Here is a 72,089-nt window from a genome sequence, read left to right as displayed (position 1 = left end):
TGTCATCTTCTGCAAGAAGAAGCATCCCTAACATGGACTGACAGATGCACTGACCTATGTGTATAGCAATAATTCATTAAGAATCATTTTAATATATGTCCATTTAACAGAATAATAGTACTATGTTATCTCCAAGGGTTTAAGACTTATCTAGTGACAGGATCTTGGCCCCACTAATAGTGTCAGATATGCCAACATGTGCACTGGAGTAAAGAAAGCCAGTTCAACAAATGGTGCCAACCAAATGGAATATCACTTGTGAAAAAATGAACCTGGATGCCTGTCTCTCACCTGTTCTAAAATCCATTACAGCTGCACCAAAGACTATGACATAAGACCTGAAAGTCTTAGAATAAGACTTCATGGAGAAAATAGTTTAAGACACAGGCATAGACAAAGATTTTCTGAAAGGCTTCCAGCATATCAGAATACAACCATAAAATAGATTTGTATGTTATTAAAAAGTTTCTGAGTATGAAAGAAACTATATTAGAGTGAAAAGACAGCCAAAAGAGTAGAAGAAAATGTTTAGTATCCATACATTAGGATCAAAATCTAGAATACACAAAAATAATATTTTTTAAAAAAAAACTAAGCACCTGGAACAAAACAAAACAATCAATGAAAAGGCCAATAAAATGTACACACAACAGTCAACTAACAAAGAAAATAGCAATAAACATTTTAAAATCTTCAAAATCCCTAATCATCAAAGAAACACACATATTAAGAAGGAGCTTCTGGGAGACTCAGAGACCAGCCCCCAGCTCCCATCCTGCCTGGAACTCCCATCTGGACCAGAAGTAAGTGCCTGGGGTCATACCCAGAGAGGCCTGCCCCTAGGACCCTTCCCTGGGCACCAGCCATTCCAGGGAAGACCTGCCCAACTTGGCCCCAGGTCCTGGCCATTGTGCAGGCCCCTCGGGAAAGTTCCCCTTTTCCAAAACCCCAGGCAGACCCTGCAATCTCCACACCCTGACCCCACACCCATCTGCTTGAGAGCCCAGCCACTTCCTGAGACTTAGAGACAAACCCCCAGCTCCCATCCTGCCCGGAGCTCTCATCTGGACCAGAGATGAGTGCCTGGAGTCATACCCAGAGAGGCTGTCCCTAGGTCCCATCCCTGGGCACCAGGCATTGCTATCAGGCAGGAACCCCCCAAGGTTCCCCTTCTCCAAGACAACCTGCCATAGACCCTGCAATCTCCATGCCCTGCCCCCACACCCATCCGCTGGAGACCCCAGCCACTGCTTAAGACTCAGAGACCAGCCCCCAGCTCCCAACCAGTCAAGGGCTTCCATCTGGACTAGAGAGAGGCTTCCTAAATGTGTCAGTTCTGTCTGGACCAAGAGCACTGATAAGACCAAGAACAAATCCACAAGGAGATGGGCAGACATCAAGGCAGAAGTGCATACAACAAAAAAGAGCAATACAGCATCACCAGAACCTAGCCCTCCTCGAACAGCTAGACCTAAACATCACAAAATGGAAGAAGCAGAAGAAAGCAACCTTATGAATAACATCATGAAGATGCTAGAGGCTTATAAAGAAGAAATAAAAAATGAAATTGAGGAACAGACAAACAAAAAAATGAGAAGAATGCTATAAAAAACTAGAGGAAAGGACAAATAAAGCAGAAGAAAACAATAAATCCCTGAAAGAAAATCGTGAAAAAGCAATGAAACAGATGAGGGAAACAGTCCAAGACCTGAAAATGGAAATAGAAAAAAATGAAGACACAAACAGAGGGAATGCTGGAAATAGAAAATCTGAGTAAATGAACAGGAACTTCAGATGCAAGTATAACCAACAGAATGCAAGAGATAGAAGAGAGAATCTCTGGCTTTGAAGATATGGTAGAAGAAATTGATTCATCAGTCAAAGAAAACACTAACGCCAACAAAGTCATGACCCAAAATGTCCAAGAAATTTGGGACACCGTGAAAAGATCAAACCTACAAATAATAGGGATAGAGGAAGGAGAAGAATACCAACTCAAAGGCACAGAAAATATATTCAACAAGATCATAGAAGAAAACTTTCCCAACTTAAACAAGGAAATGCCTATGAAGAAGCCTATAGAACACCAAACAGACTAGACCCCCCAAAAAAGTCCCCTCTCCACATAATAATTAAACAACTAAATGTACAGAATAAAGAAAGAATATTAAAAGCAGCAAAGGAATAAGGCCAAGTGACTTATAAAGGCAAACCGATCAGAAAAACACCCGCTTTCTCAATGGAGACTTTGAAAGCCAGAAGGACCCAGATAGATGTAATGCAGACACTAAGAGACCATGGATGCCAGCCTAGACTAATATACCCAGGAAAACTTTCAATCATCATAGATGGAGTGAACAAGACATTTCAAGACAAAGCCAGATTTAAACAATACTTATCCACAAACCCAGCCCTACAGAAAGCACTAGAAGGAAAATTCAAACCTAAGGAAGTCAGATACACCCACAAAAACACAGGCAATGGATAACACCACAGAAGTAAACCCCAAAGAAGAGAAGTACACACACACTACCACCAAAAATATAACAGGAAAAAACAATCACTAGTCATTAATATCCCTTAATATCAATGGACTTAATTCACCTAAAAAAGACACAGGATAACAGAATGGATATGAAAGCAGGACCCATCTTTCTTCTGCATACAAGAAACACACCTCAAATTCAAAGATAGACACTACCTAAAAATAAAAATCTGGGAAAAGACTTTCCAAACAAACGGTCATAAGAAGCAAGCAGGTGTAGCCATCCTAATATCCAGCAAAATAGACTTCAAACTAAAATCAATCAAAAGAGATCAAGAAGGGCATTACAAACTCTCACAGGAAAGATCCACCAAGATGAAGTTTCAATTCTGAACATTTATGCCCAAACACAAGGACACCCAAATATGTAAAAGAAACATTACTAAAGTTTAAATCACATATAAAAACCCACACATTAATAGTGGGAGACTTCAACACCCCACTTTCACCACTGGACAGATCTCCTAAATCAAAACTTAACAGAGAAATAAAGGACTTAACTGATGTCATGACTCAAATGGACTTAGTCGATATCTGCAGAACATTCCATCCTAACAAAAAAGAATATACCTTCTTCTCAGCACCCCATGGAACCTTCTCTAAAATCGACCACATACTTGGCCACAAAGCAAATCTCAACAGATACAAAACAATTGGAATAACTGTAGCTAAAGTTTTCCTGCCTGGCCCACAGTCAGGGCAAATCTCTGTCACCTGCCAGTCCCACAGCCACTCAGACCCGACCAAGTAAACACAGAGACTTATATTGGTTACAAACTGTATGGCCATGGCAGGCTTCTTGCTAACTGTTCTTACACCTTAAATTAATCCATTTCCATTAATCTATACCTTGCCACATGGCTCGTGGCTTACCGGCATCTTCATATGCTGTTTGTCATCGTGGCGGCTGGCAGTGTCTCTCTGACTCAGCCTTCCACTTCCCAGCTTTATTCTCCTCCTTGTCCCGCCTACACTTCCTGCCTAGCCAATGGCCAATCAGTGTTTTATTTATTGACTAATTAGCAACACATTTGCCATACAGAACATCCCACAGCAGATAACCTCCTGCATTCTATCAGACCACCATGGTTTAAAGTTAGATTTCAACAACAACAAAAACTACAGAAAACCTACAATCTCATGGAAACAGAATAATGGTCAACTGAATCACCAATGGGTTAAGGAAGAAATAAACAAAGAAATTAAAGACTTCCTAGATATCAATGAAAACGAAGACACCACATACCCAAACTTACGGGACATATGAAAGCAGTGCTAAGAGAGAAATTCATAGCACCAAATGCCCACATAAAGAAGTTGGAGAAATCTCACACTAGTGACTTAAAAGCACACCTGAAAGCTCTAGAACAAGAAGAAGCAAAGTCTCCCAGGAAGAATAGACTCCAGGAAATTATCAAATTGAGAGATGAAATCAATAAAATAAAAACAAAGAGAACAATACAAAAAATTAATGAAACAGAGTTGGTTCTTTGAGAAAATCAACAAGATAGACAAGCCCTTATCCAAAATAACCAAAAGACAGAGAGAGAGCATCCAAATCAACAAAATCAGAAATGAAAAGGGGAACATAACAACAGACATTGAGGAAATCCAGAGAATCATCAGGTCATACTTCAAAAACCTCTATTCCACAAAACTGGAAAACCTAAACGAAATGGATAACTTTCTGGATAGGTACCACATACCTAAGTTAAATCAAGACCAGATAAACTATTTAAATAGTCCAATAACCCCTAATGAAATAGAAACAGTCATTAAAAGTCTCCCAACCAAAAAAAGCCCAGGACCAGATGGTTTCAGCTCAGAATTCTACCAGATCTTCAAAGAAAAGTTAATACCAATACTCTCTAAATTGTTCCACACAATAGAAACAGAAGGAACATTACCAAACTCCTTCTATGAGGCTACAATTACACTGATTCCTAAACCAAACAAGGATACAACAAAGAAAGAGAACTACAGACTGATCTCCCTCATGAACATTGATGCAAAAATACTCAATAAAATACTGGCAAACAGACTCCAAGAACATATCAAAACAATTATCCACCATGATCAAGTAGGCTTCATTCCAGGGATGCAAGGGTGGTTCAACATACAAAAGTCTGTCAATGTAATACACCATATAAACAAACTCAAAGAAAAAAAACACATGATCATCTCACTAGATGCAGAAAAGGCATTTGACAAAATCCAACACCCCTTCATGATAAAGGTCTTGGAGTGATCAGGAATACAGAGAACATACCTAAACATAATAAAGGCAATTTACAGCAAGCCAACAGCCAACATCAAATTAAATGGAGAGAAACTCAAAGTGATTCCACTAAAATCAGGATCAAGGCAAGGCTGTCTGCTCTCCCCATACTTATTCAACATAGTACTTGAAGTTCTATTCAGAGCAATAAGACAACATAAGGAGATTAAGGGTATCAAATTGGAAAGGAAGAAGTCAAGCTTTCCCTATTTGCAGATGACATGATAGTATCCATGAGTGACCCCAAAAATTCAACCAAGGAACTGATACAGCTTATAAACACCTTTAGCAACATAGCAGGATACAAGATCAACTCAAAAAAATCAGTAGCCCTCCTATATACAATTGACAAATAGGCTGTGAAGGAAATCAGAGATACATCACCCTTTACAATAGCCACTAATGATATAAAATACCTTGAGGTAACTCTAACTAAGCAAGTGAAGGACCTATATGACAAGAACTTTAAGTCCTTGAAAAAAGAAATTGAAGAAGATGTTCAGAAAATGGAAATATCTCCCATGCTCATGGATAGGCAGGATTAACATAGTAAAAATGGCAATCTTACCAAAAGCAATCTACAGATTCAATGCAATCCCCATCAAAATACCAACACAATTCTTCACAGATCTAGAAAGAATAATACTCAATTTCATATGGAAAAACAAAAAACCCAGGATAGAGTTTTATCTGTACAATAAAACAACCTCTAGAGGTATCACAATCCCTGACCTCAAGCTCTACTATAGAGCTACAGTAATAAAAACAGCTTGGTACTGGCATAAAGACCGACATGTGGACCAATGGAATCGAATTGAAGACCCTGACATTAATCTGCACACCTATGAACATATAATTTTTGACAAAGAAGCCAAAACTGTACAATGGAAAAAAGAAAGCATCTTCAACAAATGGTGCTGGCATAACTGAATGTCAACATGTAGAAGATTGCAAATAGATCCATATCTATCACCGTGCACAAAACTTAAGCCCAAGTGGTTCAAAGACCTCAACATAAATCCAGCTACTCTGAACCTGATAGAAGAGAAAGTAGGAAGTAGTCTTGAACTCACTGGCACAGGAGATCACTTCCTAAATATAACACCAGTAGCACAGACACTGAGAGAAACAATCAATCAATGGGACTTCTTGAAACTGAGAAGCTTTTGTAGAGCAAAGGACATGGTCAATAAGACAAAGCGACAACCTACAGAATAGGAAAAGGTCTTCACCAACCCCACATCTGACAGAGGGCTGATATCCAGAATATATAAAGAACTCAAGAAATTAGACATCAAAATGCCCAACAGTCCAATTAAGAAATGGGCTATTGAGCCGGGCGGTGGTGGCGCACGCCTTTAATCCCAGCACTCGGGAGGCAGAGCCAGGCGGATCTCTGTGAGTTCGAGGCCAGCCTGGGCTTCCAAGTGAGTCCCAGGAAAGGCGTAAAGCTACACAGAGAAACCCTGTCTCGAAAAACAAAACAAAAAAAAAAAAAAAAAAAAAAAAAAGAAATGGGCTATTGAACTAAAGAGAATTCTCAACAGAGGAAGCTCAAATGGCTGAAAGACATTTAAGGAATTGCTCAACATCCCTAATCATCAGGGAAATGCAAATCAAAATGACTCTGAGATACCACCTTACACCCGTCAGAATGACTAAGATCAAAAACACTGAAGATAGCTTAGCTTATGCTGGAGAGGATGTGGAGCAAGGGGAACTCTCCTCAACTGCTGGTGGGAATGCAATCTTATACAGCCACTTTGGAAATCAATATGGTACTTTCTTAGAAAATTGGGAATCAATCTCCCCCAAGACCCAGCTATACCACTTTTGGACATATACCCAAGGAATGCTCAATCATACCACAAGGGCACATGCTCAGTATGTTCATAGCAGCATTATTTGTAATAGCCAGAACCTGGAAACAACCTAGATGCCCTTCAACTAAAGAATGGGTAAATAAAATATGGTACATATACACAATGGAATACTACTCAGCAGAGAAAAACAATGACATCATGAGGTTTGCAAGCAAATGGATGGATCTAGAAAAAATCATCCTGAGTGAGGTAACCCAGACTCAGAAAGACAAACATGGTATGTACTCACTCATAGGAGGATACTAGATGTAAAACAAAGATGACTAGACTCCTACTCACAACTCCAGAGAGGCTACCTAGAAAACAGGACCCCAAGAAAGACACAGGGATCGCCCAATGACAGAGAAATGGGTGAGATCTCCATGAACAACCTGGACATGAGTGAGGGTAATGAAGGGCAAGGTTCAAAGGAAAGAAAGCTTAGGGGACTGGGAGATCCCAGCTTGATCAAGAACAGAGAGGGAGAACAAGGGAAAAGAGACCATGATAAATGAAGACCACATGGGAATAGGAAGAAGCAAAGTGCTAAAGAGGTCCCCAGAAATCCACAAAGATATCTCCACAATAGACTACTGGCAATGGTCGAGAGAAAGCCCGAACTGATCTACTCTGGTAATAGGATGGCCAAACACCCTAACTGTCGTGATAGAAATCTTATCCAATATCTAATGGAAGTGGATGCCAAGATCCACAGCCAGGCCCCAGGTGGAGCTCCAAGAGTCCAGTTGGCGAGAAAGAGGAGGGATTGTATGAGCAAGAATTGTTGAGACCAAGATTGGAAAAAGCACAGGGACAAATAGCCAAGCTAATGGAAACACATGAACTACGAACCAATAGCTGAGGAGCCCCCAACTGGATCAGGCCCTCTGGATAAGTGGACAATTGATTAGCTTGATCTGTTTGGGAGGCACCCAGGCAGTGGGACCAGGATCTGTCCTTAGTGCATGAGCTGGGTGTTTGGAACCTGGGGCTTATGCAGTGACACTTTGCTCAGCCTGGGAGGAGGGGACTGGACCTGCCTGGACTGAATCTACCAAGTTGAGCTGAATCCGCAGGGGAGTCTCTGCGTTGGAGGAGATGGAGATGGGAATGGTGGTGTACTGGGAGGAAGGGGGAGGGGTCGTGGGAAGGGTGAGGACGGGAATCCCTGGCTGATATGTAAAATTAAATTAAATTATAAAATTTAAAAAAATAAAAAAAGAAGGAGCTTCTGTCTTGCCTCATTCAAAATGGGAGCTACCAATAAAACAGATAAGAGCAATGTGAGGAGGGTGTGGATTAGAAGGAACTTTGGTGTACTGATGGTGGTAAAGTAAACTCATCCAGCTAACATAAAAATCAGTATAAAGATTTCTTAAGGTACTACAAATAGATCCATCAAATGACCCACTCTTACTAATTTTTGTCATCTACTCAAAACTCCAAGTCAATATTTTACAGAGATATTACTTTTAAAAGCTAAGTAATAAAAGCAACCTACATGTCCAACAACCAAAGTTTGGATAAATTTAAAGTTTATACACAAAGTAGATTTTTTTCAACCATAATGAAGACTGAAGTTTGGTCACTTGTAGGAAACTAAATATATCTCATGGTGTTTTTACTAAGTAAATTAAGTAAGTATAAGTAAGACAAACATCATATACTTTCTCTTCTTTGTGGGTCTGAGACTTTATTGATGAATAAAATTGTGTTTTACCAATGACAGTGTTGTATGATACAAATTGTTATTTGACTATATTGTAAACAAATCATTTTTATTTCTAAATAAAGAGATAGCATCCAACACACTTATTTCACTACAATAATAGTAACATGACTCACCATGAAAACTTAACGAAATTCCTATATCTCATGATTCCAGAATAACAATCTTTAATTACAATGAACAAGGAATGTCATTTTACAGTTCACCATGAGACTTCTATAAGGATGTGTGTATTTTTTTTTAATTTGTCCATCAGAGCCTTGTAGATAAGTTCTCTGCTATAGCATCTTGGCTGGGTTCATATTCTCATACACTCCATTATTAAATCATTATGAAATAATTCTCTAGAGATTCTCCCTGTTATTTTGCAATACATTTTTATTTCCCTCAATTTGTTCATCAGATATATAATGAGTATGAAATTAACCTGAGTTATTAGTTCTGTGGCCTTTAAAGCTGACATAGATTTTAATAATGAACTTTATTTTTGAAATGTTTAGAATTACATAACTATTTTGCTTTGTATGACAGATAGAAATGATATAGAGAAAGAGAAATATATATAGGGATGGTGAAAGGGGTGCACAGAGAGAAAGAGATTATTTCTAGTCTGGTAAATCAAACTCATAAACAAGAGCCTTCATGTAGTTCATCAATAAGCCTTACGACCAGCTGTGGTTTGATTGTTCAGAAGTAAAAATCATTGTTTTTAAAAAAAAATAAGAATATCCATGTGACAGGGGACATGAACTAGACAATATTATGATATTGTTCTCTAACCAAGAATGAATGTAATAATAAGAAAAATCACTGATACAACCCATATATCATGGAAAAGGTAACAACTTCAATTTTACTCCTAAGAAATATGTTTTCTGATCCATTGTTATAATTATGGGATTTTAGAAACTGGGACAGAGAAGTAGATGTAATTAATGCTCTAATAACCATAAAAATAAACATTCATTTAAATAAATTATATAATTCCATTACAAACTTAAAGCTAAAAGTCTTGAATACAAAATGCTGGCAACTTCTTAATGATTTCTTAATATAAATCCCACTTTCAAGTAATATATATGGCAGCGAGGTGGGAGGCTATGCAACAAATGCCTTCATTATATTCAAAATCAAATCTCATATCTGCTGAGCAGCTTAACAAGATCATATCCCTGTATGTGTCTCAGTTTTCTCATTTCAAAATAAAAGCAATGACAGTAGTGTCATATATTTAAGAAAGTTATGAAAAAAAGTTCTTAGAACAGTGTTTAGCCTCTGCCACCCGAGTTTGAGGCCAGCCTGGTCTACAAAGTGAGTTCCAGGAAAGGCAGCTTTCCTATGAGCATCATTGATTGCAGTAATAAATAGCAGACTACAGGTTTAAAACTCTACTAGACAGACAGATAAAACTACAAATAAATTAAGAGAGTGGAAACAGACATTCAAGTAATATGAGTTTACTTCTAGGACTTTCCATTTTTTAACAGTGTAGATGAAAACTTCAATGACCCTTGTTTACATATAATTATATCTGTATATGGGATCAGTATATATATTTTATACATAAACATGCTCTAAGTTGCTTTTCTCATCATATGTATTACAGCAAAACATATAACAGAGACAATATAAGAATAGAAATATTTATTTAGTCTCAGACTTTCGTGGGATTTTGGTCTATCTTTTCAGAGAAAGCACAGCAGTTGGAAGAAGTTCTATTTGACTGCAGTAGCAGGAACAGGCAGAAACCACATCCTACATAGAGTTGACCAAAATACAGAGAGCTTGGGCCAGAACCTCAAGTCAATATAACCTTCAAGGCCTTCCACTGGTAATCAACTTTTTCTATTGAGGCCAAACTCACCCAAAATAGTACAATCAGTTTAAGGCTGGGTGGTGAAGCACATGAGATTTTAGAGGCCATTTTATACTCACATGATAATGCTTTCTAACCATACTGCAGTAGACAATTACCCACAACTGCTAGGTTGCTTTATATTTAATTCTCTACTCTTTCACATTAACATAAGTGATATTGTGTTTTTAATTTCAAATATCAGTTACTCATATACAAAGCAACTGGATTTCACATATTAATTTTGTATACTATCATTGTATACTATATTTTGATTGTTTAGTCATTTGGCTACAGAAGAAGTTTTTCATAGTTTTCATCAGTTTATTTGGATTTTTGACATGCTTTCATATCAGCAAATAAAGGAAATTTTTAAAGCATTCTTCCTAAACTTCCTATATAGTAAATTGCAAATGTGTAAAGTTACCTTTCCACAAAGCAGCATGACTATGAGTATTGATTTGAAACAGTCATCTCAGTAACAAAGCTGACAAAAACAATTATATATGCAGACATGAAACAACTAGAATACTCATAAACTATTATGAAAGTAAAGTAACACAAACTCTTCAGAAAATATCTTAAAATTTTTCAGCCAAGCCACACATATATGTAGCATCTAAGGAAACATTCTAAATGCATATATAAGTAGTCTATAAACATATACACTGTGTGCTCAAAAGAAATCACTAAGTCCTTAACAAATTCTTGTATATTCACTGAAATGTCATGAATTGTAGTAAAAAAGACAGACAAATAAGAAAAATATTTACAAACAAATATCACTAATATAGTATCCTCTGTCTGTTTGGTTGACAATAATATAACAAAGTTTGAATAATGATGAGTAGATTCAAAAATAGTCCACTAAGGTTTACCTTCAGGTCAATAATGGAAGACCATTTTTAATACTTTCTAATAGCTTTATTTAATGGCTTATTCAAGCCAAAAGAAATATGTACAATAGTGATTTCAGGACAAAACAAAAGTGGTGATATTTCTTCTTTTTTGTTTGAAAAATTAAAATTAACCTGGTTATTTACTTGATGTTTTTATCATCTACCATTTTATAAAGCCCATCTAGAAATGCAGAAAAGATTACTAAAATATTTTAAACATTATTTAAATAACCAAATAGGTTTGAGATTTATTTCTGCAGACTTCCTGTACTACTCACTTTCATACTGCAAGTACCTAAAGATGGAGGAAAGATAGCTCTGATAGCCAAAGTAAACCATTTGTTCAGATTTCCATGGTCATGATGGCTTAAGTAATCTGACACTGGGACTTTTTTGTCTCTTTGTTTCTTTACATTTAAATTTTTCTCAAATTTCTCTAATTTACATTTATGAAATAAAATATCATTCAAATGAATTGTGTGCAGGAAGATCATTACAATATGAAGTTCATTTCCAAGACCCTAGGTCACAACTCTGCAAAAGTATGAATTAATGTCAGAAAGTCAAATATAAAGAGGTAGTACATCAATATGTCTAATCCCGAGTAATCTTTAAAAAGCCACAGGCATTGGGATTCAGTGTTTTCCCTAACCTCTTCATAGAGGAACACAATGGTTCAACTAGACACAGATTATGTTAACCATTCATGACACATACACACACCACCACTGCTCAGGTCACATTGTGTAATAATTATTTAGAAATTCAATTTTAGGTCCAGAACATGTAATTCTCCAGCATGAGTTTGAAGTTAGACAGTACAAATGGAGTTGGCAAAAGTATCAGACTGCAGCAATCTTTTATCATTTCTCAATTGAGGCTACAGACGAGGTACATAAGCAAGGGGGATTAATTTCATAACAAAAATACCCCTAATATATACCCAAGGTGCCCAGTCAGATTGTGCAATAGGTTATGTCACATTTCATTATTCAGTTATAATTTTGTGTGAGTCTGCAGAATTGATCTTCACCAATTCTTTCTGGAAATATTTGCCTCTCACAAACTTGTCTTTTATTTGCAAATTCTGCTGTTTTATTAAGTTCCATGAAGAGAGGAGGCACTAAATTATAAAATTTTCTCTCTAGTGAACTATGTATTCTTATGAAGTATAAGTCTTGTTGATCTCATGGTTAAGTATCCTGTCATACATTGTGATAAACAACCTATTGGGTTTTTTGTTTGTTTGTTTGTTTGTTTGTTTTTTGTTTTTTGTTTTTTGTTTTTTGTTTTCTTGCCTGATGAGGCTTCAGCAATTCTTTTTTATTATTATTAGTATTAAGAAATTTTCTGTTCATTTTACATATCAACCACAGATGCCCTTCTCCTCCCTCCTCCCACCCCTGCCCAGCCTTCCCCCACAATCTAAGCCCCATTCCCACCTCCTCCAAGGCAAGGACTCTTATGGGGAGTCAGCAGAGTCTAATATATTCAGTTTAGGCAGATACAAGCCACTCCCCCTGAACTAAGGCTGTGTAAGGTGTCCCACCACAGACCCTGGGCTCCAAAAAGCCTGCTCACAAACCAGGGACAGATTTTGATCCCACTACCAGGGGCCCCTTAAACAGGTCTTGTCTATGCAGAGGGTCTAGTCCAGTCCTATGGAGGCTCAACAGCCACTGGACCACAGATCATGGGTTCCCATTAGTTTAGTTTGGTCATCTCTGTAGGTTTCCCCAGCATGATCTTGATGGCCTTTGCTCATAGAATCCCTCTTCACTCTCTTTGACTGGACTCCTGGAACTCAGCCTGGTGTTTGGCTGTGTGGATCTCTACATTTGCTTCCATCAGTGACCAGATGGAGGCTCTATGATAACAGCTAGGGTATTCAACAATCTGATTACTACAGTGCAACCCATCATTTCTAAAGATAACTCTCAAGAGCAGAAACCAGTAAGAAGGCAATGCTGCAGCTTTCAAGCTCAGGACTGAAATTGGGTAAAAATATGGTTCATCCTCAAACAGGGAAACTTCTCAATTTGTTGTCCAGCTTTGAACTTCTCTGATATCCGTAATCGACTATAAGAACAATAACTAAGGAGACTAACTAAGTCATGTTTTTTGTCTTTCTTTTCTATTTAATAGTTCAACATAAGGTATAATGATCTCTTTGGAGTGTTTATCCTCCCTCCTGCTTTTCAGCAAACTACTTTGAGCAACTGTTGGTAGCTGATTACACATCTTAATACATCTGTACAATTGAACTCCAACCCAAAGTCAAAGCCATACAAAAGTCTTAAAATGTTGTGTCTAAGCATCATGTGGGGAAACAGTGGTAATAGCAATTCATCTGCTGACTGAGGTTGCCAATTGCTGAGGTTGTGTGATCTGAGGGAATGATCCACAAAAACATAGATTCATAAAAACTGTAAAGAGTCAATATTGCTTCCCACCCAGCCCAGAGCTTCATGTCTCCCCAGCCACTGTCTTTATGATGTGAGTCTTGGCCAGTGTCAGCTTTCATGTCCCAAAGAATTCCTTGTAACAGATCTGGGAACTGTTGGGTCATCATAACACACTCCTGCCTGCAGAGGCACAGGAACCAGGCTGTCCATGTGGTCATCAGGTTCTCCCCCTCTATCAGACTCATTCTGAACAACTCTCTAGCTCTCTCTGCCACTTCACAATTCTAATTCTTCCCTTCCTTATGGACAATGGGTTAAAAACTAGAATTTGTAATACTAACCATATAACCTAAAACAAGTCAAATCCAGAGATGAGAAAAGAAGAATTATATTAATATTATATTTAAGAATGTTACCCATTACACATACATTATTCCAGTAGATTAGGTTTTTGTTTGCTTTGGTGTGAGTTGGGGTGAGAGGTTCCTAGAAATGGGCAAAAGAAAAAATTAGATTTTCACATTTAAATAAAAATTCCAGTTGTTCAATATTTGAGCCACAAACACATATATATGAACATATGTTTGAGATGTATACATATGTACATGTGTATGTGTATGTACATGTGTGGTAAGAATCAAATAGGAACATATGTAAGTACTATATCACTAAGTTATAATGTCACCATGATTTCTTTTTTTAAACTAAGTAAACTTTTGGAAAATATCATTCTTTGTATATGACAAAGGGAATAATGACTTTAGACATATGTTGCTATTGTGATATTTCTAAAAGTAATCAATATTTATCAATAGTTCAAATGCAGTGACAAATTCCATTGTATTTATGACAAAACATCCTTCCACAACATAATCACTATTGTTGTTAGTGATATTTAAGAAGTCTAAATAAAAAATTGGCATAATTCAATCTTTAATAAGTACAAAAAATGGAGCATTACTCCAAGAAAATAAATAATGTCATTTTGTGATGATGAGGTGCAGAAGAAAAATCTTGACAGACAATAAATAATGCTAGAAAGTTTGACAACTTTACACTGGCTACAGTTTTTGTCATCCATTCTCTCTTTTACTGCAATTCACAAGTGTTTTTAAAGACCTGAAATAGGAAAAGCTCTACAAATTCCTATCTGAAAAGTACAACACAAGCAAACTAATATTTGAAAGCACTCAACTCCATGGCTTTCCTTGGTTGTAGAAGTACATAGTATATACAGTTGTCTGAAGATACAAAATATGTCATCTTGGGTCTCTACCTTATACAAAGATGAAGCTGGATCCATATTCAGCTAAGTCCCCAGATCAAAAATATTTTCTTATCCCCACATAAGCAAATCAAGAATTTTTGTGGAGGAAACAGAAGAAATAATAAAGTGGAAATCTTACCAAAATAGAAAAAGAAAGATGAATGGAAGGAAAGAGAATATTGAAAAGAAGGTGATAAGAAAATGAAGTAGAGAGAAACACCTGAAGTAGAGACATAGACTATGGCAGACACAGTGGTTAACTCACTGTGAGTCTCATCAGAGTTCTCCTTATAGCAAGCTTGACATCCTTATTCCTGAGACTGTAAATAAAAGGGTTCAGCAAGGGCAGCAAAAATGTACAAAATACACTAAAAACTTTCCGATGGTCCACAGATTCATTTGATGATGTTTTGATATGTGTAAGCACACCAAATCCATAGAACAGGGCAACAGTTATTATATGAGAACTACAGGTGCTCAGGGCTTTGGACAAACCTTTACCTGATGACATCTGAATGATATTAAAAAGAATCAAAGCATAGGACATTAAGATAATGATGCTAGATGCAATGACTACTGTGCTGACAAAAATTGAACTCACAAGCTCATTGGCATAGATGCTGCTGCAGGAGAGTTGGAAAAGAGGGAAGATGTCACACACGTAGTGATTGATGATGTTAGAATCACAAAAGTTCAGCCTGATCACACATCCTGTAAGGACAAAAGCACCAACAAACCCCATCAAGTAAGAACCAAACATCATCAGGGAACATCTCCTAGGAGACATGATGACCATGTACAACAGGGGTTGACAGATGGCTACATAGCGATCATAGGCCATGGCTGTCAGGACATAGCACTCAGAATTAGCAAAAAAGCAGAAGAAAAACAGCTGAGTCATGCATCCCGTGAAAGAAATTCTGTTCTTCTCTAAGACAAAACTCATTAGTGTTTTGGGAGTAAAGACAAATGAATAGAATAAATCAATGAAGGACAGATTAAAGAGAAAAAAGTACATGGGAGTCTGCAAGTTTGAATTCAGGAAAATGAGACTCATTAAACTCAAGTTTCCCACCACAGTGGCTACAAAGTTCACTAGAAAGATGACAAACAGGGGCAGCTGGAGCTCAGGATTCTCTGTCAATCCAGTGAGAATGAATTCTGTCACTGAAGAGTCATTCTCCATAGCCATTTGTGTTGCCAGTAGATCTGTAGGAACAGTGGTAAAAGGTCACATTAACAGGGACCTCTGTCACTGACTCCAAAAGGACAGCTAGAGCCAGTTGTTACACATTCATGGTTGTCTTCATCCACTGAGCATAATATTCAAAGAACATTATTTCTCATTCCTCAGATATCCCTATTTCTTCTTTTCCTATCCATGATGAGCATCTACTCTGAGAAAACACTGACACAACTCCTAAAGTCTTTAAATGACCATTTATTCAAATATCTTTAATCTTCATTAAGGATTAGGAATATAAAGAGAAATAAACCATCACTGTCTCCTGAACCCATGATTCATATAGCTCTGAGATTTAGGGGATGTGAAAAAGATAAAGATGATTGGTGAAACACTAATTTCTATTCACCTGAATATGTCACCGCTCTTGGACCACACAGGCCCATTCACGTCAAATGTCCTAAAGGATCTAAGTTTCTGATAATGAGGAGATACTAGTTATCAATACAAAACTGACTCTAATATCCTAAAATATCTATGCCAGGGAAATAACATGATTTCACTTTAAGGATTTCTCTTAAGTTTTCTTTATTTGCACAAAGGAAATTAACAATCTCATATATGCATCTAATACATCATTTCACCCAAGTGAGACCTATATAACCTAGCATTCTTGGAAAATATATTAAAAACATTATGAGTCAGGATTCTCTAGAGTCACAGAACTAATGGAATGAATATATATGATGTATAACATTTATATATTATATAAGGGAACTAACTGGAATGACTTACAGGCTGAAGTTCAACAGTGGTTACTTATGAGTGGATAGTCCAAGAATCTAGTAGCTGCTCAGTCAGACAAGGCTGGGTGTCTCAGCTAGTCTGCTGGGATCCTGAAGAAGGAATGGATGTGATGACAAGGCCAGGACAAGGAGGTGAAAAGCATACCCTTGTTTCTTCCTTTATCTTTATATAGGCTTTCAGTAGAAGGTGTGGCCCAGATTAAAGGTATGTCTTCTACCCTCAATATCTGGATTAAAGGCATGTATATTCTTGTCTCAAGATCTAGATCACAAGTGTGTCCTCCATTTCTGGATTATAGTTCATTCCAATTATAGTCAAACTGACAACCAATAATAACCATTAGAGAAGTATAGAAAGTTATTCTCTCCTTGATGACACCTTTCAGGTTGAGTGAGTCCCTTTAGGGTAGAAGTAACAGAACGTGTATTTATATCATGTAGCATGGATATAAACACTGTCTCTTTTGAGACTCAAAGTTCTAGTTAGTTTGTGATTTCCCACCAGGAATACCTCATTCCCTGAGCAGAGTATTGGGTAGTTCCCTTCAGGATTTTACTCATTATGCCCTGCACAGCTCACCAAGAGAAAAATCCAGGGACATACTCACTTGTTATTTCCAGTAATTTTCTAGAAATCCTTGCAATTGATCAGTAACTATTAGTTCATAGATGACCATTCTATAAAAAAAGAAGTTGTGGAGCAAAAAGATTGGGAAGAAAGAAGTAAGCACTCAAAGTCTGAGTTTAAATCCAGATTTTTCTATTTCTTAAGAACGAAACTATATACCAAAGCTGTAATTTTCTGGCCTTGTTAATTTTTATTTACCTATTCATAATTGGGTGGATATCTGCGACATATAGCTCATGAAAGAGGATATGGCTCAAGTGAGAAACTTTACTTTTCACACATAGGGCTGTATGTCTAACCTGAGCACTGTAATAATGGTAATGATAGTAATATGAATCAAGACAGAAGAGCTACTGTATCATATTATTGTTTTAATGAAATTCAGTGATCCACATAATGTAGCATGTAAGACTGTCCTAGATGTATAAAAAGGTATAATCCCCCTTCCCTGTTCCATATCTTTACACAGATAAACTGGGGTTTCTTGTCCTCATCACATGGACATTCAGAGGAAGTAAATATATGCTGTGTTGCTCTCCAGTGTTACACAGAATGAACGTCATCCCTTAGCCCTGCTCATTAGTGTATGCCAGTATTATACTCCACATCATTGCCACCAACACATCAGTTGTGGCTGATAAAACTTCTCTAGATATTCTAATATATTCCACGGGCACTGTTGAAACTTAGAAAATGGTGTGCTTGAAACAAAAAGCCCTTCTGGCTTTTAAGTTTTCTGCTAAGTAACTTGATGTTATTCTAATAGAACATACCTTGTAGGTCACTTGACCTTTTTCTAATGCAGACATTAATACTCTTTCTGGATAAATCCTCTACTACAATAGACCATTACAACAAAGAACTTACTTAAGTTAAGCTGTAGAATATAGAATCACTCCCCTCTAAATAAACCAGAAAACAGAAATACTGTTCTTCCCAGTTCTATGCCTCTGTGTGTGAGTCAGCTGACTATTAAGAAATTGTCTTACCTTCTCTATCTTAGAGTGAATCAGTAGGCCTCCATTCTAGAAGGAGTCTTGGCATGTACTCAGGATGAATGAGTATGACACAAATGGAACAAGAAGATCAGAATAGACAGGCTAACCAGGTTTCATATTTCAAGTTGGTAATTAGTTCCTACTTTTTGTCCAGTCACACTTATACATAGCTTTTCAGTCTCTCCCAGTCTTAGCCATAACATTGGACTGTTTTCTTTGATCTCTAAGTTTCTGGTTTCTATTCTCCTATTTCATGCAAAATCTTGAACAATTTTATCTATCATATTTCTCTTTTATTAATCTGTCCTTTGTTTTAAGAATGTTAGACTCTGTTCACAGGTACACTGTCTGCATCGTAGCATTGAAGAAGCTGAGCTAAGGATTGCAAATCCAAGGCTATATAGTAAAACACTTCTGTCTTGTTTTGTTATTTAAAAAAGGAAAACAAAGGAATTGAAAAAGAAGAGAGAAGGACAGACTGGGCAAAGGAAACAATGGTTCATGACCTTCATAATGGCTGTGGCAGGGGATAAGGGATCACCTCTGTCCATTTTTACTATGATTAAATTGTCCAAGTGAGTCACTGATCTAACAGTACTTCTGAAGTCCACATGGTTGTGTCCTGAAAACATGACCAGGATGGTTAGGTAATAAAGAAAGGAAAAACACACAGATATACATACAGAAAAGCTGAGATTGGAGGGACCAGGCACTCTAATGGGGGATGCACCAGAAATAGCCTGGAAACTCAGCTCCTTTATTCTATACATCTGAATCAAGGATGTAGGTGTATTACTTATACTGTATTGCTGTGAAGAGACACCATGACCAAACTAACTTATAAGAGAGTTTATCAGACTTAGGGTCCAAGAGGGTTAGAGTCTGTGAGCATCATGGGGGAGAGCACAGCAGAGGGCAGGCAGGCATGGTGCTGTGACAGTAGCTGAGAGACTGTACCCTTATCCTCAAGTAGGAGGCAAAAAGAGACTGGGCCTAGGATAGATTTTAGAAACCTCAAAGCCCAACCCCAGTGACACACCTCCTCCATCAAAGCCACACCTCCTAGTCCTTCCCAAGCAGTTTAACCAATTGGGGACCATGCATTCAAATGTATGAGTCTATGAGGGCCATTCTTATTCAAATTACCATAGTCAGTTCATTGTATATAGCTGAAGGAAGAGGCAGTTTTATTCCATACAACTGAACAAGGAAATGGGTTTAGCTAACCTCAGAAGGAGGTTTCTGTAGAGGGGTATTCTCAGACTGTAAACATCTAAGAGGAGGAAGCTGTAGCTGATACTTTCTGTACATATCCACACACAGACCAGGGCAAGTCTTTGCCATTTCTCTGAGATTGACTCATGGAAGGTTTGCCATTTCCCTGGGTTTAAGGCATTCACGTACATGATATGACTGTACTCATGTCAACAACAGGCATTCACTCAGGAAGTCATCTGCTTCCCACACTCTAAAGCCTGGACTGCTACTATGTCCACCTCCCAGACCATTCTATTTTGTTCCTATTGGTATGCTCAAAGTTCAAACTTTTTTATGATGGCCAGTGATTCTCTTGCACTGTTCTTCTGTTATTTTCACATCATCCAGGCAGCTGGTGAACAATCTAACGTTAATATCTCCCTTTCTCACTGTCTTCACCTGGCCTCCAAAACCAAGAGGAACTGCCTCCTTGAAAGGTGCAGCGGCCTCTCACTTGTACAAACGTGTGGGCTTTTTCTTATGTTTGAGGTGTTCTGTCTGATTCTAACTTGGTCTCTTACCAGTCACTTACTCTTACTAGTCTCTTACTAGCACTGTATGTATACATAACCTTTTCTTGATGTCTCCTGCCACTATTATTTTAACTAGGAATTCAATTATATCAATATTCTTATTACTATTGCCAAGTATTTTAAAATATTGTAAATTGTTCATTCATCATTACTAGGGTTGCTTTGATTTCCATAAATTAATTTTTGGCTAGTTTTCATTCTATACCCTGTGTTTCTCTGATTTCTTCTCAACTTCTCCTTAGTTTTTATGACTCTCCTTTGGGGAATTTTTGGCCCATTCATATATTGATGGACTGTCTTCTGTGATACAAATCTGAAATGCTGAAATCTCTCATAATCACTATATTATATTAAGGAGCACATTGATCTGACCTAGGTATATATTTATTGAGGCACTTTTCTCCTTAATTCTTAGAGATTTTTTTTTCATTTTCGTACATGATAGCCTTCCCTAGGTTTTTGCCAATTCTACATGGGATGGTTGTTCCTTATCTAGAACCTCTGCTGTTTGAGCGATGTAGTCCAGAACTTTCTCTTTTTTACGCACTACATATTGTTTTCTATTTTCCAATCACTTTACACAATAAAATAAAAAGTCAAGATTTTGTTCTGGGCCATTTAAATTTGTCTTATTTTGTTTTAAAAGTTCTGTTATACATCTGTGTCAATAATGTAATAAAGGATGAAAACACAGACTTCCTCTTGAAGGAATTTGACCAAGAGCAAGCCCAAATTTGAATTCTCCACTTTGCTCCCTGTGTCTTCTGTCTGTTCACAGATTATGGCTACTGGTCTAGCTGTAGTCTGTCTACTGTGTTTATCTACCTGCTGTCTGACTGACCTAATATCTCTTCCTAACAAAGGGCTCTGCTCTGTAGTTTTTGAACAACATAGAAAGTCTGGCATGAGAAAGAGACAAAGGATTCTTTACAGAAGCATGTAACAGAATTTTAAAGAGTAGAAGTCATTTTATTGACTCTCCCCAACTCACTCAAAATAGTAAAAATAATCTCAAAGAGTCATTCTCAAGCTACACCTGCATGTTGTTTTCAAATTGTATGGTAGATACTTATTTTGTAAGTTTGCTCCCAACATATTGGCTGCTTTTAGGAAATGACTATCACAATACATACTTACACACATGTTACTCTGAGTCAGGGGCCTAGAAGAATAAATTTTGGTCATAGACATAGAAGAATTAATAGCCAACATCAAAGCTATACATTAGCTTAAGTTGTAAAAGCTGAAGACAGAAAATTCAAACCAAATATGGTGGCTTGTTACATTGTTCTCTTAATTGCAGGTTAAACAAACAGCCTGAATATACAACAAGATATCAGTCTTAGCTCTTAAGTGATATCAAGATGTATAATTAACTTGGTTTGAAGCCCAGTCCCTGAATGTAAAATATATTTTCATAAAATTGTATCACTATGTACACTATTAATGGGAAAGTCCACTACGACAGTCACTATGACAATCAGTACAGAGGGTCCTCAAAAATACTAAAAATAGTACTGCTACAATCCCCTGTCCTGGGGAATGAGACATCAACAAAAGTTCATGCAGGAACACACCTGCATAAAAACCACTGGTAAACAAAGAAAATGAAGACAATGTGAAACTGTACTAAGACAGCAATATCAAGATTAGTGAGACCTGATGCCTGCTGGAGTGTTACATATCACTAAGAAGGAAAAGGAGGCTGTCAACCCACAATGACCCGAAATCTAATGCTTCAGATTCCTACTTTATTTTTATTTAAAGGATCCTATTATATGTATATATACACTCCTATTTTTCAGATGACTCAACAATTTATCTTGTCTTCAAAAATAAGGCTTTTAACATATATGCCATTATGTGCATGAGTTTCAGGTATAATGACCTAGCTCCTATGACTTGTGGTTATCTTGACTTTTACAGCATAATTGCTTTTCAATGAGTGAATAAGTAAATTAGTATATAAGAATGGTACAATTTCACCAATAAAATCCTTTCAAAATGAAGGTATATTCGTGTGTATTTAATGCTTTCTGACATGGGAAGATACTACAATCTTTCCAAGTAGTAAATACATATATTTCCATAATTACTTATAAATATGCTATTATTCTAATATATTTATTATAAATGTGACAGAAGTATATTTCCACTTACATTATAATTTGAATTGATTTTACAATTTTAAAATTAAATATGGTTTTTCATAGATATAGATGAATCTTAAATAGCCCTGAGTTAACTCCATATGTGTGTTAGCACAAATTCAACCAACTTAATTTTAATAACAGAAATGATCAGTTGCTTGCAAAGATATTAGCAATGGCAGATGCTGGAACCACCAGCAGGCCATCATCAACATTGAGAGGTTGTTAAGCCAGGAATAGTAGACACACCTACAATCTCATTGCTCAAGGGATTAACTTCATGGCCACCCTGGGCTACAAAATACAATCCGGTCTTAATGACAAACAAAACTAAAATAAGCAGTGGGAGGCTACTGAGTATCAAATAATACTGACTTCAGATAGTTAAGTGAAAAAAACTGCTCATTTATATCCCTTAAAATGATATTTAAACGCAATATGTAGTTCTTTTAAAATGCATATCATTTACTTAATGTATACCACAGCAGTTTTAATATTAGTTCTAAGACTGAAAGGACAAGGACTCAAAACTTATAGAATCTGGACTCAAAACCAGACCATTTCCTCTGATCTTTCCATTTAACACAGTTAACTGAAGGAGTGGGGAGAGAAAGACATGATCAAGGGACATCCAGCTAACTCCTGTTGCTGCCTCAATGACATCTAGTAACAGCAAAGAAACATCACCTCTCCTGGTGGACATGAAAATATTTGTTATTGAAATTTGTTGTTTCATCAATTTCACTATAGATTCGTTATAAATGAACATGGACTGAGCTTCAGAATTCAGAGGAAAGAAGAAAAGGAAATCCATTGTATGTTTGATATCACCTGAATTTTTATTGTGCTTCTTGACATTCATTCTTTTTTTCTTACAATGAACTGATTCAACTTCACTTACTAATTATTCTTCACACTTATATGAACATTTTTCTGCTCCACCCTTTCCCATAGCATTCATCTCTTTCCCTAATCATTCCAGACCATCATAAAGACTGTTTCCGCATCTGAAATGCTGTTCAGTCCCTCCTTGTGCTTAGATGTTGATCAGGCAATGTTGCCTTCAGTCAGGTCACCTTCCACCTCCAAAAGAGCCCTTCCTACCAGCCAACCCCAGAAAAGAAGGCAGTTGCTATCAGTACAATTACATTTATACAAGACATTGTGTATTATTTTTCTGACACAAACTCACAGAAACAAATTTTTTTTTACCATCTTACTGTCTGTAGCCTTCTGAAATCAGAGGCATCACAGGCATCTTCACCATCTGCACAGCTATATTTTCTATTTTAATTTTTTTAATCCCTCACAAGGAAGCTGTACAATGCAAACCCACAGGAGGAAAGGAGTCCGAAAAGAAGACAAGAGTAAAAGACATACCTGCTCTCAGTTAGGATTCCCACAAAAACATTGACCTAAGAGCCACAACATTTGCACAGAGGACCTGGTGCAGACCCCTGCAAGACACATGCTTGTCCTGTTCAGGCTCTCTGAGCTCATATGTTCCCTGTTTAGTTGATTCAGTTGCCCGTGTTTTCTTGGGGTCTTCTATCCCCTCTGATGCCTACAATCCTCCTGCCCCTCTTCTTCGCTGAGCTACTAGGAGAGGGACCAGATGAAGAGCTCCAATTTAGGCCCTCTCTCCAAATAATATCTGGCTGTATTTTTAATGTTTGACTAAAATGCACATATCTTGATATCTAAAATAAGATACATGCTCAGTTTACATTTGTTACTTCAATAAACTGCATCATTGTATGTAGAATTCTGAGAGAGAATGAAAGTGGATTTTTTTTTCATTTTTCTTTATTAAGAAATTTTCCACTCACTCTACATACCACCCACAGATCCCACCTTCTCCATCCTCCCACCCTTTAGTCCTCTCTCCCAAGCCACTCCACATCCCCATCCCCACATCCCCCAAATCTAGGTCTTCCATGGGGGGTCAGCAGAGCCCGGCACACTGAGCCTAGGCAGGTCCAAGCCCCTTCCCACTGCACCAAGGCTGTGCAAGGAGTCACACCACTGGCACTGGGCTCCCAAAAGCCTGCCCATGCTTCAGGGACGGATCCCGATCTCCCTACCTGGGTTCCCCCCAAACATTTCGAGCCAAACAACCATCTTCCATATCCAGAGGGCCTAGTCCAGTCCCATGGGGGTTCCACAGCCACTAGTCTACAGTTCATGGGCTTCCACTAGTGTGGCCTGTCATCTCTGCAAGTCCTCCCATCATGATGTCAACATTCCTCACCTGCAGAATCCCTCCTCTCTCTCTCTCATCGATTGGATCCCTGGAGCTCAGCCTGGTGCCTAGCAGTGGATCTCTACTTCTGCCTCCATCAGTCACTGGACAAATGCTCTATGATGACAGTTAGGGTATTCACTAGACTGGACACCAGAGTAGACCAGACCAGGCACCCTCTGAACCACTGCCAGCAGTCCAAGATGGGGTCATCTTTGTAGATTCCTAAGAGGCTCCCAAGCACCCTGCCTCCTCCTATTCCCATGATCTATCATGGTATCTCCCTCCCTGCCCTCCCATTCTGTCCCTGTTCCAGCTTGACCCTCCCATTTCCCTATATTCTCATCCCCCACTCCTCGCCTTCTGCTACCCCACACCCACAGCCAGTCCACTCATGTAGATCTCATCCACTTCTTCTCTGGGTCATCCATGTGTCCCTCCTAGGGTCTTTCCCTGTTAGCTAGCCTCTCTGGAGCTGTGGGTTGCAGTCTGGCCATCCCTTCCCTCACATCTAGTATCCACTTTTGAGTGAGTACATACTATGTTTGTCCTTCTGAGTCTGGGTTACCTCACACAGGATGATATTTTCTAGTTCCATCCATTTGCCTGCAAATTTCATGATATCATTGTTTTTTACAGCTGAGTAGTACTCCATTGCGTATATGTGCCAAAAGTGGAAATTATTAAAGGGAAAAAACTGACTGCTAATAAATTAAGATTATATGATTTACTTGAGTAAAAGAGAAAATTCTTTTAACAATAATTAGTAAATTTGCTTAGTTAAATTCTTTCCATTGAAGATATAATATGTCCATATATTTACGTACTTACCGTCAAGACCAGGAGGGAAAAACCTGATATAGGTTCCCTTTAGCCTGAATGATCTAAAGAGTTTCATTTTCAGTCTTCAAGCACTGGAATTACAACCAACTCATCCATCAACTGCTCTTTCCCAAATTGATTTAAGACTAAAGAGAAAAGATCAGAGTGAAAGGGCATTTCCCTCCTTATTTGAACCTTCAGAGCAACAAAGGAAATTTTGAAATGAACTCTCCTACAAAGATCTCCTGAGGGGTACTAACTGCATAAATGACACATTGTCTTTAATACTACTGAAATTTTTGTCTGGTGGTACAGCGACATAAGACTTCTAGATGTGCCCTAGTCAAAGATCTCACAGTTGTGGTTAAGATATTGATCAATGGAAGAGTACTTGCCTAGCATGCAAGAGGGCATGAATATTATTCCTCAAATACAAATTGCAAAAATATTAAAAATGTATATGTAAAAGATCTCATGACCTTTTTGTTTCTGAGTATAATGTCATCCAGTGCTTTGTAGTTAAATCCTTGTGATTTCTGCTACCTCCACATGAATCACCTAAGGACGATGTGGAATCTCATCTCTATGGTTCCCTCATTTCTAGGTGCACAGTTTATGTGTGACCCCACAATGTAGACGTTGGACACATAGAGAAGCCAATTCCAACCCCCACTGCCAACCACACCAACTGCAGCCAGCCAGCAATAGGATGGCTAGGGACTGGTTGGACTGGTTCTTCTGGGGCACACTGGTGTTGGAAGGCCCTGCCCCGTTTCTGAATGGAGGACAAGTGGAACCACACAACAGACTCATCTCCAGGCCCTCATGACCACCAAGAGCGCCATGGTGCACACTCAGGACTCTTCAGAGCTTGCTTTCAGCCCAAAACTGGTCCTGGCCCAGAAACACTCAGGAGCTAATAAATTCCTTGTCAGAAAAAAAAAAAATCCTTGTGATTTCTAAGCCTAAAGTGTACTGTACTAGTAGACGGGTGCAAAAATGTGTTCTTCACCTTTCAATACTGACAAAATATACATAAGATTTTAGAAACTTATAGAATAAATTATGCATTCTACCCTGAAAGGATGATGAGTTAATCATCCTTCACTGTATTTACTTCTGAAATTTCCTTGATATTTAACTTAATTTTAAATAGTGTTAAATAATTTTAATGCTACACTGTCCTCACCATTAGGTAGCTTTTTTTTTTTAATGTTATTTTAGTTGTTATAGCCAGTGAAGTTTTTCAATACTGAGGGCCAAATCCAGGGCCCCATGCATGTAAGCAAACGCTCTGCAAATGAGCTGGTCCTCTCTGTAGTTGTAAACCTCAAGTGTCCTAAGATTAACTTCCATAACAAATACAGATTCTACTTAGGCAAACATCCTTTTCTTCAAAGTTTTTCTCAGTGCAATGTGGACATCCTTATTCCTTATACTGTAGATGAAAGGATTCAGCATTGGGCCCACAACGGTATAAAAAATGGTAGATACTTTATCTTCATCCACAGATGCACTAGAAGGTTTAAGATACATGAATGCTGCTGCACCAAAGAAAAAAGAAACAGCTATTACATGGGAGCCACAGGTACTGAAGGCTTTTGACCTACCCTCTGCAGAATGGATGCGAAGGATGTTAGAAATGATCAAGGTATAAGAAATGAAGATAGTCAGGGTGGGCACTATCACATTGACACCTACAACAATGAAAACCAACAACTCATTGATGGTAGTACTTGTGCAGGAGAGCTTCAGGAGAGGAAGTATGTCACATACATACTGATTGATGATGTTGCCATCACAGAAGACAAGTCTCAGCATGCTACCAGTATGGGCCATGGCTTCCACAAACCCCATCACATACACACCCACCATCATCAAGTGGCAAACCTTATAGGACATGGTGACCTGGTAAAGCAGGGGTTTACAAATGGCAGCATATCTGTCATAGGCCATGGCTGTCAAAATGTAGCATTCATCAATCACAAAGAAGGCAAAGAAAAAGAGCTGAGTCATGCACTCAGCATGGGAGATGATATTCTGCTTCACAAAACTCACCAGCATTTTGGGAGTTATGACAGAGGAATAGCAGAGGTCTGTGAAGGCAAGGTTGAAGAGAAAGTAGTACATGGGGGTGTGCAGGTGAGGGTTCAAAACAATCAGAACAATCAAACCCAGGTTCCCCACCATGGAGACCACATAGATTCCCAAGAAGAGGAAGAAGAGAGGCAGCTGGAGCTCTGGCTGCTGTGTCAAGCCCAGCAGGATGAACTCCTTCACGGAAGAGGCATTTTCTGAGGCCATTCTTCTCAGGATCATATCTGTGAGAACAGTAACATTAAAATGAAATCCCAGCCTTCTCCAACCTACCCCATTAAAATGAAACTAAGAACCAGAATCAAATGATAAAATGAAGCACACACTTCTCTGTGCCTCTGTTTTTTTACAATTTTGGAGTTCGTTTATAGAAATAACCACAAATAAATGGAAGGCCATTTCTTTGAGAATAATATTCAGGTCACCAATGACTACTCTTGCCTCTGTAGCATCACTGTTCTTCTATCTTGACAATCCACCTCCCTGTTCAGGCTCAGTGGTCATCTCAAAAGAGAAGAGACAAGGCACATCAATGACTTGCTGGATTGCTCAGAGGTGATTTGGAAGGAAAAATCATGCATCCAATTCATTGCTTACCTTTGTGCATGGGGAACTCACAAGTCACTTTAGTAACTTTCCTGCTCTGCTCTCACAGAGAAGCAAGTACACATGCCACAGATGAGCTGTAAGGTGGATAGCCTAGAAACAATGTTGTTTTCTGTTGTTACTAGGTTTGCCTTTTTCTTGGTGAGGGTAATTCATTTTGGACTGGGTAATCCAGAGCCCTCATTCTTCTTGATTCTGGAAAGCCATGAGCTGTAGTTCAGGATTTCCAGTGGTGACTTTTCCCAGAATGACTTCTCTATCCCAGAGGTTGCTAAATAATATCTAGTGATGTCACAAGAGCCACCTGGTAATGACCCAAGAGGGTTTTATGAGTTTGTAATCTTAGAGACCTAATTAAAAATTGAAAAGTTTACATTTACCAGGCATTTTCCCCCAGAGATCAGGCTTTGATGCCATGGTGCTTACAAACTAGTTCAAGAATAATGACATTGGCTGATTGGAGGTAGACACTTTCATTTTGTTTTGTTGTTATTGTATGAAAATTTTATACACATACACAATGTGTTTTGATGTAGTTCATCCTTGATTCCTTTTTCTCCTCTGATTTTCTTCATCCTCCGACCACTATTCCTTCCTAGCTTCATCTCTTCTTTTCAATTTCTTTAACCCACTGACTCCACTTGTCACTACCTGTGTTATATGAGTATAGAGTCATCTACTTGAGAGTAGGTAGCCTCTTAGAGGCTGCATCCTGGAAACTAACCATGTTGCTCACACTAGTCATCAGCTGCCAATAGTTCCTCAGCTAGAGGTAGATTTCATTACCATATCCCCCTTCCATTCTTGGATTTTTTTCAGGCTTGATTTTACAGGGATTTTATGCATACTGTTATAACTATTGTGAGGTCCTTGAGCACATCCTGAAAACATTGTTTTGATGTAGTCATCCATCACTTGTGGCTCTTACAAGCTTTCCAACCCTGCTTTCTTTAGATCCCTGTGCCTTGGGAAAAGGGGTATGCTGTGGAGGTCCCATTTTGAAATGAGCATTCACAGTCTCTTATTCTCTACATGTTGAGCAGCTGTAGATAAGTGTTAATCACCATCTACTGATAAAAGAAACATCTCTGATGAAGGTAGAGATATACACTAATCTATGGGTATAATGGAAAGTCATTAGGAGTCAGTTTACTAGTGTATCCATAGCAGAATAACAGTTGTAAGTACTTCCCTCAGGCCTATGACCTTTCTAGCCTCAGTGGTTAGCTTCAAGAACCATGCTAGAAATGAGTTTGTCTGTGGAGCAAGCCTGAAATCCAATCCAAAAATGGTTGTTGTTTGATTATTCCTACACTTATGACAATATTGTACAAGTGGGTTATCCTGTTAGGTTAGTCATTTTGTAGCTCTCATGATTCAAACCTTGGTGAAATTGATTATTGCATTTCTCATTTGATAGCACGTACAGACATTTGTCACTATAAAAGCTAAACAATACCAGGTTCTCCTCCCAACTTCTTACATAAGACAAGACCAGCTTTCAAATAATGATACATACTGCTATCTCTTTAACCACACAGGACAGTTGAGAGACAGCTATCAGGAAAGGATTAGTTTCTCACCAGGCTTTGAATAATGCTGAGAGAAATTAATGCTTATGATGACTTTATATAATGCAAGTAAAATTATCACATCCCTTTTCAGGTCTTTGTGTTTGAGTTAACTGGTTTGGAACTTGGAATTCGGAATTGTATGTAAGTGGACATAATCTAAGTCTATTTTTTTCATGTAAAAATTACCAATGAATAAAAGATGAGAGTGCAAAAAGTGGACCTATGTAGACATAGAAATGTTTTTCTTAATTCTGCTAGACAATAGGCTACTAGAGAGATACAAGATTTAATTCTCCATATTATGACATGAATATATGGTGTCTTCTGCAATATGCTCTAATCATCAAGTTTGGGGATAATCAAGGGTAGTGACAATAGCCTGTAATATCTGGGGATATGTGTGGCACAATTGGATAACAACAAAAAGCTAGCTCATCCTAGTTCTAGGTTTTATTTCATAGCCTGTGCTGTCTAGTATGAATGCTGTCTCCAAATGATGAGGAGTATCAATTTAAACTCATTTTAGACATGAAAATATTTTAAGAACTTGTACAGTAGTAGTTTACACATGACTTTCTCAAAAGTCTTCAGTGTTACTTATCCCTCCCCTAAGTCCCTCCTCTACTCTGCCCTCTCATCTCCTGCCCGACCCAATCCTTCCTGCTCTGGTATTCCCCATTCTTCCTTCCCATCACCTGTGCTCCAGTGTTGCCTACATTTTATTCCTTCCCATTTGGAAAGTCTCCAAAGAGAAAAGCATGAAAACCTGTCCTGTATACTATGGGTTCTCCATACTTTCCATCACTAGATGAAATCTTATACTCTTATTTATAATATCTGCTTTCATACATAGCATACATGCTTCTTAATCTAAGTCCATAACATCAAAGACTGTTTTCTTCAGAGCTACTTCTGAAGCACTTAACACAATTAAACCTGACATATGCAGGGGTTGTTCTATAAATACATAGAAGAATGAATAAATTAGTATCCATTCCTAGTTCTCTAAGAATACATACTGGATAATATACAGAATATTTGTCGCACAGTCAAAAACATATATAGTACTAATGCTTTTACTTATAGAAAAGAATGTGAGCAGGATGACAACCATAAAGCATGTAAGACCATCAAAAGGAACACCAGATGAGATTTACTAATTTTCAAGAAAACAAAAAACCTATAGCTTCCATCCCTGAATGTCACTCTGATTTGCTGAAAATACCCAATGTCTTTTCCCACACCTGTAGCATACACTCAGATCAGAGAAAAGTCAGTAATAATGCATTATAATAAGGTCTGAAATGCCAAAATCAAAGTTCTCTTCCTTTTGGAATGCCATTGGGAGCCATTAAATTTTGTGGCACAAAATTAAAACAATTTCAGTACTCAGAAAAGTTAATATGGCCAGAGAGTACAAGGGAAAATGACCAGCTGTAGGGAGAGGAAAGCAAGGTGAGCTGTTGAGGCAATTACAGCAGGCAATGAGTAGGAACAGAAAGCAGAAAGGAAAATTATTCCAGACTCCCCAAAATTACTAAGGGACCAAAAATTCCTTAGGGCAAACTTGAAATGTGTCCCACAGGACATTCCTTGAGGTCCCACAGTGATCAGGATTTGGTGATTTCTTGGGGTCCTCTTTCCCTCTTGGCCTGCCAGACATCAATCCAAGAGGAAAAAGAGGCAGATGTGCAACAGAAAGCGTTATATGCAGTCCATGAACACCAACAGAGACAGTCCTCCAGGAGACAGATTCCTGTGAATCAGTTCAACTTTATTCCAGAGGATAAGGAATGTATAGGACTGGGGATCCCGGGAGACAAACCCTAATTTGCATTTGTGGCACAGTCCTATCACAAGACTTTGTGTGTGGCAGTGGGATCCTATAGAGGAGCTCCTAGCACAAATGTTCTTAGCAAGGATCTGTGCCAAGGGTCAAGCTAAAGATGAATCAGGCATCTGGTTTAGAGACAGTTTTTAGATAAAGTCAGTCTTCCAGGTCCAGGGACATCCTCCAGTAAGGATAAGCAGAGAGCAGGAAGCCTTGCTGGGGAGGGAGGGAGGGAGAGAGAAAGGCAGGAAGGGAGTTTCCATATTGCAGAGCTCTAGAGAAAGCTGCCAGGCCATGGCAGACTGCAACCTCTACCAGCCAGCAATGCCTTCCAACAACGATTCATTAAAATATATTGGATATAAAATGCTAAGAACTTTTTCTTTGGTTAGTTTTGTTTTGATTTTCTTTTTCATTCATTTCTTTCCTCCAGTCTATGCAAATTACTTTCCAGCACTGTGAAATCATTAATCAAAATCATTAATTATCAAAGACTCACACATATAAACAATGAGCTTCCATCTCACCCCGTTCAAAATGGCAGCTACCAAGACAATAGATAACAGCAATGCTGAGGATTTGATTAAAAGGAATTTTTGTATACTGCTAGTGGGAAAGTAAATCCTAAAAATAGATCTACCAAATGATCCAGCCCTACCACTTTTTGTTATTCACCCAAATCTCCAAGTCAATATACTTTAGAGACACTATTTTAAAAAGCTGAATAATGGAAGCCATCTAAGTATCTAACAACCAAAAATGGATAAAGATAAGGTTTATATACATAGTAGATTTTTTTCAACTATAATGAAGACTGAAGTTTTCATTTGTAGGAAAACTGCATACATCTCATGGTGATTTTACTGAGTAAATTACTAAGTATAAGTAGGACAAACATATATTTTCTCTAATTTGTGGGTCCTAGACTTTATTGGTAAATAAAATTGTGTCTTATCAATGACAATGTTATATTGTAGTGGGTAGCTATTCTGTCCATGACCTTGAAGCACTGCCCCTAGAGATGCAGCAGGTAACTGCTCCACCTGCCTATGACCTTGAAGTACATGCCCCTGGGCCATGGACTGTCAAATCCTTAAGACCTGGAATGCATGTAGGCTCTCTCTTTCTCCTTCTCATGGTTTTGGATGCTGAGACAGTCCAGGTAGAAGGACAGCGTGGACCATAACATAGCTTTCTAGGACCATATGATAAATCTCTCATACTGTAGTGAGTTTTCATTCCCTAATAGATTCCTGGCCTTTTAAACAGTCTCCATGGATTTCTCGTTATATCTGATGCACTGTCCCCTTGGGTGGGCCATCCTCAGCTCTTATCCATGCAGATAAACTGCCATGTGAGCTAGCCTCTTACCCCGACTGCTAAGACCCTGCCTCCCAAGCCATGGGTCTGTGTTCTGAGCCCCAGGGCAGACTTGCACTACCTTTAAGTTCTGGTCTCCACACATGCGTTCCCCAGCCAGGGTGCATTCCGCAGATCTTCCTTTAGAATGCACTCTTGGTGTCCCAGTTTGAGCCTTGTGCGTTCACACCTGCCTGTCGGCAGACTCCCTGCAGGCCACGTCAGGTGACCACACCCAGCCAAGTTGGTAGCAGCAGCATAAAGGGCAGTGGCAGACACAGTGGGAGGCAGCTGTGCTGCCAGCAGTTAGCCCCACAGGCCTATACTCCCTAACTGCCAGTCCCATGGTCTCAGACACTAGCAACTAACTGCCCATCCTTTCGAGGTCAGAGCTATGTGCCAGCGTACAGTGGGCAAGACAGCATGAACACAAAGGACAGAGAACGCTAACAGGAAGCTCCTTCTTCGTTAAATCTGTTCCATGTAGCTGTTGAAGGCCACACAGGTAAACGTCTTTGGAACATGCTTCAGGATCTGCTTCAGTGCTACACCTGCGACACCTGCTGGTCAAAAGTCGCTACTACATCCAAAAAAACTGCAAGAACTGGGACATCTGTAACACCTACCAATTAATTAGGACCAGGTCTCAAGGCTTTCATCTGAGGTAAATTACTCAATAATTTTACATCTTAAACTGATTAATAAATGAACAAATTAATAAAGTTTTCTTTACAAATTTTGAATATTTCTCAAAAAATGGCAGATAATATCACCACTCAGGAAATTTAAAACCTTTTTGTTTTTACTATGAAAGAAATTTTACAAGACATATACGACCTTCGTGGAACATATACAGTTTTTGCCATATTTGCAATTAGCATAATGATTCATATCATCTCATTGAAAAATTGGCTTAATAACATCAAAAATGAGACATTAATGGTACTGATACAATCATTGCAAAATGATAATGAGGACCTAGACAAACAGATTCTTTCTCTGGAATCTGCTAACTTACCACAAGAACTTCAGTGCACTTGGACAAACAAATTTAATTCTATTGATAATAAATATGAGACTTTGCAAAGTAGCAATGAGGACTTAAACAAATGAATTCTTTCTCTGGAATCTACTAATTTACCAATTTACCACAAGAACTTCAATCCACTAGTAATAACTGGACAACCAAATTTAATTCTATTGATAATAAATATGAATACTTAATGGATAAAACAATAAACCTTCAAAGCAATCTTAATGCTATTCAGATAATTTGTAAGGAGAAAAGATCATCACTAACTGATAGAATAAAGTCTTTGGAATCCCATGTTTCTGATGAGCATATAAAATTGTATGATTCCATGAAATTTCTAGAATACTTTACAACAGAGAAGGTTCAAACACTGCAACAGGTGGTAGTTAATCAATTTCAGTTCATCTCATATGAATGAAACCTATTCATATGAGAGATTTAAAAAACATTAAGGAAACAGTAATCACCTATGGTATACATTCAACATATGTAAAATAGATGTTAAATACATGGTCTTCTAGAAATAGAATCATACCAAATGCCTGGGATCAGTTAATCTCAGCTGTATTAGTATACAGCAAGCAGTTACAATGGAAAAGCTGGCTTAGAGAAGAGGCTAAGGCCTTTGAATAGCAAGGTAAGATTAGGAGTTTTGAGATCTCCTAAGCTGAAATTCTTGATGAAGGCTGTTTCACTGTTATAAATGTACAATCTACCTTTAATGAGCATACATTATCCCTATGACATACAGCAGCTTTAAATGCTTGGGAAAAATTTCAAAACCAGGGAAACCAACTGAGATATATGTAAAGGTTTTCCAGGGGTCCAACTGATTTTTTACAAAGACTAACCAAAATTGTACACAAGGTAGTATCAGACCAAGCATTAACACAAGTATTAACTCAGTTTTTGGCTTTTGATAATGCTAATACAGGATATAAAAAGATACATATGCCTTTAAAGCTCAGATTATCACCTTTAGAGGAATGGATTCAATATACAAATGGTACTGAGGATTGATTAGAAGAGGCAATTTCCAAAGTTGAAAGGAGACATCAAAATACCAAATGTTTTAACTGTGGTACATCAGGTCATATAATAAGAAATTGTACACAGGGTGCTCCTAGAAGCAATGCTTCTTCTAGAAATAACCCAAAAAGGAGATTTCAACCTTCTGGATTATGGAGAAGATGTAGCAAAAGCCAACATTGGACCAATGAATACAGATCAACAAGAGACATATGAGGCAACCCTTTACCAGCAAGAAATGCCTTGGGGGACTTCTCGAAAGCCCCTAAATCAAATGTGGTACAAACATTTCCAGCCACTGTATAGGAAATTCCTCCCAGGACAATTAAATAACCCAGTATCTAATGTAAAGAATGATACTGCACTAGAGGATAGAAGAGCTATGATAGATGGATCAAGAATTCAAAAAAACACCATAAAATGAATATTTTGGAAGACTTCCATAAATGAACAAAGATCAAAGCTTAAAGTACGAATTAATAGCATTGTTCTAGAAGGTCTAGTGGACTTAGATGTGGATGTGACTATTATTACACCAAAATTATGAAATACAAATTCACCTCTTCAAGAGGTAGATGTCCAATTTCTAGGGATTGGAACCCTATCTCAGGTAAAACAAAGTTTGAAATGGGTTGACTACATAGGACCAGAAGGAGAGAGAAGGAGGATGAAGCCATATGTGACTAATGTAGCAGTGAACCTTTGGGGCCAAGTTCTATTACAGCAATAGAATACCCATATCAAAATTCCTCCAATTTCAGAAATGGAATATAGACCAATTCATGTTTCTGGGAATAATATTATAAGATACTATAAAAAAAAAAAAAACCAGCCACCAACCATTCAGGCTGTACATAAACAGAGCATAACTGCTGTTGAACTCTCAGAAGTACCAATGACTTTAGCTTTAAAATGGCTAACTGATAAATCTGTCAAGGTTGGACAATGGCCTATGACACAAGAGAAACTATAAGCTTTAGAACAGCTGGTTCAGGAGCAGTCAAATGCTCAACACATTGAAGAATCTACCAGCCCTTGGAATTCTCCAGCATTTGTTATTAAAAAGATATCTGATAATAGAGAATGCTGACAGATCTGAGAACCATTAATAAAGTAATTCAGCCTATGGGCTCCCTACAGAATGGGATGCCCTTGCCCTCTCTGTTACCCAAAGAATAGACTATTATAGTTATTGACTTAAAAGATTGTTTCTTCACCATACTTCTACAAGAAAACATAGAGAAAATTTTGCATTTACAGTACCTACTTATAGTAATTCCCAGTCAGTCAAGAGATGTCAATAGAAGGTCCTCCTACAGGGAACATTAAATAGCCCTACCCTATGCCAAAATTTTGTGCAAAAACCATTTGAAATAATTTGTGAAAATTTTCCACAATCTATAATTTACCATTATATGGAAGGTATCGTATTAGCTGATCCAAAGTTAGGTACCATAGAAAACATGTCTCCTGCCTGAGACTTCCAATTTGGACAAGAGAGCTCCCATCTGGACAAGAGAGAGAGACTTCCTGAATCTGTCAGCTCTGTCTGAACCAAGTGTGTTGATAAGACCAAGAACAAACCACAAGGAGATGGGCAGACGTCAAGGCAGAAACACATACAACAAAATGAATAGCAATACAGCGTCACCAGGACCTAGCCCCCCTCCAACACCTAGACCTGAACATCAGAAATTGGAAGAAGCAGAAGAAAACAGCCTTATGAATGACATCATGAAGAAGCTAGAGGCTTGTGTAGAGGAAAAGACAAAAAAATGGGAAGAATGCTGTAAACAACTAGAGGAAAGGGCAAACAAATTAGAAGAAATCAATAAAGTCCTGGAAGAAAACAAAAAAGTACTGAAAGAAAATCAAGAAAAATCAATGAAACAAATGAAGGAAACAGTCCAAGACCTGAAAAGGGAAATAGAAAAAATGAAGAAGACGGAAGAGAGGATCTCTGGCACTGAAGATACAGTAGAAGAAATAGATTCATCAGTCAAAGAAAACACTAAAGCCAAAAAAGTCATGAACCAAAATGTCCAAGAAATTTGGGACACCATGAAAAGACCAAACCTACGAATAATAGGGGTAGAAGAAGGAGAAGAATACCAACTCAAGGGCACAGAAAATATATTCAACAAGATCATAGAAGAAAACTTTCCCAACTTAAAGAAGGAAATGCTTATGAAGGTACAAGAAGCCTATAGAACACCAAACAGACTAGACCCCCCAAAAAAAGTCCTCTCGCCACATAATAATTAAACAACTAAACGTACAGAATAAAGAAAGAATTTTAAGAGCAGCAAAGGAAAAAGGCCAAGTGACGTATAAAGGCAAACCCATCAGAATAACACTCGATTTCTCAATGGAGACTTTGAAAGTCAGAAGGACCTGGACAGAAGTAATGCAGACACTAAGAGACCATAGATGCCAGCCTAGACTAATATACCCAGGAAAACTTTCAATCATTATAGATGGAGTGAACAAGATATTCCATGACAAAGCCAGATTTAAACAATACTTATCCACAAACCCAGCCCTACAGAAAGCTCTAGAAGGAAAATTCAAACCTAAGGAAGTCAGATACACCCTCGAAAACACAGGCAATAGATAAAGCCACAGCAGTAAACCCCAATGAAGAGAAGTACACACACATCACCACCAAAAAATAACAGGAATGAACAATCACTGGTCATTAATATCCCTTAATATCAATGGACTTAATTCACCTATAAAAAGACATAGGCTTACAGAATGGATACAAAAGCAGGACCCATCTTACTGCTGCATACAAGAAACACACCTCAAATTCAAAGATAGACACTACCTAAAAACAAAAGGCTGGGGAAAGACTCTTCAATCAAGCGGTCTTAAGAAACAAGCGGGTGTAGCCATCCTGATATGAAGCAAAATAGACTTCAAACTAAAATCAATCAAAAGAGATCAAGAAGGGCATTACATACTCATCACAGGAAAGATCCACCAAGATGAAGTTTAATTTCTTTCTTTATTTCTTCCTTAACCCATCAGTGATTCAGTTGGGTATTATTCAGTTTTCATGAGATTGTAGGTTTTCTGTAGTTTTTGTTGTTGTTGAAATCCAACTTTAGACCACGGTGGTCTGATAGAACACAGGAGGTTATTCCAATTGTTTTGTATCTGTTTAGATTTGTTTTGTGGCCAAGTATATGGTCGATTTTAGAAAAGGTTCCATGGGGTGCTGAGAAGAAGGTATATTCTTTTTTGTTAGGGTGGAATGTTCTGTTGATATCGATTAAGTCCATTTGAGTCATGACATCAATTAAGTCCTTTATTTCTCTGTTAAGTTTCAATTTGGGAGACCTGTCCAATGGTGAAAGTGGGGTGTTGAGGTCTCCCACTATTAATGGTAATGTGCTAGAAGCCTCAGAATTTCAAAATAAACACCATGTAAATCACAGAGATTTGAAAAAGTACTTTTCTATCACTTGGCAACAAGTCAAGGAAATTGTAAGGCCAATTTTCTGTGATTACACACCTATTAGAAGTAATAGCCATCATGAGACTACCTATACAAATTAATACTGACAATGATCCAGAATATGTCTCAAAATGAGACAGTATTTTTGCTTACTACAATATAAAGCATGTTAAAGATATACCACACAATCCTACAGGCCAAGCAGTCATAGAAAGATCTAATCAAACTTCAAAGGATATGCTAAATAAACAGAAAGAGGTAGCAATGACCCCTAGAAATAGATTACATAATGTTTTATTAACCTTGAATTTTCTCAATGCTGTTGAGAATGGGACAACAGCTGCAGAGAGAGACTGGACAACAGAAAAAATTCCTGAGTTAAATCATCCAGTTTACTTCAAAGATGTGTTGATCTCAGAATGGAAACCAGGATATGTCCTATGTTGGGGAAGGACTTTTGCTTTTGTTTCTGCAGGAGAAGAAAAGCTTTGGATACCAACAAAATTAATAAAAATTAGATTTGAACAGGAGAAACCCCTTGATGAGGAGAAATAATAGCTCATCCACTGATGTGACATCTCTACAAGTTGTAAGAGAAACTCAACAAACAAGGGTCAGTGCAGGGTTCTGTTTTTTGTCTTTACAGGATAATAGAAATACCCATCTTCTGGGAATCATAAGGCCTTGGACACCTAGCATCTACAGCACAAAGGAAAGAACTATTGGTACCAATATACACTATAGGATAATATCTCTCTGTCTAACATCAATATCTCTTTAGAATATATGTGGTCCCGATTCAATTATGAATAAAGCTGGCTTTGGAATTGGAATGTGGCTCTCTCCATCTCTAAACCCAAGCATATTGCTAAAAGAAAAATTAGGGGATTCTGTCTCATATTGGAAGAGCCAACTGGTATGAAATAGAAGAAAACCAATAATATAGGGATCCCTGTTGTCAAGACTCTACTTCTTTCCCTGCTAGTCCTTGCTTTCTGGGAATTCATTCTCTATTCAGCAGCATAAATCCAAACTTTCCATTTTTATATTAATAATGTTCAAGTTTTCCATAGTGAAAAAATAAGTCTTTCCAATAGCAATCTCTGAAGTCTCCAGGAAGAAGATGGGGTCCCATAACAACAACTCTACCCAGTCCAAATGATGTCATTGTACATAAGAACATTACTCGATCAAATTTGGACTGAATACACTCCAGGACAATTCCAAGATGATATGGTCCACCATACTACACTTCTAGCAAGAATCTCAGACAACTTTACCCATTATTTTGAGACTGGTTGCAGACTCTGCAGCTGGTCCTACAGAGACCTAATGATCTAAGCTCTTTTACAGGACCCGACAGAGATATCATTGCCCCCTAAACAACAGAAAGCAATTCTAAGAAAATGATACCCCCTCTCCCAAAGGTTTCATTTTTCTCAGGGTTATATATACATAGTTATAGGGTTGAGAGTGGAACAATAAAATTCAGACTCAGTATTCCCCTTTAGAAAAGAAAAAGGGGAATGGATAGGAGTAGGATATTAAGGTAGATTATTATATCTGTGTAGATAAATTTCTAAGTGGTCTTATTAAATAAAAAAAAAAACACAGAGCCAGACAGAGGGATTAAAGCTTGAGAGAGATCAGAGAAATAGGAGCAGCCACAGCTAACCTTACCTCACCAGCTTCCAATTACAAGTTACTTCCTGTCTACCCACGCCTATATGCCTTGCTGTTCTGCCATCTGATTTGATCTCTCTATCCAACTACATCACTTCCTCTTCCTACCCAGCTCTGTCACTTCCTGTCTATCTGTACAGACCTACAGACCTCCATGGTTAACTAGTGTTGGAATTTAAGGCATATGCCACCACACCTGACCGTTTCCAGTGTGGCCTTGAAATCACAGAGATCCAGACAGATTCCTGCCTGCCAAGTGATAGGATTAAAGGCATGTGCTAACATTACATGACTTTTGTGTTTACTTATAGTGACTTGGTTTTTCTTCTGATCTCCAGGCAAGTTTTATTTATTAAAGCACAAATAAAATATCACCACATTTCAGCACAAATAAAATATCACCACATATCTGTTAGTGAATTAGCAAACCATCAACCTTGGAAAATTTGCACTAATATAGATTCTTGTACATTGATAAAAATGTAAACTATTTTTATATTCATATTTAAGATAATTTGTATATTGATATAAATACAAAACTACATTTGTCATATTGTACATATATTCCTATTTCTGTTTGAAATATTTTGTATATTGATACAAATGTGAAGTTATATTTGTCATACTGTATATATGTTCCACCTCTGTTTAGGATATATTGTATATTGATACATATTAAGGATATTGTTGGCATATTGCATATTGCACTATACATTTCTACCTCTGTTTAAGATATTTTGTGTATTGTCACAATTTTAAAGTCATTGTCCTTATACAGTACATCTGTTTACAGGCTGTTTACCTTGTTAATGTAAAGCCTTAGTCCTTAGATTATTTAGGCAGAGAAGACTTGCAGATTTATAGTCACCCATGCTTGTCATTTCTATGATTATGTTAATTATGTTGTCCAGATTTACAGAACCATAGATCAGATGGATAGGTAATCTTCAAACACTTCATAGACCTAGAGAATATGGCATTTAAATGTTTTGATAACTTTGAATTCTGTTGACATGAGACATAATTGTTCCTGGCAGCACCCATCTGATCATGAGAGAATGTTGGGCTTCTAAGACACTCCATTTAGAAGTTACCTTCTTCTTGATGCAAAATGCCCTGATGAGAGAAATAATACCCTTGCCTCAACTACTAACAGTATGAACACTGTCCTTTCTGGATAAGCAGGACACAAGGAAAAGCTACTACTGAACCTTGCCAAGACAGGGTAAGGTGGTCTTTCAAAATTTCTGCTTCTGAAAATGGTCTGTCAGGTATTCTAGGCCTGTAGCCAAATTAGATACCCCAACAGTGCTGAGAAATTTTAGGTGACTATCCAGGCTACCAACTGTCTCTGTCTATTCTCCCAAGATTTTTGGATATTGCTTGCTTGAATTTTCCATTTTCTCAGGTATTATTATGTTCCTTCTCAGGTCCTTTGATGGAGTTGAAGACTACATAGTTACAGTTACAATCTTTTCTTATCTTAACTAGAACATATTAAATACTAGATTCACATTCTTCAGGATAGGACAGCTTTTGCAATAATCTCTGTAACATGCCACTTTCCTATGTTCTGGACATCTCTCTATTTTAGTATGTGACTTTTGTTTTAAGTCATTCTTGCTAGTTGTAATTCTATTTTTGTTTAGGTTATTACTTTTCCCCCTCTCCTGGACAATACTTGATAATTGTTCCTATTGTTTATAGCTTTGTATTAGGTAAGAACTCTCTTATTTAGATAAAAGGCGGAGATGTAGTGAGTAGCTGTTCTGTCTATGACCTTGAAGCACTGCCCCTAGAGATGCAGCAGGTAACTGCTCCACCTGCCTATGACCTTGAAGTGCATGCCCCTGGGGCATGGCCTGGTGGACTCTTAAGACCTGGGATGCATGTAGGCTTTCTCTCTCTCTCTCTCTCTCTCTCTCTCTCTTTCTCTCTCTCTCTCTCTCTCTTTCTCTCTCTCATCCTTGTTGGATGTTGAGACAGACCAGGCAGAAGAACAGCGTGGAGCATAGCTCAGCTTTCCAGGAAACTACAATAAATCTCTCCTGCTGTAGTGAGTTCTGAATCCAATAATAAATTCCTTGCCCTTTAAACAGTCTCAGTGGATTTCTCATTATATTATATAATACAAATTGTTATTTGATTATATTGTAAACAAATCATTTTTCTTTCCAAATACATAGCATCTAAGAGGCCTCTTAAATGCATATTTCACCATGAAAGCTGAAGCAAACTCCTATACCTCATGATGACCAAAAAACAATCACTAATTTTAATAAGTAAAAAGTGTCATTTTGTAGCTCACCATGTGTGCACTTTTATATGAGACTTCTGTAAGGAAATGTATATATTTTTTTAACTTGGCCATCAAACACTTGTAGATAAGTTCTCTGCTATAGGCATCTTGACTGAGTCCATATTCTCATAGACTTCGTTTTTGAAACATTGTGAAATAATACTCCAGAAATTCTTAGTATTTCTTTGGGATTCATTTTTCTTTCCGTCCATGTCTTCATCAGATATATAATGAATATCAGATTAACATCTGCATTATTATTTGTGTGGCCTTTAAAGCTCACATAATTTTTTTAAATATTTAAGGCTATTTTTAAAAATGTTAGCATTACATATTTTTTTCACTTCTTTATGACAGAGATACCATAGCAAAAGAGATAGCAATACATAAGAATAAAGGGAAAGAGGAAGAGAGGAAGGGAGGGAGGGAGGAAGGGAGGGAGGGAGGGAGGGAGGGAGGGAGGGGAGAATGCAGGGAGGGAGAGAAGAGTGTTAATTCTGGTCTTGTGATTCAAACTCATAAACAAGAGCATGCAAAGACTGTATCAATAAGGCTTGAGTCCAGCTATGGTTCAATTATTCACAAGTAAGCCTCATTTTTTAAAAATAATAAATATCCATGTGACAGGTAAATAGGTATTCTCTAACCAAGAATTAATGTAACATTACAAAAATTCACAGATATAATTCACATATCAGGGACCCAAAGTAACAATTTCAATTCTACTCATGATAAATATCAGTTGGCTGATATGTTGTCATAATTGTGGGGTCTGAGAAACTTTGGCAGAGAAATAAATCTAATAAATGCTCAAATAACTATAAAAATAAATCCTCATTTAAACAAATCAAACAATTCCATTACAAACTTGGAGCTAAAATCCTCTAGCACAAAATGCTAGAAACTTCTTAAGGATCTCCTAATATAAGTCCCATCTCTTCTAAGTAATATATGTGGTAGTGAAGTGAATGGGCTCTGCAGCAAAATGCTTTCATTTTATCTTTTACCTAATCTCAGGTCTTCCACTTATCAGACAGATTATATATATTTCCTCATTGTAAAAGAGAAGCAATAACAGTAGCATCATGGATTCAAGTGAGTTTTTTTAAAAAGTCCTTAAAACAGTGTTTAGGCCGGGTAGTGGTGGCGCACGCCTTTAATCCCAGCATTCGGGAGGCAGAGGCAGGCAGATCTCTGTGAGTTCGAGGCCAGCCTGGGCTACCAAGTGAGTTCCAGGAAAGGCGCAAAGCTACACAGAGAAACCCTGTCTCGAAAAAACCAAAAAAACAAAACAACCACAAAAAAAAAACAAACAGTGTTTAGCATACAGTAACTCGATAGGTAGTAACTGCCATTACTTTTGTCATAACAGTGTTAAATAAAAATGTATTTGATTTATTAAATACGGTTCCAATTTTTTACTGCATGTAATAGTTCCTATGTGATTTTTGGATGTATGCCAATAATGTCAGTGAAAAATAAATAAAAGTGACATAAATATTAAAAAAGGAACTGCTAGCAAAGTTACTGGGAAAATAACTGAAATTTTGACAATTATGTCACCTCCCATCTATGTTAATGTCTATATAGAAAATACACCCATCAAATAAGAAAATGCATATACAAAATTACTACAAAATGTCAGGAAAGAAATAAATTTAAGATAAAGAATGCAATGCCCCCTCCCCATGAGTTGACTTGGAAAAAAACATATGCAAGAAAAAGTAGATGGTGCTGCTGTCCTTAAGTAAAATAAGCAAACACAGCATGGTCTTATGCTGATATAGGCAGTGGACTTTGTATTGGATAAAATGAATCTGTGGTTACCACCAGAAAAAAAAAATGGTTGCTTACAAGTGACATTAAATAGTTGAAAGAAAAGGGATACTGCAGAAAATTTGTTGACACTGAAGAAACATGAAAAGAAGGAAAAATAAAAATTGGTAAAACAACAAAAAATAAAAGGAGAACAGCAGACAACTAGAAACAGATCTAAGAGAAACACTTGGATAGATCAGTTGGTGAAACTCTGCACGGTTTGCAGCAAGTTAGAATCATTATTCCTGAGGCTATAAATGAGGATTCAGCAGGGGCACCAAAATGTATGTTATTAAAGAATAAGTGTTCAAATGTTTTCTACCCCAAAAATAATAAATAAGCAGGATATGAAAATACTAAGTGCTCAGATTCGGTCAGTAGGCTGAATATACTGAGAATAAAAACTTAGAATGTCACAGAATGAGATCATAGAACTCTTTACTCAGGGAAACATGAGGCATGATGCTTTAGTCACCAATGTCAGTCTGAGCTTTTGTTGCTCACCACAATTCTTACCTGGAGTAGACACAAAGAATCAATGATAGCTCAGCATCCTGCAGTGTTTCTAGCTGGCAGGTAAGATGGTAATGAGTAGTGTACCATGAGCATCTTTTTCTCCCTCTCTAATCTGTAAGAACGCAGTCTTCAGGTGCCATTTTGAAAACAATCTATTCTTTCTGGGAGTTTAGAATTTGTGTTTTCTTCCCAAATGTCAATATTCCTTGTTCTCATAGCCATAGCCCCTCAACTTGTCTTACAGGTGAACAATATATGTCACTTTATTACTATGTTTTTTATCCTGGTGTGATCGGTCACCAGACAGCCTGGGAATTGAATCTGGTTCCTCTGGAACATTGGTCAGTGCTCTTAAGTGCTGAGCCATCCTTCTCCTATAAATAACTTATTTATTTATTTTATGTGCATTGGTGTTTTACCTGTATGTTTGTCTGTGTAAGGGTGTCAAATCTTGGAGTTGCAGATAGATGTGAGCCGCCATGTGAGTGCTGGAAATTGAACTCGGGTCTTCTAGAAGAGCAGTCAGTGTTCTTAACCACTGAGCCATCTCTCCAGCACCATATCACACTTTATAAGACTTTGCCCTTTAAATATGTGCAAGTATTATTCTTCAGTTTAAATATATATACATGCATTTTTTTTGTCTAGCCTCTTCCACAGCATTCACCTGTTTCCCTTAACAATTCATCATCATCATCAAGATTGTTCCTGCCTCTAATATTCTGTTAAGCTCATCCCTCTGCTTAGATGTTCTGTGAACAACTCCATCATCAGTCAGGTCACCAGCTACGTCCTCAGGAAGAGCCCTTCCTGCCAGCCAAGATGAGATAAAACTGTTATTCTCAGCACAATTACATTTGTTCAAAACATTGTATATCATTTGTCTGATATATACTCACAGACACAAAAATTATTTATTTAACCACCTGACTAGTCTGTAGACTTCTGAGATCACAAGCATCTTCACCTTTCTTCACAGCAGTATTTTTAATACTTGACCAAAGCCTGATACATCAGTGTCTAAAATAGAACAAATATTCAGTCTTTTTTGCCCCACCAATAAACTCCATAATTGTATATAAAACTCTAAGACATTATTAAAGTAAAATTATTAAAGAGAAAGAACAGACTGCTAATAAATTAAGATTACATAATTTATTTGAGGAAAAGACAGAACAGCTTTACCCATGATACGTTTTTATGGGTCTAGGGTCACTCAGAGATTCACCAGTATGACCAAAAATAAATTATTTCTAACAAAGGAAAGACTTTTATGCAGAAACTGGTTGACCAGACCTATACATGGGACTGGGGATTCCCATGATGTAAGAAATAAGGGCAAAAACAAAGCATGAGGTTACATTCCATATATTTGTAGGCATACAAACTGCAAACAGAAGGTTGCATTCCAGTTAAGCACAAACACATATCTTTGTCTAAGTGCGATCACAAGCTTTTTGCAAACATATGTCTTACAGGTTTCCAAGTCATCTTGAAAAAACAGCTTTGTTTACAGAGGCAGAAGCAGCCATTAACATTGTGACCAATATGATAAACAACAGATTCGTTGGAATGGCTCTAAACATTCCATCTGTCTTTGGCCAGTGGAGCTTTCAGGTTAGAAGCAAATTTATTTCACAGATCTCTTAAGTATAGAAACTGAAAATTAAATCATAGTGGTAGCCATTGCATAGTAAACTTATTTAGTCAAATTCTTCCCGGTGAAAACAGAGTGAGTCCTTGTATTCACATGCCAGTCCTCAAGTCCATGAATGGAAAATCTAATACATGTTCCCTTTATCCTGAATGACCAAAATTGCTATTTCATTTTTAGTCTTCAAGCCCTGGAATCACAATAGACTCATCACCTCCTCTTTACTAAACTGATTTAAGACTGCAGAGAGAACAGAGTGAAAAGGGAATTTTTTTCCATACAGGAACCTCTAGAAAAACAAAGGAACCTTTCCAACGAAATCTCCTACAAATCTTCCCAGAGGTTTACTAACTGAATTAGTGAGTCACTGTCTCTAAGACTACTAAATTAGTATTCCAGGAGCACAGCCACACAAAACGTCTAGATGTACCCTAGTCATAGTGGTACTTAAGATGTAGCCCAGTGAAAGAACACTTGTCTAGCATGTAAGAAGGCCTACTATATAAACACACACTACAAAGTTAAAAAAAAAAAAGATGTGAACATTTAAAAAATTTCTTGACCTATCTGTTTCTGATCATAATATCATCTAGTGTTTTGTTCTTAATTCTTTGTTATTTCTAAGCTAGAGTGTAACATACTGGTAGATGACAGAACAAATGTGTTTGTTCAGTTTTCAATACTGAAAAAGACATTTGTGAGCTGGGGAAATTACAGAATAAACAGTTCTCTCTATCCTAAAAGTATGATGGATTAATCATCCTTCACTGTCATTACTTCTGAAATTTCCTTAATAATTAGCTTAATTTGCATAATGTTAACTAACTTTGGTTCTACACTTTTCTCATCATTGATTTTGGGATATCTATGTTATTTTAGTTGTTTTCATGGTTGTTGTACAGCACTAGGGGTTAAATCTAGAGCCTCATGAATGTAAGCAAGTGCTCTGCCAGTCAGTGGACTCTAGGCAGTCCTTCCCCAAGTTATAAATGTCACATGTCCTAAGATTTACTTCCATAACAAATACAGGTTCTACTTAGGCAAACACACGTTTACTCAAAGTTTTTCTCAGGGCAATGTGGACATCCTTATTCCTTATACTGTAGATGAAAGGATTCAGCATTGGGCCCACAATGGTATAAAAAATGGTAGATACTTTATCTTCATCCACAGATGCACTAGAAGGCTTAAGATACATGAATGCTGCTGCACCAAAGAAAAGAGAAACAGCTATTACATGGGAGCCACAGGTACTGAAGGCTTTTGACCTACACTCTGCAGAATGGATGCCAAGGATGTTGGAAATGATCAAGGTATAAGAAATGAAGATAGTCAGGGTGGGCACTATCACATTGACACCTACAACAATGAAAACCACCAGCTCATTGATGGTGGTGCTTGTGCAGGAGAGCTTCAGCAGTGGGGGTATGTCACACATGTAATGATTTATGATGTTGCTAGCACAAAAGGTCAGTTTCAGCATGCAAATTATGTGGGCCATTGCACCCACAAACCCCATCACATACACACCCATCATCATCAAGTGGCAAACCTTATAAGACATGGTAACCTGGTAAAGCAGGGGCTTGCAGATAGCAGCATATCTGTCATAGGCCATGGCTGTCAAAATGTAGCATTCATCAATCACAAAGAAGGCAAAGAAAAAGAGCTGAGCCATGCACTCAGCATGGGAGATGATATTCTGCTTCACAAAACTCACCAGCATTTTGGGAGTTATGACAGAGGAATAGCAGAGGTCTGTGAAGGCAAGGTTGAAGAGAAAGTAGTACATGGGGGTGTGCAGGTGAGGGTTCAAAACAATCAGAACCATCAAGCCCAGGTTCCCCACCATGGAGACCACATAGATTCCCAAGAAGAGGAAGAAGAGAGGCAGCTGGAGCTCTGGCTGCTGTGTCAAGCCCAGCAGGATGAACTCCTTCACGGAAGAGGCATTACCTAAGGTCATTATTCTCCAGGTTGTATCTATGAGAACAGTAAAAATCATAACATTAAAATGAAATCCCAGCCCCCTCCAAACTACTCCATTAAAATGAGACTAAGATCCAGAATAGGAGGATAAATTCAAGCACACACTTCTTGTGCCTTTGGTTTCTACATTCTATGGGGGTTCACGTACAGAAATAAACATAAATAAATGAACATAAATAAATGAAAGGCCATTTTCTTAAGAATAATATTCAGGGAGCCATTCATTTTTGGTTCTGAAGCATCTCTGTTCTTCTCCTACCTTGACAATCCACTTCCTAATTCAGGCTCAGTGGTCATCTCAAAAAAAGAAGACCCATGGCACATCAAAGACCCACTGGATTGCTTGGAAGTAGTTGGAGGAAAAAATAAAAGGAAAGCAACAACAACAACAAAAAAAAAACAAGCATCCAGTTTAACAGTTACCTCTGTCCATGGGGAACTCACAAGTCACCTTACTATCTCTTCTCCTCTACTCTCACAGAGGGGCAAGAACATGTAGCACGGATGAGCTGTAAGGTCTAAAACTCAGGGAAAGAAATGCTGTTTTCTGTTGTAACTAGGTTTGGCTGTTTGGTGATAAGGGAAATTAATCTTGGACTGAAGAACCCAGGGCTGTCACTCCTCTGCATTCTGAGGAGTCATGAGTTGGGGATCATGATTTCTGGCTGTGGCTTTACCCAGATGTCCTCTCTCTCCCAGGAGTTGTAAATAGAATCTGCTGATGTCACAAGGGCCACCTGGTAATGACCCAAGAGGGTTCTATGATATTGTAATCTTAGGGGCCTTAGTAAAAACTGAAAGGCTTATGTTTTCCAGCTATTTTCCCCCAGAGATCAGGCTTTGTTGCCATGGTGCTTCCAAACCAGTTCAATAGTAATGGCATAGGCTTATTGGAGGTAGACACTATTGTTTTGTTTTATTGTTATTATTTGACATTTTTATACACATATACAGTGGGTTTTGATCAAATTCACCCTGATTCATTTCGCTGCAATTCTTACACCATTATACGGGCACTATTCCCTCTCAACTTCATCTGTTCTTTTCTCTTACAGTTTTTTGTTTGTTTGTTTGTTTGTTTATTTGTTTGTTTTTACCCACTGAGTCCATCCAGCACTTCCAGTATGTATATGGTGTAGGGATGTCTATGTCAGTTTAGGTAGCCTCTCAGGAGGCACATCTTTGCAGAAAATTTATTATGTCTATACGAGTAACCATCTACCAACAGTTCCTCAGTTAGAGGTGGAACTTTATGACATATCCTCCCTCCATGCTTGCGTTTTGGGGGCCTTGGTCTTACACAGGTGTTTGCACACTGTTGCAACCACTGTAAGTGCATTTGAGCAGTGGACATGCTGAATTCTGAAAACACAATTTCAAGTGTAATCACCTCTGGCTCTTACAATCTTTCCAGTCCTACTTCTGTTATAATCTCCAAGTCTTGAGAGAAGGGATATGATGATGAGTTCCCATGTAGAACTGAGTACTCACAGTCTCTTATTATCTACCTGTTGACCAGTTTTGGATGTCTGTGTTAATTGTGATCTACTGCACAAAGAAGCACCTCTGATGAAAGCTGAGAGATTCATTAATCTATGGATATAAGGTGCAATGGAAATTTATTAGGGTTCATTTTAATACTTTATCCATAGCAGAGAAATAGTCATAGGTACTTCTTTAGGACCTATGACCTATCTAATCTCAGGCCCCAAGAACCTTGCTAAGAATGAATACTGTGTGGAGCAAGCCTGAAATCCAATACGAAAGTGTTTGATTACTCCCACAACATTTATAACAATACTATACTAATGGGTATGTCCTGCCAGGTCAGCCTTTACTGTAGCTCTTGTGATTCGCATCTGGATAAAATTGATTATTACATTTCTCTTTTGATAGCATGTATAGTACTCACTATAAAAGCTGGACAATATCAGAGTCACCTCCCAACTTCTTACACAAGACATGACCAACTTTCAAATAATGATACATACTGCTATATCTTTAATTACACAGAACAGTTGAGAGACATCTGTCAGGAAAGGATTAGTTTCTCACCAGTCTTTGAATCATGCTGAGGGAAATTAATGCTTAGTATGACTTTATATAATGCAAGTAAAATTATCACACCTTCTTGTCAGGTCTGTGTGTCTGTGTTAGTGGATCAGAGTTTGGAATTGTATGTAGGTGTATATGATCTAAGTCTATTGTTTTCATATTTGAAATTACGAAAGATTACAAAAAGAGAGTACAAAAGAAGTACTTGTGTGAATAAAGAATTTTTTGTCAAGCCAGACAATACGGAAGCAGTTCTAGATAGACACAAGCTTTATTTCTCCATGTTATGACATGAATATATGGTGTCTTCTGAAATAAGGTCTAATCATCAAGTTTGGGATAATCAAGAGCAGTGACAATAAATAGCCTGTAATATTTGGGGATCTATGGGAACACAACTGGCAAATAACTCCAAAAAAGGTAGCTCATTCCTGGTTCTAGGTTTTCATTTGATAGCTGGTAGTGTCCCATAGGAATGCTGTCTCCAAATGATAATGTATTTCAATTTAAACTCATTTTAGACATGAAGATATTTCAAGAACTTGTACAATAGTAGTTTACACATGACTCTCGCAAAGGTCTTTAGTGTTACTTGTCCCTCTTCAAACTCCCTCCTCTACTCTGCCCCCCATCTCCTGCCCGACCCAATGCTTCCTGCCCTGGTATTCCCCATTCTTCCTTCACATCACCTGTGCTCCAGTATTGCCTACATTTTATTCCTGCCCATTTGGAAAATGCTCCAAAGAGAAAAGCATGAAAACCTGTCCTGTATACTATGGATTCTCTATACTTTCCATCTCTAGATGAAATCTTATAGTCTTGTTTATAGTGTCTGCTTTCACACATATCACACATGCTTCTTTTTTTTTTTTTTTTTTTTGGTTTTTCGAGACAGGGTTTCTCTGTGTAGCTTTGCGCCTTTCCTGGATCTCACTCTGTAGACCAGGCTGGCCTTGAACTCATGGAGATCCGCCTGGCTCTGCCTCCCGAGTGCTGGGATTAAAGGCGTGCGCCACCACCGCCCAGCCATACATGCTTCTTAATCTAAGTCCATAACATCAAAGGGATATTGACTGTTTTCTTCAGAGCTACTTCTGAAGTACTTAACACAGTTAAACCTGACACATGCAGGGGTTGCTCTATAAATTTATAGAGAGGAATGAATAAATTAGTATCCCTTCCAAGTTCTCAAAGAACACATACTGGATACTACACATAATATATGTTCCAGGGATAAAAACTTACATAGTGTCAATGCTTTTACTTATAGACAAGAATGTAGATTGAGTGACATCTGTAAGTCATGTAGAGCCACAGGTAACACCTAGAAACCATCAAAAGGAACCCCAGATGAGAGTTACTAATTGCAGAGAAAACAAGAAATCTATAGCTTCCATACATGAATGTCATTATGATTTGCTGAAAATGCCCAAGTTCTTTTCCCACACCTCTAGCCTATACTCAGATCAGAGGGAAATCTGTAATAGTGTATTATAATAAGGGCCTAAAGGATATGGTCAACAAAGCAAAGCGACAGCCTACAGAATGGGAAAAGATCTTCACCAATCCCACATCTGACAGAGGACTGATATCCAGAATATATAAGGAACTCAAGAAATTAGACATCAAAATGCCCAACAGTCCAATTAAGAAATGGGCTATAGAACTAAACAGAGAATTCTCAACAGAGGAAACTCAAATGGCTGAAAGACATTTAAGGAATTGCTCAACATCCCTAATCATCAGGGAAATGCAAATCAAAACAAATCTGAGATACCACCTTACGCCTGTCAGAATGGCTAAGATCAAAAACACTGAAGACACCTTATGCTGAAGAGGATGTGGAGCTAGGGGAACTCTCCTCCACTGCTGGTGGGAATGCAAGCTTGTACAACCACTTTGGAAATCAATATGGCGCTTTCCTAGAAAACTGGGAATCAATCTCCCCCAAGATCCAGCTATACCACTCTTGGGCATATACCCAAGGAATGCTCAACCACACCACAAGAGCACTTGTTCAGCTATGTTCATATCAGCATTGTTTGTAATAGCCAGAACATGGAAACAACCTAGATGCCCTTCAACTGAAGAATGGATAAACAAAATGTGGTGCATCATTTCTTAAAAATAAAAATATCCATGTGTCAGGGGAAATTGGTGTTCTCTAAACAAGAGTGAATGTAACATTACAAAAATTCAGGTATAATTCACATATCAGGGACCTAAAGTAACAATTTCAATTCTACTCATGATAAATATCAGTTTGCTGATATATTGTCATGATTGTAGGGTCTGAGAAACTTAGGTAGAGAAGTAAATCTAATAAATGTTCAAAGAACCATAAAAATAAATCCTCATTTAAACAAATCAAACAATTCCATTACAAACTTGGAGCAACTTAAGGATCTCCTAATATAAGTCCCACCTCTTCTAAGTAACTAATGTGGCAGTTAGGTGAATGGGCTCTGCAGCAAAATGCTTTCATTTTATGCTTTATCAAATCTCAGATCTGCCATATATATATATATGTGTGTGTGTGTGTGTGTGTGTGTGTGTGTGTGTGTGTACATAAACCTCTTTGTGTCTCAATTTCCTCATTGTAAAATAGAAGCAATAAGAGTAGCATCATGAATTCAAGGGAGTTTTTTTAAAAGTCCTTAAAACAGCCTCTAGCATACAGTAACTCAATAGGTGATAGTTACCATTACTTTTGTTATAACAATGTTAAATATAAAGGTATTTTATTTATTCAATATGGTTCCAAATTTTTACTGCATATAATAGTTCCTATGTGATTTTTGTATATATGCCAATAATGTCAGTGAAAAATAAATAAAGGTGACATAAATATTAAAAAAGGAACTGCTAGCAAAGTTACTGGGAAAATTACTGAAAATTTGACAATTATGTCACCCCTTATCTATGTTAGTCACTGTGTAGGAAATAAACCTATCAAATAAGAAGGTACATATATAAAATAATTACAAAACATCAGGAAAGAAATCAATTTGAGATAAAGAATGCAATGTCCTCCATGGGTTGTCTTTGAAAGAAAACATAAGCAAGAGAAAAAAGTAGGTGGTGTTGTCCTTAAGTAAAATAAGCAGACAGAGCATGGTCTTATGCTGATATAGGCAATGGACATTGTTTTGGATAAAATGAATCTGTGGATACCACCAGACAAAGAGGGTTTCATACAAGAAAAATTGCATAGTGGAAGGAAAAGGGATAAAATAGAAAACTTGTTGACACTGTAAAAAGACGAAAAGAAGGAAAAATAAAGATAGGTAAAACAACAAACAAAAATATGAAAGGAGACAAGTAGAAACAGATCTAAGAGAAACACAACTGGATAGATCAGTTGGTGAAACTCTGCATAATTCTCTTCCTAACAAATTTAAGTCCTTACTCCTGAGGCTATAAATGAGGATTCAGCATGATCACCAAGATCTGTCTTATTAGAAGGTATGTGTTCAAATGTTCTCTACCCAAAGAAATAATAAATAAGCAAGGATATGAAAATACTAAGTCCTCAGATTTGGTCAGTAGGCTGAAGACACTGAGAATGAAAACTTAGAATGGCACAAGAATAAGATCACCAAACTCTTTACCCAGGGAAACTTGAGGCATGATGCTTTAGTCACCAAGGTCAGTCTGAGTTTCTGTTGCTCACCACAATTCTTACCTGGAGTAGACACAAAGAATCAATGATAGCTCAGCATCCTGCAATGTTTCTAGCTGGCCAGTGTGATGGTAATGAGTAGTGTGCCATGAGCATCTTTTTCTTCCTCTTCACTTTGATCTGATAGAATACAGTCTTCAGATGCCATTTTGAAAACAATCTATTCTTTCTCTGGAAGCATGGATTTGTGTTCTCTTCCCAAATGTCAATACTCCTTGTTCTCACAACCACAGTCCCTCAACTTGTCTTACAGGTGAACAATATATGTCACTCTATACTACTTTGCCCATTAAATATGTGTAATTATTATTCATCAGTTTAAATATATATACATGCATTTTTTTGTCTAGCCTCTTCCACAGCATTCACCTGTTTCCCTTAACAATTCATCATCATCATCAAGATTGTTCCTGCCTCTAATATTCTGTTAAGCTCATCCCTCTGCTTAGATGTTCTGTGAACAACTCCATCATCAGTCAGGTCACCAGCTACATCCTCAGGAAGAGCCCTTCCTGCCAGCCAAGATGAGATAAAACTGTTATTCTCAGCACAATTACATTTGTTCAAGACATTGTATATCATTTGTCTGATACAAACTCACAGACACAAAAATTATTTATTTAACCACCTGACTAGTCTGTAGACTTCTAAGATCACAAGCATCTTCACCTTTCTTCACAGCAGTATTTTTAATACTTGACCAAAGCCTAATACATCAGTGCCTAAAATAGAACAAATGCTCAGTCTTTTTTGCCCCTCCAAAAAACTCCATTATTGTGTATAAAACTCTAAGACATTATTAAAGTAAAATTATTAAAGAGAAAGAACAGACTACTAATAAATTAAGGTTACATAATTTATTTAAGGAAAGGAACTTTACCTAAAATTAGTTTTTATGGATCTGAGGTCAATAAGAGATTCACCAATATGACCAATAATAAATTTATTTCTAATAAAGAAAAGACTTTTATGCATACAATGGTTGTCCAGGCTTCTACTTGGGACTCAGGATTCCTACAACAGAGAGCAATAAAGGCAAAAAAATGCATAAGGACACAAGGTGACACTCCATTTATTTGTAGACATACATCCTGCAATCAGAAGGTTGCTTTCCAGTTAAGCACACACACATAACTTTGCTTAAGTGCAATCAAAAGCTTTTAGCAAACATATGTCTTACAGGTGTCCTGCTCGCCTTGAACAAGCAGCTTTGTTTACAGAAGCAGAAGCAGCAGTTAACATTGTGACCATTAACATGACAAACAACAGATGCATTAAAATTGTACAAGAATGGCTCTAAACATTCCATCTGTCCTTGAGCCAGTGGAACTTTCATGTTAGAGGTAAATGTTTCATAGATCTCTTAAGAGCAGTAACTGAAAATTAAAACAGTGATAGCCATCACATAGTAAACTTGCTTAGTCAAATTCTTCCCTATGAAGACAGAGCGTGTCCTTATATTCAAACACCTGCCCTCAAGTATATGATTGGAAAACCTAATATAGGTTCCCTTTATCCTGAATGACCAAAAATGCTATTTCATTTTCAGTCTGGGAGCACTGGAATCACAATAGAGTCATCACCTCCTTTTCACTAAACTGATTTAAGACTACAGAGAGGCCGGGCGGTGGTGGCGCATGCCTTTAATCCCAGCACTCGGGAGGCAGAGCCAGGCGGATCTCTGTGAGTTCGAGGCCAGCCTGGGCTACCAAGTGAGCTCCAGGAAAGGCGCAAAGCTACACAGAGAAACCCTGTCTCAAAAAAAAAAAAAAAAACAAAACAAAACAAAACAAAAAAAAAAAAAAAAAAAAAAAACAAGACTACAGAGAGAAGAACAGAGTGAAAAGGGAATTTCCCTCCATAACTGAACTTCTGGTAAAACAAAGGAACCTTTTAAATGAAATCTCCTACAAATCATCCCAGAGGTTTACTAACTGAATTAGTGAGTCACTGTCTCTAAGACTACTAAAACCAGTATTTCAGTGGCACAGCCAAATAAAACCTCTACATGTACCCAAGCCACAGTGGTACTTAAGATGTAGCTCAGTGGAAGAACACTAGTCTAACATGCAAGATGGCCTGGGTATGATCCCCAAAAAATACACTGAAAGTTAAAAAATAAATTTGAACATTTAAAAAAAAATCTCTTGACAGTTCCATTTCTGAGTATAATATCATTCAGTGTTTTGTACTTAAATCCTTATGATTTCTAAGCTAAAGTTTATCCATACTGGTAGATGGAAGGACAAATGTATTTGCTCAGTTTTCAATACTGAAAAAAGATATATGTGATTTTGGGAAATTACAGAATAATGTGTTCTCTCTACCTTCACTGACTTTTTTCTGAAATTCCCTAGATAATTATCTTAATTGCGTATAGTGTTAAATAACTTTGTTCTATATTTTTCTCACCATAGATTTTTGGATATTTATGTTATTTTAGTTGTTTTCATGATTTTTACAATACTGTGGTCAAATCCAGGGCCTGTCAATGAGAGCAAATGCTCTTCCAATGAGTGAATTCCAGGTGGTCCTCCCCCTAATTAAAAACCTCATGTGTCCTAAGATTTACCTCTATAATAAATACAGATTCTATTTAGGCAAACATACTTTTATTAAAAGTTTTTCTCAGGGCAATGTGGACATCCTTATTCCTTAAACTATAAATGAAAGGATTTAGCATTGGACTCACAACAGTATAAAAAATGGTAGATACTTTATCTTCATCCACAGATGCACTAGAAGGCTTGAGATACATGAAGACTATTGCTCCAAAGAAAAGAGAAACAGCTATTACATGGGAGCCACAGGTACTGAAGGCTTTTGACCTACCCTCTGCAGAACGGATGGCAAGGATGTTGGAAATGATCATGGTATAAGAAATAAAGATAGTCAGGCTGGGCACTATCACATTGACACCCACAACAATGAAAACCACCAGCTCATTGATGGTGGTGCTTGTGCAGGAGAGCTTCAGCAGAGGGGGTATGTCACACATGTAGTGATTGATGATGTTGCCAGCACAAAAGGTCAGTCTCAGCATACAAACTACATGGGCCATGGCACCTACAAACCCCATCATATACACACCTACTATCATCAAGTGGCAAACCTTATAGGACATGGTGACCTGGTAAAGCAGGGGCTTACAGATAGCAGCATATCTGTCATAGGCCATGGCTGTCAAAATGTAGCATTCATCAATCACAAAGAAGGCAAAGAAAAAGAGCTGAGTCATGCACTCAGCATGGGAGATGATGTTCTGCTTCACAAAACTCACCAGCATTCTGGGGGTTATGACAGAGGAGTAGCAGAGATCTGTGAAGGAAAGGTTGAAGAGAAAGTAGTACATGGGGGTGTGCAGGTGAGGGTTCAAAATGATCAGAACAATCAAACCCAGGTTCCCCACCATGGAGACCACATAGATTCCCAAGAAGAGGAAGAAGAGAGGCAGCTGGAGCTCTGGCTGCTGTGTCAAGCCCAGCAGGATGAACTCCTTCACGGAAGAGGCATTTTCGGAGGCCATTCCTCGGGTCATAGCTGTGAGAATGGGAAAAATAGTAATATTAGAATGAAATCCCAGGCCCCTCCAAACTACTCCATTAAAATGAGACTAAGATCCAGAATAGGAGGATAAATTCAAGCACACACTTTTTGTGCCTTTGGTGTCTACATTTTATGGGAGTTCACATACAGAAATAAACATAAATAAATGTAAGGCCATTTCCTTGGGAATAATATTCAGGGAACCAGTGACCATTTTTGGTTCTGCAGCATTTCTGTTCTTCTACCTTGACAATCCACTTCCTAATTCAGGTTCAGTGGCCATCTCTAAAGAGAAGACACATCAAAAGCACATCAAAAACTTATTGGATTGCTCAGAGGCAGTTTAAGGAAATTACAACAAAAACAAAATCCAAAAGAAAAAACAAGCATCCTGTTTAACACTTACCTCTGTCTGTCCATGGGGAACTCACAAGTCACCTCACTATCCCGTCTCCTCTACTCTCACAGAGGAGTGAGAACATGTAGCACTGATGAGCTGTGAGGTCTGAAACTCAGGGAAGAAATATTGTTTTCTGTTGTTCCTAGGTTTGGCTGTTTAGTGATAAAGGAAACTAATTTTGGACTGGAGAATGCAGGGCTCTCATTCCTCTGCATTCTGAGGAGTCATGAGTTGTGGATCAGGATTTCTGGCTGTGGCTTTACTCGGGTGTCCTCTCTCAATCAGAGGTTGGAAAATAGCATCTATTGATGTCACAAGGGCCACCTGGTAATGACCCAAGAGGGTTCTATGAGATTGTAATCTTAGGGGCCTTAGTAAAAATTGGAAGGCTTATGTGTTCCAGCTATTTACCTCAGAGATCAAACTTTGTTGCTATGGTGCTTACAAACTACTTCAATAGCAATGACATAGGATTGTTGGAGGTATTACACTATTGTTTTGTATTGTTTTGTTACTGTTTGAAAATTTCATACACATATACAACGTATTTTCATCAAATTCCTTTTCTCAGAATTTTTCCTCCATCGTCCTGACACTATTCACTCCCAACTTTATCTGTTCTTTTCTCTTAATTTTTTTTTTACCCACTGAGTCCACCCAGCACTTCCAGTATGTACATGAGTGTAGGGATGTCTATGTCAGTTTAGGTAGCCTCTCAGGAGGCACATCTTTGTAGAAAAATTATTATGTCTGTATGAGTAACCATCTACCAACTGTTCTTCAGTTAGAGGTGGAACCTTATGACCATATCCTCCCTCCATGCTTGGGTTTTGGGGGCCTTGATCTTACACAGATATTTACACACTATTATAACCACTGTGAGTGCATTTGAGCAGTGGACATGCTGAATTCTGAAAACACAATTTCAAGTGTAATCACCTCTGGCTCTTACAATCTTTCCAGTCCTACTTCTGTTATAATCTCCAAGTCTTGAGAGAACAGATATGATGGGGAGGTCCCATGTAGAACTGAGTACTCACACTCTCTTATTATCTACCTGTTGACCAGTTTTGGATGTCTGTGTTAATTGTGATCTACTGCACAAAGAAGCACCTCTGATGAAGACTGAGAGATGCATTAATCAATCTATGGGTATAAGGTACAATGGAAATTTATTAGGGTTCATTTTAATACTATATCCATAGCAGAGAAATAATCGTAGGTCCTTCTCTAGGACCTATGACCTATCTAATCTCAGGTCCCAAGAACCTTGCTAAGAATGAGCACTGTGTGGAGCAAGCCTGAAATTCAATACAAAAGTATTTGATTACTCCCACAATGCTTATGACAATGTTGCACTAGTGGGTATATCCTGCCAGGTCAGCCTTTATCTTGTGATTCACATCTGGAAAAAAAATTGATTGTTACATTTCTCCTTTGATAGCACGTATAGCACTCACTATAAAAGCTGGACAATATCAGAGTCACCTCCCAACTTCTTATACAAGACATGTCCAGCTTTCAAATAATAATACATACTGCTATATCTTTAACTACACAGAACAGTTGAGAGACAGCTGTCAGGAAAGGATTAGTTTCTCACCAGTCTTTGAATCATGCTGAGGGAAATTAATGCTTAGTATGACTTTATATAATGCAAGTAAAATTATCACACCTTCTTGTCAGGTCTGTGTTTGAGTTAGTGGATCAGAGTTTGGAATTGTGTGTAGGTGTATATGATTTAAGTCCATGGTTTTCATGTTGAAATTACCGAAGAATAAAAAAAGAGAGTACAAAAAAGTACTTGTGTCAATAAAGAATTTTTTGTCAAGCTAGACAATACGGAAGTCAGTTCTAGATAGACACAAGTTTTATTTCTCCATGTTATGACATGAATATATGGTGTCTTCTGAAATAGGGTCTAATCATCAAGTTTGGGATAATCAAGAGCAGTGACAATAAATAGCCTGTAATATTTAGGGATCTATGGGAACACAACTGGCAAATAACTCCAAAAAAGGTAGCTCATTCCTGGTTCTAGGCTTTCATTTGATAGCTGGTGGTGTCTAGTAGGAACGCTGTCTCCAAATGATAATGTATTTCAACTTAAACTCATTTTAGACATGAAGATATTTCAAGACCTTGTACAGTAGTAGTTTACACATGACTTTCTCAAAGGACTTAGTGTTACTTATCCCTCCTCAAACTCCCTCCTCTACTCTGCCCTCCCATCTCCTATCCAACCCAATCCTTCCTGCTCTGGTATTCCCCATTCTTCCTTCACATCACCTGTGCTCCAGTGTTGCCTACATTTTATTCCTGCCCATTTGGAAACTCTCCAAAGAGAAAAGCATGAAAACCTGTCCTGTATACTATGGATTCTCTATACTTTCCATCTCTAGATAAAATCTTATACTCTTGTTTATAGTGTCTGCTTTCATACATATCATACATGCTTCTTAATCTAAGTCCATAACATCAAAGGGATATTGGCTGTTTTCTTCAGAACTACTTCTGAAGCACTTAAAGCAATTAAGCCTGAAATATGAAAGGGGTGCGCTATAAATATATATAGAAGAATGAATAAATTAGTATCCCTTCCAAGTTCTCTAAGAATACATACTGGATACTGCACAGAATATTTGTCCCACAGTCAAAAATTTATATAGTATCAATGCTTTTACTTATAGACAAGAATGTGGACAGGGTGACATGCATAAGGCATGTAGAGCTACTGGTACCTCCTAGAGACTATCAAAGTGAACTCCAGATCACAGATACTCAGGAAGAAAAAAACAACAACTTTATAGCTTCCATCCTGGAATGTCACTCTGATTTTCTAAAAATATGGAGAATACCCAATTTATTTTCCCACACAACTGTAGCATAGGCTCAAATCAGAGGAAAATTTGTAAAAATACATTAGAAGGTCTGAAATTCTAAAATCAAGGTTCCCTTCATTTTGGAATGTCATTGAGAACTCTCAAAGTTTTTACCCTTTTGTGGCACAAAATTGAAACATCTACAGTACTTAGAAGATAAATATGGTCAGAGAGTACTGGGGAAGATGACTATCACTAGAGAGATGGAAGTAGCATGAGCTGAAGAGGCAATTAGAGCAATGAGAACAGAAGAGAAGGCGAGAGACAGGGAGTGAGGAAAGAAGGAAGTTAATCAGCAATGAAGGGGAAGAAAACAGGAAAAAGAAGGTATCTGAATTAAGAGTAATGCTGAGAGAAGTTGTGAAAGAAAGACGAAAGGAAAAAAAGAGAGAGGGAGGGAGGGATGGAGTAAAGAAATGAAGGGAAAAGGAGAGAGAGAGACAGAGACAGAGACAGAGAGACCGCAAGGGAGGACTCAGCAAGAATTCTCATAAAAGAGGTAGAGGGAAACAAGAGCAAGAAAAACCTTAATGACATCATCCCAAGGACTGACTAAATTTTGGGGTTGCTGCAAGCAGAAGTTGAGTGAAGTTTTCGGTAAATTTTTACATTTAATATTGAGCTGCACATGAAAATACAAGTTTGAAATAGGGTAATTTACCAACAAGACTAAAATTGAGAAGCAAATGTCAGAACATGAGAAGTATCACAGGTCATTTCTCTAGATAACAAAGCACAGGATTGATGAAGTCTATGGAAAAAAAAATAAATAAAATAGCAGAAAGAAAAAAAAAAAGAAATCCCCTATTGCAGATTTTTCTATTTAAGATAAAAAGAAATACAACAACTGCTAAAATGAATTTCTATTATTCCTGAATCTACAAAATTACTAAGGGACCAAAAATTCCTTAGGGCAAACTTGAAATGTTCTCTACAGGACAGACATTCCTTGGGGTCCTACAGTGACAAGGACTTGGTGATTCATTAAAATATGTTTCATATGAACTGCTAAGAACTTTTGTTTGGTTAGTTTCATTTTGATTTTCCTTTTTATTCATTTCTCTCCTCCAGTCCATTCAAAGTACGTTCTAGCACTAGGAATGCTAGTCAGTAGGAGTGAAGCTTCTAGCTGGGTACCAACTAGATATCTCCATGTTCAATGACATAAGTGGTGTCAGCAGTAAGGAGAAAAATAACTATAGCCTTCGCAATGGCCTGTGGTGTTTGGGAGCCTAGTCTATGGGACCCTTTTGGCCAACAAGTTAACATGATGTAACCCATTCGTGACACTGAAGGTTTTATTTGGTGGAATAAAATGTCTAGTTGAAGTATTTTCTCTCCCATTATATGGTAACTTCTTTTAAGTAGGAAACTTCTACAGTAGAAGTAGTCCACACAGCTTTTCAAAAAGCCTTTAGTGTTAGTCACCTCTTTGCTTGAAGTTATCTACCATCACCTCAGGCTCTTACAAGCCTTTAGAGTTAGTTATCCCATATTCTCTGATAATTTCATATATATATATATATATGTGTGTGTGTGTGTGTGTGTGTGTGTGTGTGTGTGTGTGTAAATATATATATAAATGTACTTTGATGATATCAACTCCCATTCCTTCTCCAGCTCCTCTTAGAGCCCATATGCCACATTCCCTCTCAAATTCATGCCCCTTTTTATAACCTACTGGGTAAAATCTGTGCTGTTTGTATGATCAGGGGTGCAGGTCATCCACTGGAGGATGAGCATCTTAGCAAGGACACTTCTTTGAAGAAAATTGACTCTCCTTAGCCTAGCAACCTTATTCAGTGGTGTAGGAACATGAAATGTGGAGTTAAGAAGGACTCATGAACCCATTCCATTAAAAGAACTATTGTTAGCTCCTATTAGAAAGAGAGTAAGTTGTCTTGTTTAAAAACAAAACAAGCCGGGCGGTGGTGGCACACGCCTTTAATCCCAGCACTCGGGAGGCAGAGCCAGGCGGATCTCTGTGAGTTCGAGGCCAGCCTGGGCTACCAAGTGAGTTCCAGGAAAAGGCGCAAAGCTACACAGAGAAACCCTGTCTCGAAAAAAAAAAAAAAAAAATAGGACGTGAAATTGGGAGCAGATAGGAAGATAAGGAATGGATCTAGATAAGGGAGGAGTTAGAGGAAGAGTCTGGTGAATATGAACAAAATTCATTGTATGATAGCCTCAAAAATAACAGAAATATTATGTTAAAAAATAACCTGAAATATGCCTTAAGTACACTATATGAAATGTCTTTGCAAGCAGAGTTTTCAGTCAAACCTTATCCTGGACTTTGTGATGAAAGTTTTTCAACTTTTACACCTCCAATGTATATGTAGATAAAACATGGAATGAATGTAGATAGTTTACAAGATTATACTTTTACAGAAAAGCTATCTCATCCCTTCCTTCCACCTGCATTAGGCCACATCACCCAAAATCAATTATAGCAAAATATGTCCAATGGTAACTCCACCACTAAGACATACAGAACTTTATCTTTCATTTACTCCTGACTCCTTACAAGTATGACATGTTCAACCTTATCAGTCAGTGCTGATTTAACACAGCACTTCATATTGTACTATATTTTCATGACTATAAAATACATGATATTCACTAAACTATATGTCTCTGCACTCTCTTTAAGTGTTTGACTATAAATCTAAAATAAGTTCAAGTCTTATTTTTAATGCACTAAATGGGATTAACGATAGATGAGACAATGTAGGAAAATTGAGTAAACTTAATAAGAACAAAAAAGACACTGTCCAATGAAACACAGAGAAACCAATGATAAAATAACTGAGCAAAGCCTCATAGATCCCTCAGCCACATTCTGGAGAAAACAGAGAATGTACAATTAGGAAAAAACTGAAGACGTACAGCTAAGAACATCTGTGTAAGAGACAACTCTTACACAGTGGAGCCCCAGAGCATTCAATATTCTTTTATAACAAATTTGACTATCTAATCTACATAAAAACTTTTGTAGCAGGTATTTGGAGCTGGGTGATTGAGAACTTCCCACAAAGGGTTAAACTACAGAATATCATGCAGTGATTTAATTTATGACCTGGTTTGCTTGACATAGATGTTTACAATTATTCATCTAACTACAAGGAACTGCTTTATGTTCTGTAGTAAAATCAAAATATTGGCATATTCATTGTGTACTATACAAGTGTAAATTATTAAAATTCAAAAGTATCCTTCACAGAGTGATCAAAATATTTTTATACTTACTAGACAACATTCTCAAATAAAGTATATTCATAATTTCTAGTTTTGATGTACTTGTTTCTAGTCATAACTTGTTCAGTTGGGTGTACATATAAAATTGTTATTTGAAAATCTTGATCTGTTAATAATTAAAACCTTAATTTTCTTTAAAGTCCCAATGAGACAAAAAACACATATGCAAAGGTGATAGCTTTTCACTTTTTATGTTTTATTGACAAAAAATTGTATACACTTATGAGGTACAGTGGGATGGTATCACAGAGTTGTATATTTAGCAAGGATTAAATTGATCCATTTAACATGTCAATCACCCCACACACTCATCATTTCTTCATGAAGACATCTCAAGTCTATTCTTTTAATGATTTAGAGCTACAAATTATTTACTCTCCTTAAAACATATTCCTCCTACCTGAAAACTTGAACTACTTAATCTCCTGGTCCTCTTCTCCACACACGCACAACTTTTAAACACTAAACTTCAGTCCATTTGATTTGTCAAGTCAACACTGGAAGCTTCACTGTGACCAATTGTCTTCCCTGAACTGGGCCAGCTTGTTAAGTTATTATTCTTTACCAGTCTGTGCTGCCTGAATATGAATCTCAGAACATGCAGGTGTCACACATATAAGTGGTACACACTTCAATTTTGGTTTAGTACCAAGGTTTTATGAAAATGAATGCAATACAGCTCATCTTTCTTTAGGAAAGCATTTTGTGTCCTTATTAAAATTTGTGTTTCACAGCAAATTCAAATGAGAAATGGTTAATCAAGGCATTGTGATGAGTGTAGACAAAATAATTGAAGAAATCAGTAAGTACTCGGGCTCTGCTTGGGGAATAAAATTTTAAGCACATTACAATACTGAAATAAATATTCAAACAAATATAAATGCTTAAGTCTCTGTCAGATGCAATAATTTTTATGGAGATCCTATTAAATTTCTTAACTGACATTATTTTCTTCTAAGCATATTGTTATAAACCAGTAATTCAGAACCTTCCATACATTATATCTTCATATGAACACAAAAGCTATATATGAAAAACTACTGTCCTAATGAGAAAATACCCACTAAGGAACATCTTTCCTAAATGCATTCTAACTAGTGACGGACAGTAGACAGTGTGTTTTGTGTAACATACACAACTATAAAATTTTGAAAACAAATTTTCTATGATTTTTGTCATATTTCTTTCAGTGCTCTAAAATATGATGTAATCACCAATAAGGATATAAAACTGCAGAAAGTGGACAGTGGACATAGTTCACACAAAAAGCTTGACCCAAATTTCTTAGTATCACTATCCAATAAAAAATAAAAATGAGCCAGGCGGTTGTGGCACACGCCTTTAATCCCAGCACTCGCGAGGCAGAGGCAGGTGGATCTTTGTGAGTTCGAGGCCAGCCTGGTCTACAGAGCGAGATCCAGAAAAAGGCGCAAAGCTACACAGAGAAACCCTGTCTCAAAAAAACCAAAAAAAAAAAAAAAACCAAAAAATAAATAAATAAATAAATAAATAAATAAATAAAAATGATTTTTTCTCTTTGCTGCTCCTTTTTTTAATCTTGAGATTATAATAAAATTATGACATATTTCCCCTTTCCTCCTTCCAAGGCTTCCCATATATCCCTCTCTACTCTCCTTCAAATTCATGAGCTCTCTTTTCACAAATTGTTATTGTATGCATATACATATGTATTCTTGAATATTACCTGCTTAGTCCATATAATGTATTAAAATCAAGACAAAAAGTTTCCTTACAACTCACAATGTTTAAAATCAGGCTTCAGTGCGGACATGGGCACGTGTTTAATTGGACATCAGAACTGTGTGGGTCATCTTTCTGTTTTGTACATCTTGACTAGAGGAATCATCTCCATTCCCCCTCCACTTCAGGTTCATTCTAATGCAACTGTTGGTCTGGTGGTGGGCCTCAGTGCTTCCACACTTCACTATCGTGCTGAGTTCTGGCTTCAATCCCTAACTCAAAAATATCAAACAAAATCAGTATTTCTCCAGAATTTCTCTCTAGTGCAACACAATCCTTTTTTTTTTTTTTTGCCATTTATCCATAGAATACACTACAGGTTGAAACACTGGCATTTGCAACATTGACTCTGTGGCTTTATTAGTTCATACCATTGTAGCCTCACCTAGACAACAGCAATGTCTCTGTGAAAGGAGATTCCAAAGAATATTGAACTAGCAAGATATGCTAATCACTTGTGAAGAATGAAATGAAAGGGAAGAGTAAGTGATGAAGACTTGGACCAGTATGAAATTCCAACACCTAAAAAAGGAGAGAGAAATAAAAAAGTTGGGTAAGAATCTCATATTTAGATGGCAGTTCAAACATTTTTTGAAGGGTAGTAGGAAATCTTTACAAAGACTCCCAATCAGGAGAGACCCATACCTAGTAGAAATGGTGAAACCTAATAAAATCCATCCACCATACTTAATAATTGGCAAATTCATCTCAGAGGAATCTGACACCTGAGTATTATGGTATAACAAGAGAAGCATCAGCTACAGATGATCAGTCAGCTAGGTTCCTCACAGCTGCTTCTCATGATATGCTTCTGAGTAGGACTCTCTAAGACTGCCCTAGTTAGCCTCCAAAAAATAATACCACAGTTCTCCTGGCTTGTTATTTTTATTTATTATTGTCCACTAACAATCTTCTTTATAGGTTTGCTTATTTTTAAAACTTTCATATAATACATTTCAATCATATTCTTTCTGTTCCCTGACTCTTCCCAGCTTTTCCACTGCTCCCTACCCACCCAACTTCATGTTCTTTCTCAATTTAAAACAAAATAAAACCAAAAAATGAACAAAACCTGGAGTCCAATTTGTGTTGGCCAACTATATCAAAGCATGAAAATTCATTTTCCCAAATGAATTATTTTGGTTTTGTTCAGAAAGTATTTGGATATGTAACTAAGGGTCTGTTTCTTAATCCACTGTTCTATTCCGCTAGCCTGTTTCAATATCAAGAGATTCATTTAATTATCATTGCTTCATACCAATTCTGAAAAACAGTATTTTCCTTCCGCCCTTCAAGATCCCCTTAGAGAGTGATATCAATAAATAATAAGGCTTATATAATACGTATTAGGGCAAATGCCTATGAGAGATATAGTAAGAGGGATTAGAAATCAGTGATGAAAGTCTCAGACTTGAAAAGAAAAAGAGTGACTGCTGAGGGACATGGCAGTATACAGCAGGTGACAACTAGTATTTGACAAGTCGACTCACCAGATGTATAACTCCCTGATGGGGAGCCCCACCTGGCAAAGCTGTGGGGTCACTGGCTGTGGAAACCAGTTGCTTTCTGTCTATAACTTTCTCATGTGCCACCACGTACCTCCCTAAAAAGAACAGCTGTGAGGTTCCTTCCACAGCCCATTGGTAGTGTGTTTTACACTTTTTTTGGCACACATTTAGCTGTGGATAGTCAAGAAGATGATTTCTGTTTAGGCTATATAATTCTGATGAACAGAAATAATATCAGAATATTCTTCTTTACTGACACAAGAAAGTAGCAACATTCTTAGTCTCAAAGATGGCTAATTTTAGACTTCAGAACAAATTTAAAACAGACTAAGCTGCCCCTGCAGAAAATACACAAAGACTAATTCCCAGGTGTTGTTTATTACTAAATCAAGGCCAGGCTGTTTACATTGAGATATAGCTAGCTCCCTGTAGTAGTTCTCTTTTTGCACATAGACCCAGTCTCAGGCTCAAGGTCCAGGCAATTGTTTACTGTCTGGGATCCCTCACCAACTTAAAGTACATGCATGGGTCAATGTAACATTACTAGACTAAGAGAAACTACATGACTTATCTTGTGTTATGAGAATGGGGTCAGACCCTAAAAATGTAACCTATAATTGTGCAGAGTTTGGTTAATGAGAGAGAAAGAGAGAGCAATGTGAAGGAATGGTGTAAGAGCGAGCTGGGCAGAGGGTAAGAGTGGGTGTGTATGTGTAGGTGTGTGTGGTAAGTGAGGGATGTAGCCGAGTGGGCAGAGAGAAAAATGTAGCATGTAACTATCCAAAGTTACACAGAGAAGAAATGTGAGCGTAAGATGAGATAGTGAATGGATGATGTAAAGAGTGAATAAATGATGTAATAATATGTGAAGGAATGTAACAGAGTAAATAGAAGAAATGTGTAAATGTAACTGTGCAAAAGAGGTATGTGGCTGTGTGGAGAATGTATAGAGAATGTAACAATGTGGAATGTAACTAGGTAGAGCAAGAGAGATTTTCAGAGAGGATTTTTATCTAGATGAAGTAAAAGAGAAAGTTACCAACAGAAAGCGTGTGTTTCCTTAATTTTCCCCTCAGACAGAAAAAAGTCTAGCCCTCAGATAGTTAAGAATTTTTCCTAAGCCCTTGCTGCCTTCATGGATTTTTTTGCAAGCCCTAGTGGTAGCTGGAGGCTGACCCCCCAGGCTACCAATAAATGACAGCTAAGAAACAAGAGAAAAGTGGAAGGATTTAGTGGGAAGTGGAGAATCTCAAACTACAGGGTAGTTCTAAAAGATCTTGAACAGATTGATAAGCAGCCTATATTAGGCAAAAAGCAGCCAACGCTAGTACACAGACACACCATGCTTAGTCACTGGCTGGAGCATCTCACAGTAAACATGCCTTTGCCTGAGCACTACAGTTACCAGACGCAGGCCATCATCAACTGTGTACATTCCAAGAGCTTTTCTTAACAAAGAGCTAAGCAAAGTCATAAGGCCAATGTCCAAATGATAAACTGAACCCTAAAGTTGCTTACAATTAGTAGTAGTAGAATTTACCATATCTCATTAATTATTAATGGTAAGATTAATGTTTTGTTGGTTAGTATATTAAGAACTGCAGACTATATTTCAAAGTTTCTCATCAGTTTTATATGATAAGTGATATAACTTTTATAATATGAACATCCCTCCTCTATTCCTCTATTACAATACTGGAATAAATACATAGGGCTCTGTGTGTGTGTGTGTGTGTGTGTGTGTGTGTGTGTGTGTGTGTGTGCGCGCGCGCGCGCGCGCATGTGCATGCATGAGCATGAACACACTCATACGTTCATGTGCACATGTGTATTTCTGTGCAATCCCGTTACTACTGGTTAGGCGATAAAACATGAAGTTGCATATGCTGTCTTAGATGATGTAGATACTAGGCTTACTGAGGATCTCAGAGGTAGATGACATATGCTTTAGGTCTTGTCATTTGTTGAAGACCATAAAAATCAAAACAGTAGAACAAAAGGACACGATTAGGCAGCTGTAAGCTTTGCATTAGCTCCTAACAAACACATGCCACCATGCTTACGCCTAGAGCAGCTAACAATATTGACAATAATAAGGATGGTCTGTAAAACACTTCAATGTTTATGTGATAAAGCTGTTATTTGAACATATTGTTCAGTAATAACTACTGACATTTTTTTACAATTGAGTAATAATGAATGACATCAATGTATTAGTGCCTGAGAGACACATAGTCATTCATTTTGAAATTTATGAAAAATGACAGGAATACCAAAACAAAACTGAGACAAGATTATCTGAAAGAAAAATGATTGGAAAAGTCTCCTAAAGTGTAGATATGGTAACTGGTATAAATCATACATGTACAAAAAAAATTGTTCTTTATGTAAAACTCCACAGTGAAGTTAAGTTCTCTTGCTTTAGTTAACTTGAAAATCACTAATCTTGGTTATCATGCATTAGAACAACATAGTATGTATTTTCTCACTGTGGTGATATTGTGTTCCCCAAAATATTGTGCATCCTAATAAACTTATCTGGGGTCAGAAAACAGAACATTCACTAGATATAGAGGTCAGAAAATGATGGCACTCACACCTTTAATCCTAGCCTTCTGGATGCAGAGATCCATCCAGATCTCTGTGAGTTTAAAGCCACACTGGAAACAGCCAGGCATGGTGACTCACGCCTTTAATCCCAGGAAGTGAGCCTTTCAATCCCAGGAAGTGATGTCAGGAAGCAGAAAGGTATATAAGGCGTGAGGACCAGGAACTAGAGCCTGGTTAAGCTTTTAGGCTTTAGAGCAGCAGTTCAGCTGAGATCCATTTGGATGAGGACTCAAAGCTTCCAGTCTGAGGAAACAGGATCAGCTGAGGAACTGCCGAGGTGAAGAAGTTGTGACTTGTTCTGCTTCTCTGATCTTCCAACATTCACCCCAATACCTGGCTCCTGGGTTTGATTTTATTAATAAGACCTGTTAAGATTCATGCTACACCTCATTGTGTTTTTCTGTAAATATCATGATGATTTGTGAGTTATTGTGATGGCGGTTCCCTGTCTACTGTTGCACTGTATCTGTATCCTCTGTTACCTTACCTTTGGGTCAGATTATTACTGTTAAACTTCACACACAAACAGGCTAAGCATTCAGAGAAAGGCAGTAGAAAATTGATATGCACCAAAATTTCCTCATCTCTCTAGTTCCCCTCAAGGCTAATTATACATTGTGTGACTGATACAGCTTCAAGGTTTACAGAGACGACAGGACCTACAGATTGACAATACCAGGGACAGCTTGGGAGTACTGTCTACAAGGTCTAGTCACCAGCACTTTCCTAACATAAACCTATGTCTACCCCTTGCCAAAGTCAAAAGGAACTTAAGTTAAGATGGTCATTTTTGGAAACTAGCCACCATCTTGCTTTGTTAACTCTATGAACAAATTTTTTTTTATTCCAATAACTCACCCTTGACTCACTGGGCACCTTTTTCAATAGCCTATATATATAGAACTTGAGCTAGTGAACAATCATGAATTGTCAAAAAAAAAAAAAAGAGAGAATAGTCTTCAGTAAAAATAAATGTAGTATGCGTCTTGACTATTAGATTGATATTTAACATATTAAATAAAATGCTTCTATCATTGATGTAGCTTTTTGATTCTAAATTTAAAATCTGAATATTCTATGTCTACCTACTTGATAAAGTAAGATTTTTCCAAAATTAACCATTAAAATAGATTTAGTTCATTAATGTTTTAATCATTTCCTTTACATAAATTGTAAAAATAAATCATAAGTACCTCACATCTCAAAAATTATATTTGAAATTCAAAAACTGAGTAAATGCCTTAGGCTTTCACTTTATTTTCAAGAGTTTGGAGTGTTTGTAATTAGCCTTGGAGGGATGGCTTTACTCACTGAAATCATATTAGATTCGTGTTCAAATGTCCTCTACCAAAAGAATGATAGATGAGCAAGGATAAGCAAATATTAAGTAAAATCTCCAGATTTGATCAGGAGACTGAATACATTGAGAAAAAACATAGAATGTCACAAGAATGAGACCACAACAGAAGACCAGACCAGAGTAAGTCTGAACATTAATCCATCTACCCAGCTTCTTCTTTTCCCTGACCCTTGCCCTACATTCTCGGTCACAGAGAGAACAGTTGGTTAAAAATTAAGACAAGACCCCAGCCAAGAGTTATGATAACCACAGACTCGTATAAACAACCATCTACAATCCCCTGTTAAACTCGTACAAACACCTTATTATCACAAATTATATGACTATTTATGAAATGTTATCACAAATTGTACATTCCCAGAATTTACTGTCATCTAGGACATAGCCTCAAATTGTAAAAATTCTTTTTCTTATATCACACATGGTACCCCCTGAAATTGTAGTTTTTGCTTTAAAAAGGATCTACTCTCTCTGTTCAGGGTCACAGAGCCAGATCCTGACCTACCTATGACCATAACTAGTTAGAAGTTCTGATACCCTACAGTGATGGATAAAGTTCGCTTCTGGTTATCTGACTTCGGTGGTCTGATCCCCATTATTTGTGCTACCCAGAACAT

The 72,089-nt window shown here is 37.5% G+C and overlaps 4 protein-coding genes across 4 annotated transcripts; all 4 read right to left on the bottom strand.

The window, feature by feature from the left end:
- Positions 1 to 15,096: 15,096 nt before the first annotated feature.
- On the bottom strand, positions 15,097 to 16,041 carry LOC131914189 (olfactory receptor 143-like). Its single transcript, XM_059266780.1, has one exon. It carries the CDS (start codon positions 16,030 to 16,032, stop codon positions 15,097 to 15,099), a length of 936 nt encoding a protein of 311 aa, XP_059122763.1. The 5' UTR covers positions 16,033 to 16,041.
- Positions 16,042 to 26,833: 10,792 nt separating this feature from the next.
- LOC131914188 (olfactory receptor 8B8-like) lies at positions 26,834 to 27,778 on the bottom strand. The gene has a single exon (XM_059266779.1). It carries the CDS (start codon positions 27,776 to 27,778, stop codon positions 26,834 to 26,836), a length of 945 nt encoding a protein of 314 aa, XP_059122762.1.
- An 18,232-nt stretch (positions 27,779 to 46,010) lies between these two features.
- LOC131914187 (olfactory receptor 8B8-like) lies at positions 46,011 to 48,575 on the bottom strand. Its single transcript, XM_059266778.1, has one exon. It carries the CDS (start codon positions 48,424 to 48,426, stop codon positions 47,458 to 47,460), a length of 969 nt encoding a protein of 322 aa, XP_059122761.1. The 5' UTR covers positions 48,427 to 48,575; the 3' UTR covers positions 46,011 to 47,457.
- An 8,168-nt stretch (positions 48,576 to 56,743) lies between these two features.
- On the bottom strand, positions 56,744 to 57,685 carry LOC131914186 (olfactory receptor 8B8-like). The gene has a single exon (XM_059266777.1). The coding sequence runs from the start codon at positions 57,683 to 57,685 to the stop codon at positions 56,744 to 56,746; it is 942 nt and encodes a 313-aa protein (XP_059122760.1).
- Between the last annotated feature and the right edge of the window lie 14,404 nt (positions 57,686 to 72,089).

The sequence above is a fragment of the Peromyscus eremicus genome, chromosome 7 (genome assembly GCF_949786415.1).
Source record: "Peromyscus eremicus chromosome 7, PerEre_H2_v1, whole genome shotgun sequence".
In the NCBI taxonomy this organism is placed as follows: Eukaryota; Metazoa; Chordata; class Mammalia; order Rodentia; family Cricetidae; genus Peromyscus; species Peromyscus eremicus.
This window is presented reverse-complemented; position numbering and strand designations above follow the sequence as displayed.

What these genes read in the sequence shown, in the direction of transcription:
- LOC131914187 (XM_059266778.1), bottom strand. Translation starts at nt 48,426, where the DNA reads ATGATTTTTACTGTTCTCATAGATACAACCTGGAGAATAATGACCTTA.
- LOC131914189 (XM_059266780.1), bottom strand. Translation starts at nt 16,032, where the DNA reads ATGGCTATGGAGAATGACTCTTCAGTGACAGAATTCATTCTCACTGGA.
- LOC131914188 (XM_059266779.1), bottom strand. Translation starts at nt 27,778, where the DNA reads ATGATCCTGAGAAGAATGGCCTCAGAAAATGCCTCTTCCGTGAAGGAG.
- LOC131914186 (XM_059266777.1), bottom strand. Translation starts at nt 57,685, where the DNA reads ATGACCCGAGGAATGGCCTCCGAAAATGCCTCTTCCGTGAAGGAGTTC.